Genomic DNA, 69,840 nt, shown 5'->3' with positions numbered 1-69,840 from the left:
GTCATTCAGCAGTTATCTCTGACGTGTATCGGTCCACAGCTTATCGCGTTTGAAGCCTGTTCAGAAATGTTCGACTGGGCACATTTTCATTGTCAGCGCTGCCTGGGGTGTTGTGAATTGATTTGTTCTTTGCTGTCTGTTGCTTCTCTTTTTTTTTAACCTCCTGATTCTTTTTTTTCTTCATTTTTTCTAGCCAAAAGGCTTTCGGCGCTACTACAGCTCCCCACTACTGATCCAGGAACAGTATGGCTGCATAAAAGAAGTTCTGCCCATCGGTGAGCATCATAAATCTCGCTTCTGAGTGGGATGCAAAGCATAAAAATGTGTTATTAATTTTTCTCCCACAGGAACTTTTTTGCTAGAGCTATTTTATGAACCATACCAACATAGTTTCATTGGGGTTTTTTTTTCTATACGAATAAGCTAAATTTAAGGCTTTGCATTTGCTTTCCTCCATGTTTAATTATGTTTGTTGTTCTTGTCCAAAGCCTGTGGCAACAAAGTGGATCCAGTATATGAAGCATTGAGGTTCGGAACATCGCTGGCACAGAAGGCCAAGAGGGCCAGCGGCTCAGATTCTCCAAACAGAAACTCAGTAAGAACTTAAGATCTTTCATTGCCGAACATAGTTCACAGAAAGCTTTGCACTAAACGAGGGTGGCCCACCTTTCTTCAATCCTTATCTCTCCCTCTAATGACTGGTTTATCCTTCATAGGGATCTGCTTCAATCGTAATGTGTCCCTACCACAATCGTCCAGTTTAGTTCATACTGAGGTCGGCCTGTTTCTCTTGCGTCTATCCATAATAACAGTGACATACTTCTGAGCCAGAAGACACAATTGTCTCCAGTGTTTCAGTGGTTTGGTATATAAGGTGCTGTAGTGGAATCTTTGAGAGTCTGTTTTTTTATATTTATATTTTTATATATAAAGTTTTTCTAAAGATACTAACATATTCTTGTTCATCTTTCGGCATATTTCTTCAGCTTTCACTGATTCGCACAGGTGGTTTGGCGTAGATGTTTAACGGTGGATGTCCTTCCTGACGCAACCCTGTATTTTATCCGGTCTGGGATAAAATGCATAAATTGTGGCTCTATATAAATACGTTTGTGGTTAGTTAAGGGAGCAGACAAGACAGGGTAGGTGGTAAGCCAGGGTATTTTTTTTTTAGTTTTTTATTTTTATTTTAAAAGCCTCAACATACCAAAAAGGTATACTGTTTTTTTAAATAGTTACATTTAAAAGGATTTGCCACCTAATCCATATCTTCATCAAATATGGGTGAAGGTATATTTTCATTAGTAAGTTTATACACAGTGAAAATGTTGTGTTTTTTATGTTTTTTAAGTTTTCAAGATAAAATAATGTCAAACGCCTCTTCTGTGTAGACTACAGTAATATCAGCCTTGTCTTTCAAATCCTGGTAATTGGAAATTTTCTGGATCAAATTCGCGGCTTCCACCACATATTCTAATTGTTCAAAATAGGTATAGGTTAAATGGGGCAATTTACACGCAATTGTACTACAACTGTAAAATTTCAATTGCGGATGATGTCATCAGCTTGCCTCACATTTCTCAGCGATTGGGGCGATTCCCTTCCAGTGGCCTTGTGATCCGAGCGGTTACAAATCATTATGAAGTATAAACCGAGGCCTACGTTTTTTTTAACCTCAGAGGAAAGCGCAGTACATAGAGTTGGTAAAGCAACTGTCCTGCCCGTTGGTGGGTTCAGGGTTTAAATCCTAGGTTCAACAGTTATTGCGCCCTTTGACAAAAAAAAATTGGAAATCGGTTTGCTTTAAATTTTATTTTTGCTAAACTGAATGTACATTTTTGTTTTTCTTATTTTACTAAATGCATCTTATATCACTTAACAGTACTGACTTGTTTATCACGTGCTTACGTTTTAGAATTAACCCACTATAGGTGAAATCTGCTAAATTGAATTATAGATGTTTTAAGGCTATAAAATCCCTCACTACACACCTCAAACACTCTTTTTTAGAGACAAATGAAAATGTTAACACTTTTCTATATTGTTTAAAAACTCTCAGAGTTCAAAACTTTATAGAAAATAAGTCCAGTATTATAGAATGAAAACAAAGATCTGATCGTGATTGAAGATTTATGTAAATGAGGCAAACTGAACTCATTCTGTTCAAGAGACTCGGCACTGAAGAGATTGATTGACAAGTTCTAGGAAAAAAAAAGAAAAACAGTGATAATGCGAAAGGTGAACTGCAACATAGCAAAGGAACACTGTACTCTAAACAAAAATCAATCAGAGTAGATATGTTTTGCTTAAATATCCATATTTCCTTCATTTACTTTTTGTTAATATATAGTTATTTCATCTGATTTATTAGAAATGACGAAAGTTTATATATGTTAAAACAAGTACATCTTTTCACATGTAAGTTACGTGAACTGTTTAACTTTACAGGGACAAATCAAAACGCAAATAAGTTGAGGGTTCAGATTTACGATGTGCAATGAATGCAACATGTTGCTCCAGATATAAAAAAGATGGAATATGCTAGAGATTTTGATTAGACTCATTATGCCATCTGTTTCTGCTTTTACATTAAATATTCTCATTAGGACCAATAATTTAAATAAATATTTGAACCTTTAAATTCACTTTTGTTGTATTTGCTTTATTTACAATTTTAATCTTTCTAGTGTCAGCTTCCTCCATTGAGTTTTTTTTTATTCATAACCAGACACCGTGTAACTGATGGTCTATATAGATACTGCCCCTGCAGGGCTGTAAACACTACCAATAAAGGCAGCGAGCTGCTGGCACTCGTGATTTTAGGAGGCTGTTGCATCTCTAAGAACGGATCAGACTGATTCCAGCCAACTTGTTTTTCACGGCTTCTCATCTAATTTGAGGAGAACAGCGTGCGGATGTGTGCATTTGAAAGCGGATGGGTTTGGGCCATTCTTTGCTGTCCAGGGCAGCTGCCAGAGGCAGGAGTGTGTGTGTCAGTGCGATGATCAAAGCACTGGAATCTTTTGTTCGTTTCTAAACCTCCTGTCCCTGTAGACTGTCTATCCCTGGCTAAAGCCTTTTTTTCCCCCTTTTTTTTCTTGAATACTTCAGTCAGCATTTGTCTAATCACCATTACCCTAAATTCTGCAGATCAGTGAGTTGGATAAGGTTTCTGAGGAAGTTCTGGCCCACAGCAGTAGACAGGAGCTGTCGAGAAAGCACAGCGATGACGGTGAGTTTTTGCAGTTTTGCAGTTCGTTGTGTGTTTGGATTAAAGCCCCACAGTGACAGAGCCAAAACACATTCACTCTTCTCAAAGCGTGCACAAGAATTCTGCAACACTGATTTCTGTCACCATAAAATATGACAGAAGACTCTTCATCTTCCCAGTGACCTGGACCTGTTTCTAACTTTTATGAAGCTTGGAATCTTCACAGTGGTTTGGTAGTAAGAAAAAAAAAGAACTTTAATTTAAATTAACTCAAAAATATTTAGATAAACCAGCAAAAACTGTGCTGGCCCAAAAAATACACATATTTTTTTTAAATATAAGAGTGCCTTTTACAATTATAAAGGGTTTTTTGAACATTTTTTTAATATTTTTTTTTAATTTTAAGCCAAGAAAAGGGTGAAATTAAATGTCATTTTTCAACCAAATTGGTACATTAAATACCTATAATGTCTTTAAGTGCAAATTTAAATTCTTTAGTTGAATTATTGTGTTTGTTTTTAGTTTTTACAGTTTTTGAAAATGGGACAGAGCGTTACCACCTGACTGACAGAAAATATGAGGATGGTTATCCGGTAAGAGAAATACCTTTTTTTTCTGTGTGTGTAAATTTTCATAAAACTTTTATAGAAAGCTAATTGTTCTGATTACTAATTTTGTTATGTTATTTCTGAACATATTGTTTTGACTTTTTAAAATATTTTGTCTGCAGTGATGCTATTATTTAATTCAAATAAGTTAATAGCATTTATTATAAAGTCAGTTTACTAGGAAAGCTTTTTAATTTGACTGATGCATTTTTTAATAAAAATTATGCTGCGTCTTCGAGCCTCAATCCTCAAATAAGGGCAAAATAAAGACATCTTGCTTCTCCTCCTCTTAAAAATGTGGCCAGAAAGAATCACCCAGTGCTTTCCAATGCAGGTCAAACTGCTGAAAATACAGGATTAAATGGAAAGTAAGACATATTAAAGTTAAAAACCTAAAATTACAAAATGTAGCTAAAAGTCTGCTGAAATAATAGAGCGATCCCAATGTAAAACCGGATCTGAGGATTTAAGAACACAAAAGGTTTATGGAATCTAAGAATTTTAGAGATATAATGTCTGGCCTGACTAAGGCTCTTAAAGTGAAAGCTGTAATTTTAAAATGAACTGGGAGACAGTTGAGTGTTGCTAAAACTGGAGGGATGTGGGCTCTTTTGCTGATTTGGGATAAAAGGCGAGCAGCAGAGTTCTGAATCGCCTGGAGCTCCTTTTGTCTTAAAGAAGTAAAAAAGAGCGTTACAGTAATCCAGGTGTGGTGAGTGTATGAATGATTATTTCTTGCTCTGTCTTTGATTGCAGAAACTTCAACCTAGAGATGCTAAGTTTCTGGTTAAGATCTTAACATGGTGACTGAGCAAAATTTGCTGAGTCAAACATGACAAAGATTTTTTCTCAAGAACAGTGATTAATGTGTCTGTTTTACCTGACTTTAGCTGGAGGAAATTAGCTCTTAAAGACCCTCCCCATTCATCTTTTGATCTATTTCAAGCGTTCCCAGTGGTCTTTTAAATATGATTATGCCGTTTTTAGCCAAAAATCAAGAAAATTGTCATTTTTTGCAGGGCAGCAGTAGTTCATTAGAAATTTGTGTCTAAGTTGTGGGTGGGTTTGTTGACGCGGAGTAAGCCTGCCCCCACTTCATCTCCCTATTGCTTCTAAGCAATGCAATTACGTTTCTCTTAACACATGCCATAGGTCATAACAACATTGGCCAAAATATAAAATCTGCAAATTTTATGATTTTGAGTTTTTACATTAAACGGTGAGAACAAGGATAACTCCACGTTAGGTGAAGCTGGAAGAAAATACGTTGTGACATAAAGGTCACAAGACAAAAATTCACTGGAATATTTGAAACACATTTTTCTTTTTTCCTAAAAAGTTTTTTTTTTCAGATAGTAGGTTTTGTATTTATTATAAAAAACACCAGAAACACAACTTTCATTGCACGTCAAACAGGTAAACTATACAGTTTGTGTAACAAAACTGAAATGAGCAGTGCAGATGGATGTTCTCAGCATGGAGGTGATAAGAAATGTCTGTGAACTGGCAAATTAGCTGTTGCAGAGGGAGTGTGTGTGCAATAAAAATAGGATTGGTCCTAAACCAGAACCTTGAGGTATCTCATGTGACAGCTGCGCAATGAAAAATTTATTGTCAGAAGTGTTAAGGATTTGGAAGTATTTTCCTATTGCGTTCCTCTTCTTAGTTCATGTTGACAAAGTAAATCCTCTGAGAACTGATAGCCTCTGACCATCGCCTGAACCGTGGACAAGTCTGAGAACTGATGCTGGGCCAGCTCGCTCCGTGTCTATTTAGCACTCTTCCCCCTTACTTCCATCCTCAGTGCTGAACTTCCCAGGACTTCAGTGGAAAAAATGCAGTACTCTCCCTGCTTCAACAAATCAAGGTTGGGCTGACGTGACCGCTGAAGAAGCCTTGACTTTAATATTTGGATCAACAGCTGCAGAGTTTTATCCTGCCATGTCTGTTCACTGATGCAGCCTGAATCATTGCAACTAAGCAAAACAGGTTAAACTTCAGCAAGAGTGTGACCACCTCTCATCTGTAATAAATATTTCATGATCAGGCTTCACAAATCTTCCTTTCCTATCCATCCTCTGTAGGAGGTGTACATCACAGCTCTTTTGTACATGTCGCTGAGCTTATCTGTGCTGTTTACTTTTATAGTTGAGCATGTTTATGTAAGTTGTCAACAGTGAAAAGGTCCCACAGATAGCTGGACAAACACAAATATGAACAAATACCCATACAAGGCCAACCCGTCCATACACCAACACCTATCCTCTGCAGACTGGTGGTCCAGTAATCCATTTCAGGAAGAAAGTTTGAAATGCATTGTGCAGCCTTATCAGGCAGGACCGAGCACAGCTGGCAGCAGGAGATTTGTCTGTCAGCCGACAGATCCATTAGCTCAAGCTGCTGGACAGATGGAGGCTCTGCAGGGTAATGAGCAGAGAAAAATGCTCAAAAATCTTTACTCCACCAGAGGAGACACTTTGATATTCGATTGTTAATTTCATATTTGCGTGTTAAAATTCCCGCATAGACAGTTAAGTCTTTATTTCTTCTACAGCTTTTGTAAAAATCAGTGTTAACATTTTAAAATTATATGAGTGAAAATGAGCAAAAGGATGTGCTTTTTGAAGATTGTTGTCGGAAGTCGATCTTGAGCTGCAAAGCAAAAACAGGCTTTGTCTCATCATAAAATGTTTCTGTTGCTACGGTCACACCTGTCATGTGAGGCTCGTTCGAGAACGCACTAAAAGTGAACATAGTATTTGGTGTTCACACTGCACTAGCAGGGAGGGGCTTTTTCTTCTTTTTCTACTGTTTACATGCGCATGTCTGACACCTACAGTTGGAAGAGGTTTGGTGGAAGATGTTGAAGCGTCGCATATCTCACCAATCTTGCTCCAGGCTTCTTCTTTCACAGCTCTATTCCGATATATGAAGAACTTGGTATCATAAAATTCCAGCTGGGCACAAAGTGCAATTATTTATTTCTCCTCAATGATACATTTTAAAACAGTTGGCAATTCCATGAATTAAAAGGGACGCCATCCATACGTCACTACCAAATCCGAGTCCCTGATTGGTCAACGTTCATCTAGGTTTGACTTTCAACATGCATTTGTTTTGTGCGTAGAGCTTGAAAACAGGTGTAGAAAATTGTATAGCGATTCTGCGATCATAAGTTTCTAACTTGGAAGCACGTTTACATGCGGCGTTGCTGGAGGCGGTGTGAACGTGCGTTGAAACAACCAATGGAGCACTAGTAAGCATTTTTCGTGTCTGCATTATCAAAATTGCAAAAACATAAAAAAATTATGGGAAATAAAGTCTTTTGTAAGTACGTCTGACATAAAACAGCGAGAGAAAAACAAATGATTCACAAATTCCCTGTCTTATGTAGAACGTCAGGGCAACCGACAGACCCACTCTGATGAGCTCTATAAGGTATTTCAAAATGGTTTTGTGTTTTTTTAAATTATGATTTAGTCTTTTTTTTTTGGTAAAATCAAAAACCTGTGTTGTTTTCTAGGACACAGATTTTGCTGAGTAGCAGTAGTTCATCAGAAATTTGCTTCTGAGTTGTAGGCGGGGCCGTTGAGTGAAGCAACCCGAGCTTCGCTCAACCAGAATGGAGCAGAGCAAGGAGCTTGTGGCCCGCCCAGTGTATTTTCTACGTCACAACTAAGCTCTTTTTTAAACAGCTTTTTTTCATCTGCTCCTGATTCTCAACGATTTGAATACAGAAACACTCAGAAATGCAATTTTTAGCCTTTTTTTCCTTCAAATATGTCCTACATGATGAGAAAAATGCTACTAAAACATGTTAAAACACCAAAAACACAATTTTCATCAGTCAGTCTTGAAGTCCAAAAATAATTTGGTGAGGTTATTGTGTTCATGTGCTGTCTCTTCTATTCAAATCTTTTCTCACAAAGATCTGATAACCTGTGTGAAAATTTCCTTTCAGAGAGATATATTTAGTCTTTGACAATATGTTTGCCTTTTTGTTACTAAGGTTTTCTATCAACTTTAAAGTGCTAATTGGCTGCCGAACCAACTATACAGCCTACAATTTATGTAATTCAATAAAAAAAATTCCATTTAAAGGGGTTTTTGGTTACGGTCAGGATGCTTGGAAAGGGTTGTTGTTTCCATCAGGCTGTGAAAATCCTCTCCTTTGACTTTTGGAGACCATCTACGGAGAGCAAAATGGCAGAAGACACTTGGCGCCCAATCGAAAAGTCATCAATGTTCAAAAAATAGAGTTTCCTTCCTGTAATAGCATGCAGGATTTCCTCTAGGTTCTCAGGAGGTGTGAAAAACTCTAGCGCCACTTCGCAAGCTTTCACCCTGTTAATTGTATGGACGCCTGTGTGAAAACTCCCTCTCCACCTACACACACCCGCATCCAGTTTTAACTTTGTGAGAACTCCATCTTATCGTGGTGCTAAAGGAACAGATTGTAGAGTGCTATAAACAGCACCTCCGTTTCGTCAGCGAGCTTCTCTGTCTAATTTTCACTATTTTAAGGAGCAGCTGTTCAAAGAGTCTGCCGACAGATTTACTTTATGACTGTTTATGCCTCTTTTTATCTGTGTGACAGAATCAGCTGCAGAGGGATATGCTCAAGCTCAACACCTACGTGGCCTTGTATGACTACGCTGCCCAAGGGAGCCATGACCTGGAGATGAGGTTGGCTGACACGCACATACGCCTACATGCAGACACAAAAGATAACAGCTACTGGAACAGAACTGATCAATACATCACCTCTTTTGGACGGTGTTGACTGATTGACTCTGACATGCCTGCAATGGTTTATTTCCGGTTCTGTTTTTTTTAAATGAGAAGAAAATGAAAAAAATATCTTGGTTGATGCAATTCAGTGGTCAGAGAGGGGATGGAGAAGCTGTGGGATCTGCAATCACCTTTTTAAGATCATTTTTGATCTATTTTAAAAGTGTTCTAAGGTTTTTTTTAAATATATAATAATGTTGTTTTTACCCCCAAAAAAAAACTTGTATTGTTTTTTTAGGAAATAGTTTCTGCAGTGGCAGGAATACATTAGAAATGTGTCTCTGAGTTGCACTCATTTCCCAGCATCCCTTTGTTTAAACTCTGTCCCGCGAGCTTACGGGCCCTCACAACCCCCAACCTAACATGAGCAGTGCAACAAAAATGGAGACAATATTGGGACTGTGCAGCCATACAGTTTTGAGCCACATGCCACCTCAAAATAGAAAGTCAAAGACAGCAATGGATCAAGTTGCATTATTTTATCTGCTGTAGATTAACAATAGAAACAAAAAATTTAACAGAAATGCAATTGTAGGTGTAATTTTTCTTGTATATGTTTTCCATCATCAGAAAAATGTCCCAGGGCCATTTTTAAAAGATTTTCATTTGTGTGGGTTTGTAAGAGACACATCATGGGTTACTGATGCTGCAGAACATATATTTTGCAAACTTCCTAAAGAACTGCACATGTACCAGATTCAGGAATACTCCCAATTACACATAGGTATGAATCTCCCTGTAGTCCGACAGATTGGGACTAATGAAACGTTTTTTAGAGGACTCGCCTGTTTAAATCTCTAGTATCTTTGAACATCATGCACTGCATTCTTGAAAAGAGGCTCTCAGGAAAGAACAGTCCTTCAGCCTAAGTGCCAATTTGTTCAGGCTTCCTGCTGAAACCCTCCTGTGGATTAAAGGATGAGATAGTGCTCTTACTGTCTGCCGGTCTCCTCAGTTTGCAGACACACAAACAAAATCCAGTTTGCGTGTCTTCTCTTCAATCCACAGAAACTTCAATCGCTCTTCATTTAAAATTCATTGACCGCCTCATTAGTAGGACTGCCTTCGCATCAATGCCCTCATGTTCACATGCAGCTCACGTGGTGGTTTTAATCCTGGGCTCCAGGCTGAGTACAGTCAATAAATCATATACAAACACATTAAGAGCATTTTTAAATAATACAATTGAGTCTTTTAATGCAGCGCTTTAGTTTTACTTTTCATTCAAAGTTATGTTCATTATTCATTTTGTGGATGTCACAGACTCAGCTGACAAAATTACTTTAGGTTCAGTGGATATAAATAAATTTAAGACGCATTATGGGTATTTTATATGTACTAATTGGCATTTAGAACTTTAGAAGGCAGGAAATGTCAGGAGATTCGTTTTTCTGACCTGGTCTAAAAGCATTTTCTAAGACAACTTATAATTATTAAGCAGAAGTTAGTCGGCCAAAATAAAAAATAATTAAAGTCAGAGTTTATCTCTAACTTGCTCTCTGTTTTTTGTAATAAAAAGTGTTAATGTTGCAGATGAATTGGAAAACAAAGGGAGTAATTCATCTGAAATCTTGGAAGAAGCTTAAACCTATTCAATTGGAGAGAGCAGCCATGTTTATAAGAAAGTATTAATGCAGCTTTAGACAATAACTCTTCCTGACAGAAATATCTGAATGGTATTTACATGTTTGTGGTTAAGGCTGTTACTACAAAACTCAATTGCACTGACAAGGGGGCATTTCCATGTTACACCATTTTAAAATCGTTGCATTCAGATGGATTCAGGAATGATTTTCAAGTTCTTTTATTTGTTTATAAATGCTTTGATGTTCTTGGGCCATCATATATTAAAATATGGTGGAAAATATAAGTATTTGGTCACCTAAAAACGAGCAAGATATCTGTCTCTCACAGACCTGTAGCTTCTTCTGTAAGAGGATCCTCTGTCCTTCACTCGTTACCTGTAATAATGGCACCTGTTTGAACTCGTTATCCTTATAAAAGACACCTGTCCACAACCTCAAACAGTCACACTCCAAACTCAAGTGTGGCCAAGAGCAAAGATCTGTCTAAGGACACCAGAAGCAAATTTGTTTACCTGTGCCAGACTGGCAAGACAGAATCTGCAGTCGGTAAGCAGCTTGGTGTGAAGAAATCAACTGTGGAAGCAATTATTAGGAAATGGAAGACATACAAGACCACTGATACAATCTCCCTCCATCTGGGGCTCCCTGCAAGATCTCACCCTGTGGTGTCAAAATGATCACATAAACGGTGAGCAAAATTCCCAGAACCACACAGGGGAACCTGGTGAATGACCTGCAGAGAGCTGGGACCAAAATAACAAAGGCTACCATCAGTAACACACTACGCCACAAGGGGCTCAAACCCTGCAGTGCCAGACATCTCCCCCTGCTAAAGCCAGAACATGTGCAGGCCCATCTAAGGTTTGCTAGAGAGCATTTGGATGATCCGGGAGAGGATTGAGAGAATGTCCTATGCTCAGATGAAACCAAAATAGAACTTTTTAGCGGAGAAAGAAAGCTGAGTTGCATCCAAAGAACACCATACCTACTGTAAAGCATGGGGGTGGAAACAAGCTTTGGGGATTTTTGTTCAGCAAAGGGAGCAGGACGAGAAGAAGGAAGGGGGCTATGTATCGTCAGATTTTAAATGAAAACCTGCTTCCATCAGCAAGGGCATTGAAGATGAAACATGGCTGTGTCTTTCAGACAACGATCCCAAACACACAGCCCGGGTAATGAAAGAGTGGCTTTGTGCGAAAGCATTTCAAGGTCCTGGAGTGGCCTAACCAGTCTCCAGATCTCAACCTCTTAAAAAATGTTGGAGAGTTGAAAGACTGTGATGCCCAGCAACAGCCCCTAAACATCACCACTCTAGAGGAGATCTGCATGGAGGAATGGGCCAAAATAACAGCAACAGTTTGTGAAAACCTTGTGAAATCATGCAGAAAATATTTGACTGGTGTCATTGTCAACAAAGGGTATATAACAAAGTATTGAGCTGAACTTTAGTTAGGGACCAAATACTATTTTCCCTCATAATTTTAGGATCTATCAGGTTATTAATCTGTTTTTATTTTTATGTATTTTATTCATTTTTCCTTCTTTTAATGCAATACACTTCCATAACTTTACAAATGCAGCTGGAAGAAATCTTTAAAAAAAAGTTTGTTTTAATTCTGTTTATATGTCATTGCAGAGCTGGAGATAGAATTCTTTTGGTTGATGACTCCAACAACGACTGGTGGAAAGTGAGTATAAAAAAAAAAAAAACTTCCACCAGAGCAAAATCATGAGTTTATTGCATTGAACACATTTAAAGGTCCCATATTGCTCCTTGGTGACCTAACTTTGTTTTCTTTAAGCATTCATAAATCACAGAGAAAGCAGCGCGTAACAGTAGATAAGGTGTCATCTCGTGACACGGGGGCATGACAGATAATTTAGGAAGATGGAGGTTGGTGTCACCAGAGCATGAAGAAACTCATTACAGACATCTGGCCTATTTAGGAATAAGACAAGAGACAATCATTTAGATCTGCACCACATCAATGTAAGAAGATAATGTCTGGTGACTTCAAAGAAAAAAGTATTTTGATGGTTCCTTTTGATCAATGAGCAATTCTCTAGCTTAAAAATAATGAAAAAAGATTGTTTTTGAAAAGTTTCAATGCAGAAACTAGGTCTTATTTATTCCTTTTTTTTAGGGGGTAATCGAAGACAGAATTGGTTTCTTCCCATCAGCCTTTGCTCATCAGCTCCGAGCTGAAGAACAGGTCTTCAGGTGCAACAGGGCTTTTATCGGCTGCAAGGAGCAAAGCCAGCTCACCTTGAAGAAGGGACAGGTGAAGATATCTGAGCGTTTTACCGTTAGGCGTCTCGTTTGCGTGTCGGCCCGACTGTAAATCCTCATTAACATCGCATCCAACAGATCTTTAGCCATCTTGTGGACTCCCAGTGTTGAGGATCTTTAAGTGGAAAAAATCAAAGGATCTCTCTCTCAGGAGTTACTATATTAAAGTGGCATTATGTCATGACACAAGTTACCCGAACCCCTTTTCCCACTGTGCAGCATAGGGCATGCTGGGGGTCAGATGAGGCTTACAGTAAGCAGCCCCCTGTGGAGAAGAAACCGCAAGATGAATTGCTGACCTGTTGACTCTCTTTTCCATTCACACAGACCCAGGGGAAGATTTTTGGAAGCTAGCTACGCTTTGTGTCAACTTTGGAAAAACGAAATTATGTCCTTGAAAAGTTCTATTTTTTCCAGAATAAACCTGGAAAGTTGGGGGAAAATGAAACAAATAAATGAAGAAATTGGATCATTTTCTGAACCAGCAGTCCCGCCCACAACTCAGAGGCAAATTTCTAATGCACCGCTGCTCAGGATAACCTGTGTCCTAGAAAAGGACACAGGTTTTTTGTTTTGGGTTAAAACTGTCATAATCATAATTAAAAGACCACTGAGAATACTTTGAAAATAGATCAAAAGATAATTGCAGAGGGTCTTCAAATGCATTGTGGCTAACTAGCAAATTGGAGCCAGCTGTGACTACTCAACAGGATCCACAGGTGAGTGGGCGGAGTCTCAGCTGCTTGTGCAGAAACTCAAAAAAACGCAAATGCAAAAACTGAAGGAAACCAAAAAGCAAATCATAAAAATGGTAGATTTTTCAAATATGTGATTTTGTCTTAAATCAACTTCATATTTAGGAAAAAACAATGTTTAGGAAAAAAGTTTTATTTATGAATTCAATGTAGTTTTGACAGTTTCACTTATGCTTTGTTTCAGTCACTCCTTGTGTGAAAATAGTTCTTAAATTACCAAATATATGGGTTTTTTCAAAGATTAAATAGATTGATACGTCATCAAATTATCTTGAATTGCAAACCAATTAGTGAACTTGGGAATCCCTAAAACCACAGACAGGAACAACTGGAAATAAATATTTAAAATACAATAAATAGTAAACAATGAAACTGGCTTAAAAGTTCTAAAAAATGGCTTAAAGGCCTAAAGCCCCACCTTGATCATCTTTTGATGTGTGGTAAAAGTGTCCCCTGCAGTCTTTTAATTATGATTATAGCGTTTTCAGGCAAAATTTTGAAAAAACTGTCGTATTCTAGGACATAGTTTCTGCATAGCGGCAGTAGTTCATTAGAAATTCACATCTGAGTTGTGGGCAGGACTGTTGGGCGGAGGGCCTAAACTCATTTCCCATAATCCCTTTGTTGACACACTCCCCCCACTAGCTTCCAGCCCCTTACAGCACCGGCTAACATTAGCGGTACAACAAAAATGGTGAGCAATATCCGAGTTCGCCAGCTGGACAGTATTGAGACCAGACGAAGAAAACGCAGATTGATCTAGTCGTCTACAAGTGGATGCATCAGAATGGAGCAGAGCAAGGAGCTTGCGGCCTGCTGATTGAAGATTCTTTACATTTTTTTCATCTGCTCCTGATTCACAATAATTTGAATTAAAAAAAAAACACACCCAGAAACACAATTTTTTTAGCTCAATTTGCTTTTATTTTTCCTCCATCATAAGAAAATGCCACAAGAACATGCTAAAAATAACAAAAAACAAAATTTTTATGTGTGGTCTTTAAGCTTTTCTACTTCCTTATGAACTTTGAATTAAAGCTGCAGTACAGAACACGAATACTGAATTTCTGTTTCCTAAATGATGAGTCAACTGTTAATTCTGAGCTTCCTCCCTCAGATCTGTGTCGGCAGTGAGATAGAACGCAACGGCTTCATCAGAGTGACGAGTGGAAAGAAGAGGGGTTACGTGCCCTGTGACGTCCTGGAGATCATCTGAGACAAAGCCAGCGAAGAAGAACCACAACAAGATAGTGGGGGCGGAACAGGCCGCCCGATGAGGAAAAAGTAAGGCATCCGCTGCAGTGGAGGAACTTCACCTCATCAGAGACTGAAGTTCAGACCCAACACGAGCGGTTGTGGTTTGTCACCGAGCACTTTGGTTTGCTGCAGGTCTCCCTTTCAGTACGGAGTCAAACCGAGAGACAACAAACTGCTTCTGGTTTCCTAGAAGGCAGGAGATCACTGTGTCACTGATTTGATTGAACTTTAAAATCTGAATGTTTTTCCTGCGTTTCCCATTCCTGCTCAGCGTTCTTCACCTCCAATCTCTCTCCTTTTATAAAAAAAAGGGCTGCCAGCTAGTGTTATGGCTCAAAAACAAATGCTTCTAAAGCTTTTATTTTGTTTTCCATGAAAATGTTAGTCACAGTGCCAAGTTGCAACAATATTTACTTTCCTTTTTTTCACATTCCATTCAATTTGCGACAGTTATTGAAGTGATTATAAAATGAAAACAAAGCACTTCAAAATGTATTCTGATCAATTATATTAAAAAATTAAACTATAATTCCTGTGAGATTAAAAAATAAGTCCTTTTTTCCCTCATGCATGGTGAAGGCAAGGCAAGGCAAGGCAAGTTTATTTGTATAGCACAATTCGTACACAAAGTAATTCAAGGTGCTTCACAAAACAGAAAAATGCATTAAAATCACAATACATCATAGAAATAATCAACATAAAATTTACTTTAAAAGAAAAGAAAAAAAAAAAAAGATTTAAAAAGAAAGGAAGGAAAGAAAAGTGCAGATAGGACCTTTCAGTCATATACACGGCTAAACAGAAATGTTTTAAGTCTAGATTTGAACATGAACACAGAAGAGGCCTGTCTTACGCCTTCAGGGAGGCTGTTCCAGATTTTAGCTGCAGAATATTGAAACGCTGATTCCCCTTGTTTAGTTCTGACTCTGGGAATCAACAGGAGGCCGGCCCCTGAGGTCCTCAGAGTACAAGATGGTTCATATGGCACTAACATGTCAGAGATGTACTTTGGTGCGTGGCCATGGAGAGACTTGTACACAAGCAGAGCTGCTTTGAAGTCTATTCTTTGAGGTACAGGGAGCCAGTGCAAAGACCTGAGCACAGGAAAAGAGTCGTACACAAGAAAAGCAGAGAAAAGATAAAGGAAAGTCTTTTTTTCTGGGGGGAATTACCCAGTCCAAATGTAATAAAATCCTCTTTGGTCTTTCACAAATACTCTACAGATTCTTTGATTTCAATGGGACATATTGTTCCCGGCCCTACAAAATTTCCTTAGGTACTAATGAAATGACATGCTGTGGTTAAAATACCAATGAGGGACAGCAGAAACAGCTTCGGCTTATGGAGGGTTATTGGGTATAGCTAATAAAAGAACATTTAAGGCTGGATGAGGACATCTGATCTGGTTCTGTGATGCAGCACTATCCTGAAAATCTGAACCGCTAACCTGATGATGTATTTTCAGACCGAGAAAGCCCTAAACCAGGTGTCTGCAACATTTTGGCTTCTGACCCCCTCTTGTTAGGCTCTGTGGTTAAAGAATAACAAGCCATAACAACAAAAAAAAAAATTAGATATTTTTTAGAGACTATACGGCCCAACCATCAGATGAGTCAAACTTCATTCAACTCCTTCACAAGCAGTTGAATTGTGAACGACTCTGCTAAGCTCCTGCCTACAGAACCCATAATGCTTCAACAATCCATCAAGCAGTGCAGCTTCATACTTTACTTAAGTCGAACATTTTAACTGATTTTTGAGCTACATTTACCACAACTTGATGTCAGTGGGCACAACCAGAATTCATTCTAAAGGTATACCTTAAGTATGACAGTCCGTCTTAGGTACTTAAGGTGGACCTGTTTTAACTGAGCAAAATTCAAAGATGCACTAAGGGTCACTTAGTTCTCATTTAATTTTAATTTGTGAAGTTTACAAATTTCTGGCTGAGATGCACCAACATTGATTAAGTACTACAACTTCATTTCCTGCATTTTCGATGATATGGGGTACAGGGGGTCTTTTATTTTGAAATTTAGTCATGTGAACTTTAAAATTTCGCAAAAAATTACCTTTATGATTATGTTGTATTTTCTCAAAAACAATTGATTATTATTACTTATTGTAATAGTCACATTGATGGACTCAGTGTCTTATTTTTTAAGGGTGAAGTGAGCCTTTGTTGCTCCTATAGGGTTGTTGTCAGTGACAAATTGTCCCGAATGGCTCTTTAAGTTAAAGGTTGCAGAGCTCTGCCCTAAAAAAGTTTGGAAGTTAGGCAAGTTAGTATTCATGTGAGACAATAAAAAATGTATATATTTTTTTAAAGTATGTTTCCTATCATTATTGATGTCCTCAAAAATAAAAAATTTAATTAAAAATCACTTTGCAAAGTTATCTACAGGCACATTTTTTAATCATCTCCACAATGCATAGTTTTTTAGGTGTAGATTTTTTTGACTTTTTTACGGGATTTATTTATTTATTTATGATGAACTTTAGCTGTCATGTTTTGTTATTCTTAAGAAAGGTAAAAATCCTAACAAGTTGTATTTCTAATAATTTAAGATACCTGGTGCGCTAAAAAATTGAGCCCTATGAACTGTTAAGTTTAGTAAGTTACACCAGTTAGATCATTTTAAACATTGGCACTCATGCAGTTTCCTTTTCTTTTCAGCTCAGACTGTTTTTACTGGCTCTGTTTTTTCATTTGTTTGTTATTTATTTTCTGGTTATTTTGCATCGTAGTAAAAAAAAGTATGCCTGTTAAAGGTTTGCTCTGCACTGAAACTCAACAAGGCTTTGTTGTACATCATGTGTGAACACAAATAAAGAGTTTTATTGAAGCAAAGTGTCCCATATCCTAAACTAATACCTTGATTTCTATGCCTTTATGGTTGAGAGCTGTCTTCTGTGTTCAAGAGACATTTGAGAAGTTTTCACAACTTTCTTTTCCCTTTTCAATCTGTTAAAGGATTTTTTTTCAGTTTTAAAAGAGCAGGTCATGGTTTAGATACAGCCGGCATATCCTGCTATGAGAGACTAACTAAATTTCTTCAATTATCCCATCAAGCAGTTGCTCAAATCTCAAATTTTCACTGCCTAATTATAGAACTAAAACATCAATTTAAACTACTAAACAAGAAATGTTCAGACTTTGTTGTGTGTCATTATTTTGTTAATTTTCCATCAATTTATGTAGATTTAAGTCCTACTGAGATAAATGTAATGATTTAGGGAATTTGCATTGGGTCCTCCTCTGTAAAAGAAAAATCGTTGATTCTAGCGCCACCTGCAGATTGATTATGTTATTCGTGGTTTTGATAAATTTCCTTTATGGGTTCTCCTTCTTAAAACAGTAAATTAAAACTGCATAAATTCAGCAAATGTTTAACTGCAAAGAGTTTTTCTGTCTCACCAGCTTATAAATAGTACAGAGCTTTCACAGATAAAAAGGCACATGAACATCTTTGTCACTTCTGGGTAAATATGGGAATTTATGCTGAGTCATCATTTTCAAAGTTTAGTAAAGAAGTAGAAAGGCAAAAGCTTGCTTGATCTTGATTTTCAGTATGAATACAGACCAAGAAAGTGTGTCCTCACGAGCCTTCAGACTTCCTGGGTTTTAATCTAAAGGGGTTCAGTCATAGTGAAACCTTAAAACCTTTAAAAGGAGCCTCAAGTGGCAGACCGCTGCTCTAGAAAAATCCATAAAATGTTTTACTATTATGAGGAACCACACTGCAGATTCAGCTGGCAGCTAATTTATATTCACGGATGCATACATTCCCACATTTAAGGTGCACTTTCAAAGCATCAGATCTGCCTTAAGACCTGTTTTCTTTTAGGATGTAAATTTATAAGCAAATGTTCCTAAAGAATTTGGTCTAAATTTGGCTGAACAGCATAACATCAGCTGCGTATCACTGAGGTAAGCTGTCCATTCTGCCACACGTAACATTGGACAAAGACATGGTTTTTGTGGAGACCAAGGAAGGGTTGTAAGCTCACTCTGGTCAAGATGATCTGAGTTTTCTAATGTGGTGGACTGCCCTGGTACCCATCAGTTATACAAGTGATGGGCGTGGTCAGGAGTGTCACTAAGGAAAATGTGGTAATACAAGGTCAACAGAGCAATGAAAGTCACATTCTTTACCTGAATGTTGCAGCTTGAACTGGGAATTATCAGACGTTGCATTGAAGTTGTCTTAGTTTCTTGTTCTTAGCACACAGACCAGCCCATTTACTTCAATGTTTAACATGTTCACAACTGCAACATGATTGTGAAAAGTGTTTTTCTAGCATTTCTGACATGAACAAGCTTTAATAACTGCAGCTTTCATCAAAAGTTTACTTCTATTGGAGCATTCCTTCCAAATCCAGGATGGTTGTACACAGTTGTCCTCAACAGTTTTGCCGCCTGTCTGACTCCAAGTTATTAAAATCCAATTCTTTCCTGATTTCAAATCTTACTTTGATTTTAAGCTATCCCTTTTCACCATGTTTAGATGCCAAAGCAATTCAGTAAGTGCCTGCCATTTGACATGCTAATTATCCACGTATAAAAACAGAAGTTCTGCTATAGTCATGCGGAGTCCCACAAAGTTCTGTCTTGGGACCACAACTGATGTTATTGTTCAGGATTTTACTTAGCCAGATTGTGAAGCTTCTATACCTGTGCTGTTGAATTGATGTAACTCTTAGCTTTATTTTCTAGTCAGTTACCAAACATGCTGGTTTGTATGTGGGACATTCTTAGAATAACAAATAGAATTTTAAAAATTCAGAGAATTGCCCTTGACAGGGTCAGCAGATTAAAAAGCCTCTCGTCGAATCTCAGAAACATCTGTGTGTTGCTCAAAGCTGACTGTGAAAAAAAAAACTTTTCACCATTTGACATCACTTCTCAAATCTCACTTTTGCTTTTGTTTTGTGTCACTCTGAAACAACTGTTGGAGTCTTCTGTCCAGGTCTGAAACAGCTCTGAAGATCCAGCAAGACGAACGGACAGAAGAATGGATGGAGAGATAAATGGAAAGATAAACAAATGGTGGGGTGGGTGGACAGATGTAAGATTCTCCTCTTTTCACTTTATGTCTGGCTCTCTTATAGCAGTAATAGTTCTCAGATTTGACAGAATCTGAGATCTGCTGCTTTGAAAGTTCCTCTGTGTGTCATCGCTGACACCTAGTGGTAGTTTCCTACCTGCACAGATAAGGGATAAAAGGAAAATAAAAGGAACGATGAGTTGACAGATAAGACAAGACAGAGCAGGGCCCTGATTTTTTTTTTCCGTTATATTTTTTTCTGTAGTGCAACTTAGTTTAGTTATGAACTGTCCAATCAGATGCCTCAATACATGTATGTGGTTTCCCCCCTAATGACAAAATCCCCCGAGCCCGCTTTCAATTGTTAGTGGTGTGGACTTCCAACAAGCTCACTCCTAGCGAGAATGGTTGCCATAGAAAAGATGACTCAGACCGATTGGGACCAATCACTGCTGACTGACGTTGTCTGACTCCAACATGGCGGCATCCGCATCAAGAAAAAATGGCTGCTGAATTAGCTGGAGCCAGAAGTAAGTCATTTTCTATGGATAACGTCGCACTTGGTCCAGATTTCATTTACAGTCAATAATGGCTCCACACTGCCATATAATCTGGATGGGATTCATTAATTTGTGAGATTTTCCGAGAATTCCAAATGCCATAGGTCCAACCTCATTATCATTTTCTAAAATGATACCCACACTGGGTTGTTCAGTGTTTGAGAGGTCAGAGCTGGTCACACCTGGGACAACTAGCACATGGCTATCTACAACTGGATGTTGTGTTCTTGCCATATTAAAATTATTTTGCAGTTTACAATAAAATCCCTGATGCAAAGGCAATGTCTTGCAGGAACACAAACACTGAAAAAGAAACTTTTCATAAAAGTTTCCACATTTGATGGTCTATTCTAGTTGCCTTTAGTAGCACCAAATAAGAAGGCAAAAACTAATTTCTTGAATAGTAAAAGTATTTGAAAAACATAGCAAACAAGACAAATGTATCCATGTGCATATGGATTGTCACAACTGCAGTAATTGTTAACCAGAGCGGTACTAAATATTATCTAGAAGCCAAGAAAAAGGGAACAAATGGCCACTTATATAAAGGTTTTTCCATGTTCTGTTCCCCAAAGGTCAGAGGTTTGGCCTTACGATCCATCCAAACAAACAAACATCTAACACAAGTTGTCTTTCTGATGTCTTCATTCCTCATCCAATCCAATAGGAAAACTTCAACATCTTCATTTCTGCTACCTCCCCCTCTGCCTTTTTCTCAGAGCTACTGTCTCTAAAGCAGATGTCTGCAACCAGAAGCTCCAGAGCCACATTCAGCTCTTTCATCCCTTCATTGTGGCCTTCAGCTTTAGAAAATAAATGCAATCAATTTGAATAAATAACAGGTTTATACTTTTCTTTAATCAGTTTGAAGTAATTCAGTTATGTCCTTTATTTTTTGATTTTTATCATGTCAGATAAACGAGCAAAAGGTTTAGTCTATAGTAAGAGTGGTTTATTATTAGAATAAGCTCAAAGTATGTATAACTTTTCTTTTGCTCGACAAAATTGCTGCAAAATTTGATTCTACACTATAATTTATATTTGATATTAAAAGGAAAAAAAGTTAAAAAGCACATTAGCATCGTAATGACAGAAAAATGCCATCTTTGACTTGGTTTTTTTGAAGTATTAATTTAAGTAAATCTGCTACAGCTGGAGGATCTTCTTTGTAACTGGGTGTGTGTTTTTTTAAATAACTCCTGTTCAACATAAAATAAGTTAAAGTGTTATACATAGTAAATATAACACTGGAAAATTTGATTGTCGTAAATGAATACCTTAATGCCATCAAAACATATTTTTGGAAACAGGGTTTTAGGTCAGTAAGAAACTGCTAAATGCTGCTGACCCCTGCTCTAAACCAACATTAGGATGCTCTCACCTCCTTTGTTTTTTCCCCTTCTAAGACATCTGTTAGTCACACATCTGACACCTGCCTCCACCTGTTCCAACCTGCTCTTCACCTCTGTCCCTCAATTCCCGTTGCTCTTGAGTGTTGACCTTAAGTCCAGAACCGGATGAATTTAAGTGTATTTAGACAATTTATCTTGTTCTCATAGTGTTTTCATTTGCATTTCAAACTTAAGATGTTAATTCTGTCCAAAATTATTTTAAGGACTTCCTGTCATAAAGAGGATTCTAAACTCTTGTTTTCATAATTTTGATGCGTGTGAAATCATTGTCATGCTTTTGAATTTGGTTTCAGTGGGTGAAGTTTGTTCATACTTGCATGTTATTAGTTCTTCTAAAAAACATCCACTGTTAAGCAGAAGCAGCCAAATATGACCTGTTTAATGTTGTAAAAAACAGAAAAAAATAAAAAGAAATGGTAGGTGTTTTTCTGCATGTTATGACTATCTAGGTGTGAATTTGTGAACCCCATCTGCTACTGTGTCCAGGACTTTTCTTTTTGCAGAGTAAAGACAAAAATGCTTTAATTTTTTTTAAGCGAACTCTGCTCAATAAAAAATATATATGTATATGTATTTATTTTGCAATTAGAAAGAATGTGAATCTTAAAAATATCAGTGGAAATGTTACGATTTGCTTTTTTATTGATCTATATGTTTCCCTGCATTTTACTCAATCTGGTGAAAGCAAGTAGAGATGCATTTTCTGCATCCAGAATCTACCCAAATATGGGCAAAACTTCCCCTCATCCAAGTAGTTTTTTAATCATTTAACCCAAACTTGTAGCTTTGTGTCTTAATTGAATGTTGTGTGTAATTTTGCCGGCCGATATTTTAACCAGATGAGCTTCCTTATAAGTATATGATAAGTATGGTTTATCGTTTGTCATTTTTAGGTTTTTGATCGCTATCAGCAACATGAGTTTCTGAGTCAGCCACAAACAAATCCCCATCTACTAAATGATCACATCCTGTTTGAAAGCAAACTAAACCCCAAACATGATTCTCACACTAATATGCTTCATATGTGGGTGTATCATTAAACTGCTGTGCATAGTTCACAAGACATGGAGTGACTTGTGTGTTGTTTAGAACAAAAGGGCATTTTTTTTTGCAACTGTGCTGCTGCAAACCAAAGCAACACAACACTAAATACTAAATTTTAGTTTAGGGATCGACCTGTTTTTTCTTTATCAAATGTAAAATTTTAGATAAATACGAAAGTTTTTTGGTGTCCATTTGACCAACAAAGTTAATAAACTCATGGTCTGGATTTATGCTTTTTTTATATAGTTACATCAAAGTGGCTTATTTTACAAGCCAGTTTCAAAGAAAACCACTCCAACTTCATAATTCAAGTCTATAAAATATAAATACTCACTGGCCAATTTATTAGGTACATCTTGCTAGTTCTGGGTTGGACCCCCTTTTGCCTCCAGAACTGCCTTAATCCTTGGTGGCATAGATTCAATAAGGTACTGGAAACATTCCTCAGACAGTTTGGTCAATATTGACATGACAGCATAACGCAGTTACTGCGTATTTGATGGCTGCACATCCACAATGCCAATCTCCTGTTCCACCACATCCCACATCCCCATTGCTCTGTTGGGTTGAAATCTTGTGACCGTCAAGAATATCTGAGATGATTCCAGCTTTATGACCTGCTGGAAGTAGCCATAAAAAAATGGGTATACTGTGGGTACACTGGATCGACATGGTCAGCAACAATACTCAGCTAGGCTGTGGGAACCATGCTCAATTGGTACTAAGTGGGCATGCACCATCACCAGCCTGAACCGTTGATACAAGGCAGGATGGATCCGTGCTTTCACGTCGTTGACATGAAATTCTGATCCAAATTCTGACCGTACCATCTGACTGTTGCAGCAGAAATGGAGACACGTCATACCAGGTAATGTTTTTCCAATCTTCTTTTGTTCAATTTTGGTGAGCCTGTGTGAATTGTAGCCTCCGTTTCCTGCTCCCAGCTGACAGGTGTGGCACTCTGTGTGGTCTTCTGCTGCTGTAGCCCATCTGCCTCAAGGTTGGACGAGTTGTGCGTTCAAAAATGGTCTTCTGCAGACCTCGGTTGGAACCAAGTTCTTTTTTGAGTTCCTGTTTCTTTTCTATCATCTGGAACCAGTCTGGCCATTCTCCTCTGACATCAATAAGGCATTTCCGCCCACAGAGCTGCCGCCAACTGGATATTTTCTTTTTTTTCGGACCATCCTCTGTAAATAAAGAAAGATGGGGAAGAGTGAAAATCCCAGTAGATCAGGAGTTTCTGAAATACTGACACCAACAACTTTGCTTCATTCAAACTCACTTCAACCACATTTTTTCTCCATTCTGATGCTCAGTTTTAGCTGCAGCAAATCGCCTTGACCGTGTCTACATTCCTAAAATCACTGGTGCATGTTGCTGCCATCTGATTGCTTCATTAGAAATTTGCTTTAACGAGCAGTTGGGCAGTTGTGCATAATAAAGTGGGTAGTGAGATTATATATACTGATAAGATTGAATTGAATTCTTCAGCTCCAAAGCAAATTTACCCAAGATGAAGGTCAGCATTGCTCCTTCCTCCTATTTGGCTTTTTTTTTTTGACAAACTAGGATTTATCTAACATCATTTCTACCCACAATGGATACAGAATGACAGAGGACTACAGAGGTAAACGCAAGTTTATAGTCCAGCTTTAACACAAAATAATCAATGAACGCACACACATCAGAATGTCACAAAAGAAGTGGGAAACACAATAAAAAACATAGATTCTGAACCAATATTTATCCACACCATGTGATGGAGCCTTCAGGGAAATTTAGAATTGCAATGAAATAAATGATTAAGTGAATCATTATTTCCTGAGCTGTGGGATGAAGATGAGTCTGCGGAGAAAGAAAACTCGCAGAAAGAGTGAGCGTGTGTTTTTAAACCAGGGCTTTGGAGACAACAGCCCCTCCCACCCATGCACAGCCCAGGCATTAAACCATTGCTAACATCAATGTACTTATTCTACTTTTCTGCAGCTGTTGCTGCATTGTAAGAATGAGAACGCATGACAGTTTTTTCAAATGACTGAAGGGGAAACCAAAGGCGGAGGTGAAAATGACAAGTCGTGAAATTCACACCTTATCTTTGAAGTTTAGTGACGCAGACACTTTGACACTTCACCCTTTATAAAAATAAACATACGCATTTTTATGGTGCTATAACAAAAACCTTTTTTTCAAAATCTAAGCCAGACCATAACAAATTTCCTTTCTGATGACAAATTTAACTTGTTGGGGGAAAAAATTACAGAAAAAAAATATTTTTACATTTTTAGTACATTAATAAATTATAGATAAAGCATACTTCATGCACCAACTACAATATGTGTCACATTTATTTTTTGATTATTTATTATTAACCTATTTTATAAGGGAATAACAAAACAATAAAATTAAAACATAAAATTATTTAAAAAAATACAATACTACAAAATATAACAGTGAAAAATAAAAATCAAAAATTCCCCTATCAAATATGATACAAATGGTTATGGTAAATGGTGATAGTTTAGATAATCTCCAACTCGTTTAACTTGTTTGTAAGATGTTGCAGGCCAATCATAAAAAACGCATAAAAAAACATTCTTTCCCATCTCTGTCCAGGGAACTGGACGTATTTTATTCGCCAAAAATGTGTTCTTCTTCAATCTGCCTATTTTCCGTCTTCTCCTAATTTATAACGATTTGAATAAATAAATACTCAGAAATGCAATTTTATGTTTAATTTTCTTTATAAATGTCCCCCATCCTCAGAAAAATGCCAAAAGAACATGACAATGACAAAAACACAATTCCCAGTGCAGTGAGTCTTCATGAACTAACTTTAGCTGAAGACGTGAGTTATAGACAGCAAAAAAATATAAAAATAATAATAGATTGGATTTATCTGCACTTTTCCAGACGCTCAAAGCGCTTACAATGTGTTAATTCACTCTTCATTCATGGTAAACTACTGATGTAGCCACAGCTGCCCTGGGGCAGACTGACAGAGCCGTGGCTGCCAGTGTGCGCCTACTGCCCCTCTGACCATCACTGGGACATTCATAAGAATTCACACACCAGTGGAGCAACACCGGAGGCAGGGAGGGGGACGTGTCTTGCCAAAGGAAACAATGTAAAAGAGCAGGTAAGCTTCTGAGACATTTTGACCAATGTCATTAAAATAGACAATAAATAAAAGGGGTCTTAAACCTGATCCCAGTGGCACTCCTTTTTTAGATAATGTCTAATTCTAAAGAAAACCCCTCATATTTAATATACAGAGTTCTATTATGTAGGTGGTTTGAAAGCCATGCAACTGCATTTTCTGAATGTCCAATGCTAAGTAGTCTGTCCATATACACAGTGTGATCAACTGTGCGAAAGATTGTTAATAAAAAGTGAAGCAAGGTAATGCTGCTTACCAGGTGCCACAATGATATTATTTAACACCTTCATGGTAATTTTGATGGTACAACTAAGGTGTTTAAGAATAGAAATTCCCTGTATCTTGTGTAGTTAATCATAAGTTATGCTCTTCTATTTCAGATATGAAGTCTGAGGGACAGTCTGTTAATGTTTTTTAGTTAGAAAATATATAGGATTTTTTTTTTATATCTGACATAGATCAAGTCAATAATGAAATATTTGAAGAAAAAAAAGTCATTCTAGGTCATGTGATTTTTACCTGTTAAGTCAATGTGCAAAAGATAATGCATTCATTTTGCTATACCTTACATTTTTTGGGTAATATTCTACGTTTTTTGACTTTTATACATAATACAATTTTATCGATCACCCAACACAACCAAAGAACATACCTTAACTCTATGATCATCACAGCTCTATTACAGACTAAGTCTGATACCTAAAAGTAGAGGGTTCCTTTTTTACATAAAGGTATGTTAAATTGTTCACTTGTTTTTAATCCAGTTTGCGGTTCAAAGACCAACTTCAATGGTAACAGTGTTTTTAACATGTTCTTGTACCATTTTTTCTGACGATGAAATATTTCAAGGAAGTTCAGCTTAAAATAGCATTTCTGACTATGTCTTTATTAAAGTTGTTGTAAATCAGGAGCAGACAAAAAATTGGAAAACACATGTAGACGTGCTTGCAGACAATTAGATCCATGTATGTCTTTATTTTCCTAGACCGATCTGGCATCTGGATCAAAACTGTACTGCTGGAAAGCTCCAGTATTGATCGCTAATTTTGTTGCACCACTAATATTTGTTTGGGGTTTTGAAGGGCTGTAAACTAGCAGGAGAGTGTAAACAATGGAATGATGGGAAATTGGGGCAGGTTTACTCAATTTTGCCTAAAAATAATCCAAAGTAAAAGACCACTGGGAACACTTTTACAATAGAGCCAATTGTTAATAGGAGTGGGACTTTAACATGTGTGTGAAAATTTAGAAAATGCTAATTACAAATGTTATCATCGATAGTTAGATGTTAATCATTTTTCTCTAAATGGGAAATAACTTTGAAAGGAAACAAAACATTTGATTGGTGGGATCTTTGTGGTCAGAGAAGAGGGAGGCTGTTTGTGGTCAACAGATGCAAACTTGTGATATATAGAAGCTCTTCTTCTCCACCAACAGTCACACTTTCAGACCACTGATATCTGACAGACATGGAGTCCACCTCCGTACTTCTTCTGGCCGTCTTGGTGATATCAGGTGTGGTGTTTGATCTTTTCAGCCAGTGTAAAAACATCTCTATAGCTCGGTTTTCTGTCTGCCATTCCAGTTTCAGTTGCATCCTTTTTTTTTCTGTTTTCTTTCCTCCACAGTCTGGACAATAAGTGAAACAGGCCGGGTGACACTTGACGATGAAAACCAGCTGGAGGGCTCCGCGGAGGGGGTAATGTATCTGCCTTTAAACATTTGTGCTATTAGTAAATGTTCTGACGATCATCTCTAAATAACTGAGAGCTGGAAGAATTTATTTCTGTTGTAAAACCTCAAATACTTTGACCAAATTTAGAATCTGGGTTTTGCAAATGAGTTATTTCCATGCATCAATGTCAAGTTCTTTTTTACGTAAAAACTCAAATAAAAATAAGCAAAAATGAAGTAATCTCAATTTTTAAAAGCAGAGATTTTTAAAGTCTACATGTTAAAATTAAATTGAAACCCTCCCTAAATAAAATGTCAACTTTATAAAAGTGATCTCTAAATACTTTTGGTTGGCTTTTGCCTGTGAACATATATAATATTTTAAAGATGGGGATTCGTAACAAACAAGAAAGTGAGAAAAATGTTCTATTTTGGGAAGAATCACTACTTTAAGTATTTATTTTGCCACTCTGCTTTTATCAAAAGCTTCCAGGGATGTGCTGGGGGTGTAAGTGGATGCTGAAGAAGGTGAAGGCAGCTTTAGGAAACACCACCAAAGTGGAGGTAAAACATCTAAATCAGTGTTGAGCCTCGTGATCGTCAGGACAACCACTTCTTTTTGTCCCCACAGAAAATAAAATCTCAGCTCTTAAATGTTTGTGATAAAATTGGATTACTGCGATCTCAGTGCAAAAAATTTGTTGCAAAAAACCTTGATGTTCTAACTGAGGAGCTCACAACTACAGACGATGTGAGGACGATCTGCGTGAACGTGAGAGCGTGCAGGTGAGTGTTTGCCGGCCTCTGAGGTCCTCAGATTCTCTCCGTTACATTGAAATGGTTTTTATCATGTTTTTTATTTATCTTCAGGCCAAAGGAGCTACTAGATCTGACCCCCCTAAATGAAGAACCATTCATGGAGGTCAATTCCATCCCCTAAGATCGCAACTTTTTACAGCTTTAGAAATCTTTTGCAATAAAAATACATTCTGCGTAACCCTTGTGTTATCGTAGGCACTATAACGTTGGGAGTTGGGTCATCTAAACCCACTAGACCAGTGGTTCCCGAACTTTTTCTGCAGGGCCCCCCCACACTGACACAAACATACAAATCCTTTGTTTCTAGACTCCACCGCGCCCCCCAGTTTGGGAACCACTGCACTAAACAGTGCGCTGAACATTTTTTCCTTCAATGATTTGTGATTTTTACTGGTGTCCATGGATTACATAAAATCCTCTCTACCTTTATCCACGTTTGTCATGGTAGGAATAACACGTCAATGGTCATCTTGACCCCATAGGATAGCACAAGGGTTAAATTGCTTTGAATCAACCATTCTTTTTTGCATTTCTGTATTCGCGCTGATCACATTTTGCAAAGTCTTGACTGTAAACTGCATCCAACAGGTATTAAAGACCCACTTCGATAAAATTGTGTTTTTGGTCAATTTTTCTGCTCATTAGGACATATATAAATACAATTAAGCTCAAAAATGCATTTCTGAGTGTTTTGTTTATTTAAATTGTTGTGAAACAAGTAGATAAAAAGATGCAGTTTGAAAAAGATTGTATTTGTGACGCATTTTGGGCAACAAGCTTCCTGCTTCGAGCAAAACAGGGAGGGAAATGGGGTTGCTCCGCACCAACAGTCCCGCCCACAACTTGGGGTTTAAATTCTAAGGAAGTCCTGCCATTCTGCAGAAACTATGTCCAAAAAAACCACATAGGTTTTTGTACATTGGCTAAAAACAGGATATTTCATAATAAAAAAGTCCACTGGGAATGCTTTTAAAATCAAATCAAAATATGATCAGAGTGGATCTTCCAGGTGGTTTCTCCCAGAAAAACCTTTGAGTTGGAAAAAAGTTGGCTAAACTCGAAGCTCACTTGGGGAGTACATCCACAGATTTTTTTTTTAAATTCAAATAAATAAAACAAAAAAATTCACTATAACCATTTTTTGTCTTCAGGTTCAACATATGGAACAAGCAGAGATATTTGTGAACACGCAGAGATCGTATGAGGAAACAATCCTGAACAGACGTCTTTAGAAACCAGACTCCCAACAATCAAACTGGACATGAGCTCCTTTAATTGTTCTTTAATTCTGGTCACAATCATTGATTGGGTTGAGAACAGTCTTTACTTGTATAAATAAGGAAGGCAAAAACACTATAGAGATAACTTGATGGATTCCAAATATAAAAAACCATGATGAGATGATCATGTGGAGGCTGCAGCAGAAAGCAGGAATTTGGAGTTTCTGTCCAGGAAGCGTCCCTGTGGCTGACCCCTGTCCCAGATTTGCTTTAAGACGTCGCGGTCCAGTTTGTTGAGGCCCTGAGAGCAAAGATGGAGATCCTGGACCAGCTCCGCTAAATCCTCTAGGTCTGTACTGCTCCATGGGCCTGACACCTGACAACCTGCGGAAAAAAAAACAAAGCTTTGAAAACTGAGAACATGCAAAAAACAGGAAATGTATCCCCACTGTAATGACTTCTAGCACGTCACAAAAATCATAAAAAAGGTCAACAATGACACGAAACAAACATGTAGAGTTGCTTCTAAGTTCTGGCCGAGGCACACCTTTAAGGTTTAGAAGACTCAGCGGTCGGGAAGCCTCTCTCAAGGATGCGAGCAGGCAGTTAAGTCCCGCCGATGTCACAGACGGGTTTCCTGACAGGTCGAGGCTTGATAAGGTCGGACACGACAGCAGGCACCTTGAAAAAAAGAGAGTAGGAAACAAATCACGAAAAAACCCTTAAACATCATCTCACCCAGAAAACAAACAAAAGCAAACCTGGCTAAGGCGGAAACGCTGCTGTCAGTCAAGCCATTTGCTGCCAGACTCAGCTGGATGAGAGTACAGTCCTAATGGAAACAGAAGCACGAGGTACATCAGTCTGTTGTTTGATGTAAGGAAATAGTATTTTAACATGTTCTTGTGGCAGTTTCTGAATAAAGAAGACATATATGAAGAAAATGTAGCTTAAAATTACTTTTCAGAGTATTTCTTTATTCAAATTCATAAATTTCGTACCACCGGCGGGGGTGTGAGGAGCTGTAAACTAGTGGGAATGCGTGTAAATGGATAGGTGACGTAAGTGAGGGAGGGCTTACTTTCTAATGAACTCTTATCGCTCTGCAGAAACAACACAGTTTTTTTTATTTAGGCTAAAAACGGCATTATGATAATTAAGACCACTGGAAATGCCTTAAAAATAGATCAAAAGATGACCGGAGTGGGTCTTGAACACAACGCCGTGAGCTCACCTGGGTCAGGACTTTGGCGAGGTGTTCCAGTGCCGGGCCGTCTGTAAGACCTCTGCGGACAGCAGACAGGTCCAGGTGTGTGAGACAATGCAAGGGCAGAGTCTTCAGGACCAGCTCAAAGCCAGTGGAGCCCAGTGCATTGTGGGATAGGCATATAGATTTTAGATGGTCCGAAGCTAAAAGATAAAACATGCATAAATAAATGTCTCGTATTAGAGGTCCAGGTGGAGCTCAGTTCGAATGAATGGAAGGGGGGGGACAGAAGTCACCTGCAAGAGCGCCAGCGAGCAGCAGGCGATGCTGCTGCAGGAAACGAGCGGTGAGGCCGCAGGCCTGCAGAGACAGCTTGGTAAGCAGGGGGCATCTGGACAGCAGACAGGACAGAGACTCGGACACACCGTCCCCCAGAGGGTTCATGCTGAGATCCAGCTCCTCCAGACACTGCAAGAGCGAGACGCGTGAGGTCATCAGAACAGAAAAGCACGTCAATTCAGATTCGTGTAAAAGCAGGATTCTTCATTTCTTCTGTTAATATCTCTACACAAAAGAGTTTCTGTTCATCTTTAAATCAGTTCCATCTAAATATCCTAAGGAAAACCCAAAATGGAATAGAATTTTTCCCCTAATTTCTAGTTTAAATATCTTTTTCCCATAATACAAGACAAAGCTAACTTACAAGTTACCTTTCAGTACAAATTTTAAAGAATTTTGAGACAATAAATCTTGAAAACATCTTATTCTAATGAATATTTCTACAGGACTTTTTTTTTTTTTTTTTACTTATAATACTTTAGGTTTTATCTGTGAATGGTGAAAAGTTTTTTTCAAGAAAGAGGTTTAGTTATTTAGGGAAACTGAGGTTTTACTTGATTTTTTTTTACTAATTTACAGCAAATTAAAAAAGCATCAACTTAAAATGTGTAATTGTGAATGACTATGGTCTAGAAATAAGACGGTTAAACCGTTGTAGATCCTAAAAGATTTATTTAGGGGGGAAAGGTAAAAATATGACTACTTTATTATCTTTTAGCAAAACCCTTATTTTGAGACATAAGATTTCCAATTGCCAGATTAAATTACATTAGTGCAAGTGTTTATGTTTTCTAAATTTAATTCCGTCTTACAGAGGCAGGACATCACAACTTATTTAAGAAATCTTACAAATTCCACCAAATCCATTGATGGATTTTTTTTCACCTAAAACATGTGAATTTTTAAAAGCTTTTATTGAAAGAGACCTTTTTTCTAGTGTAAAGGTGATGAGTTTACCTAATTCAGATCATATTCAGATATATTTCTTAGTGTCGGATGCTGACATGTGGGGTTTACCGGAAATGCAGAATGGCTTTGTCCCTTCAGAGCATCCACGGCCTTTTCCAGCCCCTCTCCCGTCACGGAATTGGCAGAAATGTCCAGCAGTCGGAGTCGGGGCGTGGTGGCTGCCGCAGCTACCAGTTCAGGAAACAGGGTGTCAGATAGGCGATTGCCGGAGAGGCGCAGCTCGGTGAGGTTGTCTTGGAGCTTGAGGGCTCGCAGGAGCGGGTTAAGGGAAGAGGGAGACAAACTGAGGCCGCACAGCGACACCGATGAGCTGCCGTCCTGAGCCTCGCACAGCCGGGTCACGCGCCTGTTCTCATCTGAGGAGAGACGCTGGTGTCACTTGAGGACAGCAAAACTCAGCAGAAGTGCGTTTGTGTGTGCGCTCACCCACTGACAGACTCTGGCAGGCCTTCTTGTAGCGCTCAGGGAGGGGAGGCAGATCCCAGGAGCAGACTTCAGCCAGAACCTTCGGCGCAAAGCGCGGCACACAGCTTCAGTCAAACAAACTAGAATGACTGTATTTCAAGACTGATTGGCTCACCTCTTCATTGGTTTGCAGGACGGACAGTAGCGGGTCCTGGGGGGAGAGCAGGGCGCCTTCTTTCTGCAGCGAGAGGCGAGGCAGGAGCCCACATTTCTGGTAGTAGCGCTGAGCCGCCTGCTCGCATAGCCACCACACGGTTACCGCCTCACTGGAACAACACGGGTCACACGTTAGTTCACCAAAAGAAACACTGACGGCGGAGGATCAGTGCTGTTCAAACTGATGAAGTGTAAAAATTTGACTGGGACCTTTGTGGGACGGGGATGAGGAACACGTCCTCCTGGACCCTGACTCTCATTCTGATTGGAGGAGGCAGACATGCAGGCATGGAGGCCGCCGCAGACGGTGCTGGAAGCTGCAACAACATGAGGAGAAAATGAACACCAGCTCTATGTGCACAATGTTGATTTAGCTATAAAATGCTGTTTTGAGTGATTTGATTTTTATTTAGATTAAAAAAAACAGATTTTATTTTTTTGTTAACCAAGCCCGCACTACTAATGTATCGTTTGCCAGTTCAAGATGGCGGCCTCTTCCCAAGGTCAAAGGTCAACGAAACTTTGGTTGCAGTTGTACAGTCAATCTAGTGGCATGTGTGTGAAATTTCATGAAGATCCCTCAAAGAAACATTTTTTTCTAACAATATTGTGTGAAAAATCACCAAATTTTCACACTTTGTCATAAATTGACTGCCAAGCTGGAGGTTCTCTGGCCATCCCATAATTTCACGTCCTCTGGATATCCTAAACATGTGTGTTTTTTGTTTCATTTGTGGATTTTGAAATATTTTTTGAGCCCCATAAGGAGATTTTGGCCCCATTCATTTTCACCAGATTCTAGACATGTGCAAAGAATTGCGAAAACCATATGGTCCCTCCAGGACAGCTGCACGACATTAACATACATAATTCAAGGATATTAAAGGTGTTGAAGCTTTAATTGCAGGTGAAACAGGGACTTCACCCTCTCATGTATAACAAATAGTTCTTAGAGTACCTTCACAGGTAAAGAAAAGCCATTTGTTTACGAAAAGTGTGCATTCCTAACCTGAATGTGTACTTGTGGAGGCGGTGAGGGCGTCTCCGCCATGAAGTCCTCATCTGCAACGGTGGGGCTGAGCGGCCTGCTCACCTCACGGCGACCTAACCTGACCATCCCCGGCATCTGCGTCATTTTGACCTGATGAGGCTTCGGCACGCCGTTCCGTCTCTGGGAGAGGCTGCGGCTGGAGGAGGAGGAGGAGGACGAAGAGGAGGAGGTGGTCACTGCAGGACAGAAGAGATAAATATCCGGGCATTTGGACATCATTCCAAAATCATGACGATAAAACGAAAAAAAATCACAGGAGCTTGACTCTGTACCTTTGCTGGCAGGTTCTGAGATGAATTGCTTGTTTTGATTTTTCACAGAAGTTTCTTCTCCGTTGGACTCCCTGAGTCTCCTCTTCTTCTTCGGCTGCATTTCCCCCACATCGTCTTCCAGCCAATCGTCAGCCACATACTCATCCTCTGGTACCAGCGCCGATCTGCTGCCGGATGAGGCGGCGGCGCTGGCAGATAACTGAGGCTGTGAGTGAGCATAGAGACGCGTTTTGGCGCTGCCTAACCCACGGATGGCGCTGTGGTACTCCTCCCGACCGAACACGGACGGAGCAGGGTTATTTTCTCGCGCCGAGCTTGCCACTGCGGCGGTCTCCTGGTTGTTCTGACTGGGGGCTGCTGGGTGAGGATGTCTGGGACGGACGGGTCGCAGAGGGCTGACTGGACAGTCGCTGTCATCTGAGCTGCTGCTGCTGTCAATCTATAGCAAATAATCTGTTATAATCTGGGATCATCAATGTGGTCATTGCTGAACAATTTTCCCGCTTTACCCCGTACAGAAGAGCCGTCTCTGCTCCTCTGGCTCTGTGCCTCAGAGATGAGCCAAAATTCTGCCGCCGTTTGGGGCTGATGGGTACCGCTCTCCCGGTCCTAGAACAGTCTTGGCTTGAAGAACAGCTCCCCCTAGAGGCGGAAAGAGGCTCAGAGTTCTCCGCATCGAACAGCTGGCTGTCCTGCAGGGCGTCGAAAGGCTTGGCTGGGGCCGGAGCTGCTGGTACTGCAGTGGTTGGAGACAGAGAACAGTTCCAGAGCACAGACGGACGCGGCGGACATGACGAACGATTGTGAGAGATGTACCTCCACCAGCCAGCGCCTTCCTGAGGAGCTTCTCCGTGGCTGCACACTCCTGCCGGGTGTCATCGTCCAGCTCTCTGCTGTAGGTCCTCTGCCACTTACGCAGGGTGTCCAAAGCGGTTTCCCCCTAAAAAGCAAAAAAAATATATTTATTATTACATCATTTTAAGTGACAACAGTAGCTTTTTTTAAGCAGAAAATCTAAATTACATTTAAAAATGGCTTCCTTTTTACTTACTATTCATTTCTCACATAGGAAAAAATGATAGAAATGTTTAAAAAGTGGAAAAGAGGTTTTCTGCCATTATAGATGTTAAGCACAGAAAGATTTTATCCAAGAGTTATTTTATTATTACATATCCACAGGGTCACGTTTGTGCGAGGAATCAGTGACCCAAACACATCAAAAAGGGTTTAAAGATTTTTGTAAAAAGGAACTTAAAAAAAATTCAAAGAAAGGAAAGTTTTGTGATAAGGCCCCCCTAATGTCCAACACATGAAAAGACATTTTAGAGCAGATCAGTGGACATTTTTTTTATGCTTTGGAATAAAATCCAGAGAATCTGGATTTATACACAATTCAAGGGTAATTGACCTAATTTGCGCATTTTATCAAATCAATGGTTAGTAATTTATTTACTTCAGCACAAATACTAAAATCCTTCCACAATAACGCATTTAGTTAAGGTAAGAGTTGTAGTAAAACAACCAAAGGTGGGGTTTTTCATCCATTGTGAGAAATAGACAGTTAAAAAAAATAAAAACAGTTTTAAACTCAAAATCTACAATTTGAACTAGGAAGAATTGATGGATATTGACATTTAAAAAAAAGTTTAAAAAATTAATTTAAGAAACACTAAAAATGTTTAATCAAATTTAAATTAAAGTTTAAAATATAACAGCTTCCGTTTTGCGTTTTTCAACTTTTGTTTTTTGTTTGTTATCTTCTTCACTTTCTCCATTTACAGCTTAAATTCTGAATTTTCGTAAAACACAAAGAGAAAATTAAAGTCAAAAAATTTGGGACAATAAAACAGGATTGAGAAAATAAATGGCCTTATTTCTTATTTTATCTTGTTTCTTTGATTATCAGTTAGTATCAAGTTCTTGGTTATTTTTTTTATCGCTATTGCAGAATTTCAAGGACATTTTTAACCAAAAAACAAAATCTTTGATGTAAACGTTTTCAAATATTTTTAGATTCCTAATTAAGGTCCGATAAAAACAAAGAAAAATGGTGAAAATATTTAAAAGAAGGCAAAAAATGAACCTAATGTAAAAAGAAATTAGGGATAAATAATTAATAGGCTGCCAAAATATACAGATGTGATTATTATCAGCTGATATTATTTTTTCATATTTAAATCTTACCTTTAACACCTAAAAAGTGAATGCCTTTCCTTAGTATACGCGTGTCAAACAAGTTCCTACTGGAAAAATATTACATTTACAGACGCTATGCTGACAAATTTACAGAAAAGCTAACTTGTAAATCAAAAAAGGATGACGTGTTTTCCTTTTGACATAAATGTAAAAAGCTTTTCTTGGGGAGTTTTTCAGTTGACTCTGCAGGAGGTTTTTCTGAGCTCAAAAATTAAATAAGGATTACAGGGATCATGCTGACAAATCACAGCAGGAGGGAAATGATGTGGAACATCACAGGGAATAATAAATTAAAAAAGGAAAAAACGATGCAACAATGCTGTAATAAATCCGACACAAAAAGTGCAGGAATCGCAATAGAAAGTGGTTCATTCATCTTGAATTGGAAGCTTTTAGGCGCTTTTGCTTTATGGTTTCATATGGGGGTTTAAAAAAAAAACAAAAAAGAAAATGCGCACTAACACACCTTAGAGTTCTGCAGTGTGACCGCGGCTCCTCGCTCCACCAACAGCCTTGCAACTCGAAAGTTGCCACACGTGAGGGCGTCGTGCAGAGGAGTCACCCCCTCGCACAGGGGGCCGCCGGCGTCGTTGATGTTTGCCCCTCGCTCCAGCAGCACAGCAACAACGTCTGTACGAGAGACACAAGCCAAATGCTCAAAACGCAGGAAAAGCACCAGCAGGAAAAAAAGACTTCAGAGAATTCGTTACCATAGTGACCATGGTTGCAGGCTTCATGTAGGGGGGTCCACCCGCAGTAGTCCCTGGGGTTCACCGGGTGACCCTATCAGAAAAATAACTTTTGCTTTCAGTACATTTTTTTTTCCATAAAACTTTCTTTGGTCTTTGCAGACATTTTGTACGACGGAACAACGGAGTATTACAAAAAAAATACATCAAAATGAACTGCGGGAAGAAAGTCATAAAAGCCTGAGACAAAAGTCCAAAATTTACGAGGATAGTGTTGCAAAATCATGAGAAAAAAATTCATTTACAAATTTTACATATAGCCATGGTTTTTCCAAGATAAGGTTGGTTAGTTTATCATTAGAATCTACGACCCATAATGCATTTGTTACTCCTATCTTGCCGATGGCGTCAATGACGCGCCTGTCGAAAACCCACAAGGGTCCAGTCAATTCTTTTCAATCACTACACAAAAATATGATGTTGACTCACTAAAAGACTCAATATTTCCTAATATGTGAAAGCAGTGCTGAAGTTACTGCTTACAAGGCGCTCTGATATCTGTAATACTAAAACACAATATTGGTTCTTTTTTTGTTGTTAATATTTGTCTTAGTAAACAGCCATTTGCCTCATAAATGTATTACTTTAACCTCTTAAATTCAAGTTATAACTTAAGAAATTATAACTTTATTCTTGTAAAAATTATCATTTTTTTCTCATAATTTTAAGACTTCATTCTTGTACTTTTTTTAACTTCTTTCCTAAATAATGTTATGACGTTATTCTCATAAAATTATAACTTTGTTATAATTTGATGTCTTTGTTCTTTTCAATTTTGGAATTTTTTCTCATTTTGTTACAACTTTATTTTTGGAAAATTAAACAAATTTTCTCATAATTCTCCGACTTTATTCTTGTAATTATTTAAATTTTATTTTCTCATTATTTTATGATTTATTCTTGTGCAATTTTATCTTTTTTTCCTCATAATGTTACTATTTTTTTCTCGTAAAATTAAGAATTTCCTCACAATGTTACAACTTTATTCCTGTTGAATTACAACTATTTTCTCAAAGTTTTATTCTCGTAAATTTTGGACTTTTCTTTTCTTAATCTTATGAATTTCTTTTCATACAATTGCAACTTAATTTTCCCACTTTTTTCTCGTTAATTTATTTATGTTTATGTTGGCACTAATACCTGATTTATTTCCAGGTGAAAAAGTTTTTCATCCAAACAAAAAAGTAGCCAGTTTTTTGCTCACCTGTTCAATCAGGTATTGAACCTGCTTCAAGTTTCCATCTATACATGCTCTGTGGAGAGACGTCTCTCCCTTTTCATTCCTCTTGTTCCACTGAAGTGTTGAAAAGGTTTAAACAGATCAGATTGGGATGATTTATTTTAAAAAGGGGGAGAAAAAAATGGCTGCTGCCTCACCCTTCCTGTCCTCCTTTTTCCCGAGACCATCTTCTCGTAACCCTCTAGATCCTCATCTGCAGATTAGTCCCGTTAGGCAAACATGAAACCGACAAAAGTTAGGATTGATCGTTGCTCAGAGTGAGCTCCGCGTTGGTACCTGAGTCTGACAGAAGGACGTCACTGTCATCCAAAGGTTCACTGTTGTCCATCTCCTCTTCGTCCTCCTCTTCACCATCACTCCCATCTGGGTTCCAGCCCTCAGAGGCACACAGCTCCTGCAGCCTCGCTTCAGTGTCACCAGCAGTCGCCGCGCCGCTTCGCCTCTGATACGCCAGCCAAAGTCTCAGCACTCGTTTCTGCAGGTCAGTTGTGCGTTGCATGAATTTGATTTTCTTCTCCCCTCTAATACTGCATTTGAAACACATTTTTCCTACTATTTCAAGATTTGTTTTGCCTAATTTCTGACTCACTTGCAGTCTTTTGAGCTCTGCCACCTGAGCACACCTGAGCGCAGAGCTGTAGCTGCTCTCAACGCCCTCAAGGGGGCAGCCACTGTCCTCCTGACTTGCTGCGATGTTCAGCCATGTTTTACACTCCTGACAGACAGACAGACAGACAGACAGACAGACAGACAGGCAGGCAGGCAGGCAGGCAGACAGACAGACAGACAGACAGACAGACAGACAGACAGACAGACAGACAGACAGACAGACAGGCAGACAGACAGGTAAAGATCAGGCAGTCATCTCCAACACGTTTAAGGTTTTTGGTTATTATTTTCTTCTCCCTTTTTATCCACTTTTTCAAAAAAGAAACTCAACTGTGGGGCAAAATCAGGATTAGCTTAAAGAGAAAAGAAAAACAGACAGTACATTTGAAAAAAAAACAATATTTAACAGCTTCAAACACGAAAATACATATTGTTAAATTGAAAAAATATTGATTTTTTGTAAATAAATTGTAAAATTCAAAAAGATAAATATTCCCTATTTGAAGAAATACAGAACTGAAAAAATAAACTATACACATAAAACTGTTAGATGAAAAAAAATGTTTATTTGTAACAGCTGTTTTTTTGAATTTTCAACTTTTTTTTTTTTTTGCTTTCTTTCTCTAATTCCTTTTCATCCCTCAAACTACAATATCAATTCAGAGTTTTCATTTTTGGAGTCGATCCAACAAATAAAATGAGGACTAAAAAGAGGAGGAAAAAAACACATTTTGAAAAAGTTTAAAATACAGAAAAGCAGCTGTTTTACAAAAAATGTGTTTGATTTGGTAACAGTTTTAGATTTATAGTTGTTTTTTTTAAAAGGTTTTTAGTATTTCTTTCATTCAATTTTTTTTTTCAAATTTACAATATTTCTTTCCAGATTACAATGTGTGCTTTCAAATATAAAACTGTTTCCAATGATACAATGTGGTTTTTCAATACCTTTAAAGACCAACTCTGATCATCTTTAGAACTATTGAAAAAGCTTAGTGGTCTTTTAATTATAATTTGGTTGTTTTTAGCCCAAATTTAAAAAATACTAGTAGAAATTAACCTCTGAGTTGTGTTTCTTTAAATATCTCCTCCATCATCAGACAAATGCCACAAAAACAAAATTTTCCTTGGAGTGTGTCTGTAAACCGATCTTGATTTGACCCCACAGTGGAGTTTCACACCCACCTCGACAGAATTTCCCTGTCGTAAAGCCAGCTCCTTCCTGTAGTGCTCCACCGCTTTGCCGTGCCGCCTCAGATCCGTGTACGTGGCGGCTAGAGAGACGTGGATGACGGCCAGTTCCCTGGCAGGCTTTCCCATCTCTTCAGCTCCCTTCAGCTAAACCACAAAAGATTGTTTTTTTAGTTTTTTAATAAAGTGTAAGAGACGGCCTGAACGAACGTGTTCAGCGTTCATCTTTTGCTGTTTCTCACTTGAGCTTGGTAGGCATCCACAGCTTTGCTGTAGCATCCGACCTTACAGCAAAGGTCCCCCAGCTGCTCCGCCAGCTCCACGGCCTGACGAGGGCCCAGCCTCTTGCCCTGATCTTCACCCAAGTCTTCCTCTAATTTACAACCCCGGTCAGCTGAGGAGAAAAACACTTTTTTGCTGAGATAAAGAGAAATACTTTCAACGGCCAGAGCGAGCGGATGGAAAACTCTTACCGTATTTGAAGGCTTTCTTTACAGCCATTCTGTCCTGTGGTTGCTGGGATCCCAGCTGGAGGGCCTTCTTCAAGGATCGTCTGGCTGCTACAAAATCCCCGAGAGACAGCTGCACCTGCTCACAGCCATTTGCAGCATGAACTACTCAGACCTGTAAAGCCACAGCTGCGGGGAGCAGCGGAGGTGACAGTACCTTGCCGATGCAGTGAAAGCACTCGCTCTCAATGAATTTATCCTTCATCTTCCTGGCGCACTCTTTGGCCTGCTCCAAGCACCGCACGGCGTTGGAGTGCTCGCCGTTACGGAAATAGATGTTACCCAGGTTGAAGTTTGCCCGGTAGAGATCCTCCAGCAGCTGGCTCTTTCTTTGGAAAGTCAGAAGAAAAGGGAAAGGATCGCTGACAACCCATCAGGGATGCACGACAACACACCCGACGTTTGGTTTGTTCTTACACGGCAATGAAGACGCTGCGTCGGATGAACTCGCTGCAATGTTTGGACTCCCCCAGGTGATCACAGACGATACCCAGATTGAGGAAAAGACGAGCTTTCATCTCAGCGATTTCTCTGTCGGGGACAGTCCCTGCAGGTTGCAAAAGAAAAAAGATTATGACAAATCCTCCATATTCGATAGTTCTTGCAAAAATAGAAACGAACCAGTGCAGACCTCCCAAACGCTCATCCACAATAGCCAGACTCTTCCTGAAAGCATCCTCTGCCTTCTTCAAGCTGCTCTTGGATTGGTCGGATTCATAACGAAAGAGGTAGGTTCGACCGATGGTGGCTAGAGCTCGTTGCACCTCAGCGTGATCGCCTACAGAGTGAGCCAAGTCCAGATGACACTGCTGATGCTGGAGGGATTCAATCACACACACACAGATCCATGATGGGGTCTGAAACCTGACCGTCATCCTTTGTTCCTCAGGTTTACTCACTTTCAGAGCAGCTTTGATGTTCCCCATCTCTGCATAGCATTCTCCTATCTTGCGGTTTGCCACAGCTCGTCCGATCACATCATCCAAGCTCTCGGACAGAGACAGCTCCTGCTGATGTTCTCTGATGGCTGCCTCATAATCACCTACAACATATGGAAAAACTTGCAATAACACACAAGCATGAAGAAAAACAAGGGTCCTAAACGGCTAAGTTGGAGTTGATCAAAGCTGAATACCATTCCTGGACAGCAGCTCTCCCAGCTGGTTGCAGATGTTGGCTTCTTCTTTTAGGTTGTTGCTAGCTTGAGCTTTACTTTTAGCTTTCTGCAGCTCTGCGAGCGGAAATCAAAACAAGTCAGTTGACGCACGCGCCCTTTAGCAAGAGCAAAACTTTAACAAGTTAGCGATACTTACGCTTGATCTCCCGCGAGGAGCTCATTTTCGTTCTCCTCACCAGTAAGGCAGCTTCACTTAGCGCCACTAAACTACCGCCAGTTCGCACATTAATCGATCAGACGTTTCTCTTCATTTAAATGTCAGGGTTTTGGTCTATCCTCTGTCGTTTCTCAATCACATGCGTGTCCAATCCTGCGTGATTATTAGCAAGAAAAACAAATTCGCACATCAAACACGTATGAATATTTGCCTGTTTTTAGCTTCGATTACACAAAACAATTCCGATCGGCCCGCCAGGAAAAAGCGTCAGCCGATCCTTTTAGAAGGATTAACTTTTACCTAAACTTTGACTTACAGGCATAACCACTGCTGAAAGTTTTTCTTTTCAATCTCGCCTACCAAACTATGATGACTAACCTTACCTTTAAATAGCATGAAATATCAAACAATGATATAGATAATTTCAAACGTGAAAATCGAGTGAGTTTATTCTAGTCTAGTATGCCTGTCAAACGTTACGTTGGGTTACTTCACCATCATAGAAGCGATCGATAATTGGCCAGTCAGCTTGTGACGTTTCAAAGGAACAGAATTAGAGTCACCCTTATTTAAATGATCTTGTTTTGATATAAAAATAGTACAGACGTAAAATTGCTATAATTACCAAAACAAATAACGTGAAACTGACATACACGGAGATCAAATAATGTTTAAGAAGTCGCCGAACTAGCTTTTTTCCCCATGCCACAGCGCCCTCTTGTGGACACCCACATACTTGCTCAGTACGTACGTTTCTTTTCCTTTGACAAATGTTAGTAAATCTAAAGTATTTTAATGAAATGTGCAATTATTAGTGAGTATTTTTTATTTAAAACATTAGAGCATAATGTAGGTTATTTTTATTGTTGGTTTAATTTTGATCCCATTTAATATTTCAAGTAAGTTATTTTAATGAAGAAAAATAGGTTTAATGAAAAAATAGGTTTAGGGAGAAAGAGACTGATTTTTTATTTTATTTTATTTTAGTCTCTTGAAATCACATACTCACTCATATAAACAAATGAGTTAATTGACATAGCCATTTTTAAAATAAAAAGGCTATTCATGTAGCTTGTCTGCTCCAGTCGTCTTGTTTTGCTGTTTCACCAAAGGATCCAGAAATCTGAAGTGCAAACAAAACAATGCCTGGGATTATTTGAACTAGTTTTGAGGTTGACACAGATGCAGCTAACCCAAATTCACGCGGTCATAATCCAGCTGTTCATCCTGCCAGGGAGAGGAGAGGAGAGGAGAGAAAATAAATAAATAGAACAAGTGAGGAGGAGAACATGTGGCCAAGCAGATGCTGGCAACAACTTACTCAGTTACATATCATGCCAATTTTTGGTTGTTTTTGAATGAAAACTCATAAGGAAGATGACTTTGATCATGCTTTTTTTAAATGTTTTTTTTTCCTGCAATTATTTCCAAAAATGATTTTAGCAAAGGGAATTTTTCAAGGCTGCTTGTTGGGAAAACGGTGTTTGGTTCTGCACACACATTTACCTGTGTTTTGCGGCATTCAGAGATAATCCCGACCTCCTGAGAACAAATCAGTGAAAAACACCACAGCAGGAGGTTATAAAGAGGAAAAAAAGAACAAAAAAAGCTCTGCTGGCAACTCTTAGAAACGCATCATTATTTTTATTTGGTTCCCCTTTTTGCAGCGTGTCAGCAGGAAGCTAAACATCAGAGCAGCCTCAGATCACACAGAGTTTTATCTCAGCCTGTGCCTGCCTGTATCTTTAGACCACTACCTTACAAATGAGCATGCTGCGTCCCTGAGAGAGCTGCTGATTCTGGGCGGTGCAAAGTGGAGTATATCACATCTGAGTGCAGCAGAGCTCAGAGAGGCAGGCACATCCGCCACCGTAGGGATCAAATCTGTACCATCTGACGCTTAAGGATTTATGGGTTTAGTCAAAATTGCTTTTCCCTCTGTGGAGATTAAGCACCGTAGGATGTTTTCCACTCAGGCCGGAGAATAGCCCAGTTTAGTTGCAGCTGCTGTTACAGTTTTTCTCCTTCTTATCAGCTCGGTGCTGAAGGAGGGAATGTCTCAGGAGGATAGAGTGCCCCAAACCCTGGCGGGGAGTAGATTCTGACTGACAGGAGAGGCGCGTCCTCTGGGGAATGTAAGCCATGCAAGTGGATGCCGTCCTTGTTTTCTTCTGTGTTTGGCTCGCGGGCACAGCTGGAAAGATGGTTCAGTCAAGAGGTCACAAGCTGGAAACTTACAAACAAAGCAGGTAAATGGCAGCAAAGAGGTGAATCTGCATGAAGTGCAAACATTTGTGGTGCTTTCATTCATCGGATCACCCAAAAGAAAAGTTTTTTCATTCTAAAAGCTGCTAATAGCTTCCATTTCCCTTGTGGATTTTCTTTAAAGGTGTGGATTCTGCAGCTCTGTTTCCTGTCTCACCTGTGCCTCTCTTCCTTCCTTGTCCGAAATCGGACCACTTTAGACAGCAGATTGGAGACATGAGAGAGGGAGACCTAAATCCCTGCATTTATTTCTGATCAACCGCCGCTCTGTTCTATTGCCCTACAATTGCTCCAGGGTAGTTAACGTGCTGTTTTCCTGCTGGCAGCACTTAAAGTCCATGTCTTTTCCAGGTGATCATGTCAACTAAATACTGCCTCATTAAAGCATCTCTATGGATCTTTTAACAGCGGCTGAACTAGATCTGGTATCGACCAAAGCCCCCAAACATCTATATTATTGATTATACTGACAGCAACAGTGAAACCGGTTTAAATAGATGCAAATACAGAAATTACCATTTTTTTTGGGGAACAGAAAATTCAAGAATTTTGAGGCAAGAATCCCTGTTCCTTGTTATTTGATTATTATTTTAAAAATTACTATATATTCTTAAAAAAAGCAGATTAAGGGTTTCAGGTTCAACAAGAATATTATTTTTGCAGACGTTCATAAAAGTGGTAAAATTGGATTATTAATTGATATAAATCTTTGATTTACAATAATTTTTTATTATTTAATTCAATTTTTCCAAAGAATTGCCCCAAATAATTTGAATGTTGAGGGGTTAGAAAAAAACTGAGAAAGAAAGGCTCCTTTGGATCTTATACATAAAAACAGTAAATTTTGCGGCTCTGACTCCTGCAGATCAGCTGATTGATCCAATACAAAGTCCAGATTTTGCTTATTTGAAGAATGCTAAAGAAAGAAGTCCAGCTTCATGCTGGACCATGTTTTACTCTAAAGTGTCAAATGAAAAGCAGCGAACCAAATTTACATTTTAGAAGCTAAAAATGATGTTGTCGTCTATTTTTGTTATGCAGAAAAAAACCTGTCTGGGTTCACGATTCCACATCCCAGTCCATAACTTTTGGTAAATATCACATTAATAACTGTTTACTCTTTGACACGCTGCGATGCCTCTGAAGTTTGCCTCATTTAAATAGTCTCTGATGGGAATTTCTGCATATATAAATGCTTCTGACCTAAACTTTTAAATACTTTTACCAGTTTTTAAAGTTCAAGATCAGTTGCAAGTTCAAAGCAATCCACTGGGTTTGAATCAGTTTGAAGATTTGTTTGAAAACCGGGTCTCAGCAAATCTGTCACATCAGACCTGTTTTCCTTTTTAAAAAGAAAAAAGCGTGGCCACAGTAAAGTAAATTTGTTGATATTTTGCTGTAAAAACTACCTACTGCCTGCTTTAAATCCCTTACACTGATAGATTTGAAGGAAAACTTAAGATTTTGATGTAAAAACAAAAAGCATTAAGGTGAATTCTTCATTTTCAGATGCATTTTTCACAGATTTTAAAGTGTGATCACATCTTAGAACTGTTTCGTGCTTCAATAAGCGCCACATTTTCTCATTTTAGAAATGGTCAAACCTGCCATAACAAGCAAAGTCTCCAATTTCTTGCAAAAACTCAAACCTAACTAATAAATATGGTTACAAGTAGCCCTGCTGAACCCTGATCTGTGCATGTAGTTGGTGGAACTGAAAAAAAGAGAAAAATGTCCACAGGTTTTTTCAAAAATGCCTCAAAATTCAATGCTAAGATATATGTATAGATATGGGGTTTTTTTTAGATCTGAAATGACATTAAAAAAGGCATTTGCTTAACATTTTTATGGGTAAAACACCAGCAGAGCTTCCCAGTCCTAAATATTAAATCTAAACACTTCTTCCAATCACATTATCATTTCACGTTATTTCAGCTCCTCATTTGAGTCCCAGCTTGATTCAGATGGTCATTACGGCCCACTTTTAACCATCAAAGGCATAAAAGCTGCTGTATAATCTTGAAATGCCAGAATCTTTTTGTTATCAACTCTGAACTTTGTTATTTTCTTTTTTTCTTCTCCAGTTAGTTAAAAGTCGCCTCACACCTGTATTCTCCCTGCTGACTTGCACCGAATACAAATCAAATGTAAATCTGTCATCGCTCTGCTGCAAGGGGCAAAAATCCCAACCGCTCCTCCACTCCTGTCTCTGCTCACTCCCCCCACTCCCACTCCCCTAAGTGTGAAATTGTGAAAAGCATCCCGGTTCTGCTGGCATGACTTTGTGGGAGTTTTCACATGATTACTTTCTTCAGCCGTCACCTTCTCGAAAGGAGGATTTGTAGGAACTCCAGCAAATATAACAGTGAAAAACACTGCAGTTAATTTAAAGGAGAAACAAAAATATTAGAAAATTACTTTAAATTAGGTCAAAATCTAAAACAAAATCATTTAGAATTGATTTAATCCTCTTTTTTGTATTGCTGCTTTTTTTATGCTGTTTGTTTTCTAAGTCTCCATACATTAATGTAGCCAGAATGACCTCAGCAGAAATTTGGCCCAGTAACCGTAATAATGCCCCAGCGGTGATGTTTCCCTGCAGCGTGCAGCCGACACAGCCTCAAATCCCAGATGACAGCGGTGTGCAGCAGACGGCCTGTCTGCTGTGTGCTGCAGGCAGGCGGGCGGGCAGGCAGAGAGGGGATTGGAGAGGCATTTCTGCCAAGAGGATTATAGGAGGCAGCTTCTGGGTAGAGGCAGATGTGCAGCATCCACTTCTCTACCCAGCCGTCAGTGAAATGTGTTGCTCTGGGTTTCAGTTTTTTTTTTCTAGTATTATTTTTGTGTTGTTTTTTTTTTGTGTATGTGGATGCAGAGGTTAGGCGTGTGCTTTCCTTTCATCTTCCCCTTTTTCTCTGCTGCATTTCCTGCGTGCCTGCGGTTGTCACAGGGATTTGGCTTTGTCTGTCACAGCATGCTCGACTCAATTAATCCATTTTAGGGTTTGTGGAATTCATCATTCTGGCTCTCCTCCCGCTTATGGCGTCCAAATTATGCTTGAACAGCACGTATACAAAAGGCAGCCGTCTTATATAGTGACGCAAGGAATTACACGTTCAGAGAAAATTGCATTTCTGGTGATTTACAGGAAAAATACTTGTGATGTAAGGGTTGAGTTTGAAAAAAAACAATATTTTATGAAAATCAATTTCAGTTAACAAACTCTTATACCTATTTTTACAATATACCTGTATGAAGGCTACCTCAATTATGTTTTTCTTTTGTTAAAATGTCACTTCTGTTAATAAAAGAGTTGGAATTATTTGATTATTTGATATAATAAACAAAGTTTCACTTTTATGGTATTTAAAGACAAACTCCGATGAGTTTTTGGTGTTTTTAAGATGTTTTTGTGGCATTTTTTAATGATGGAAGGCATATATAAAGAAAATTCAGCTCAAAATTCCATTTTCAAGTATTATTTTTTTTCAAGGAGAAATTTTACAACTTATCCGTTGACTGTATACCAGAACCGGACTGGGTGGGAGTGGTGTCACCGACAGAAAATGCCGTATTTCTGATTCCAGTGAAATGAGCCCAATTCAGTTACCATTTTTCGGTGAGACGGACGTCGCCGTGTTGGTTGCACCCAGACGACGTAATGAATCAGTGATTGGTCCGAGTCGGTATGAGTCAACGTTTCTATGACACCTGCTGTCGGCCATCAGGAGATAGCTTGTCCGAAGTTCACCTCTTCCATTAAACGTAGGCACGGGAGAATCTGTCAAATGTTCAAGGTGCTTTTACCGAGACATCTGATTGGCCATCTTATAATTTGAATGACTTCCAATAAAGAAAAAAATATCATGAAAAATCATTGGGATTGGCAAGAACAGGTTATTAGAGTAAGATTGGTTTTTCTGACAAATAGAATGACTGAGTAACAGTTTTTTATTTCTTAGTCCAGTTCTCTTGTACAGTAAATGATCCTAATCCTGACACAAAAGTGATCAGAACTGTAAAAATTACTTTGATTACAGTTTTTTTCGAGCAATGTAGGGGGATTTCCGGCTCCGGTCGAGGACTTCCAGTTCTGGCCGTTGATGCCACAGACATATATGGGTATATAGTGTATACTATGATAGATGTCGTTTACCTTTTGGCAGTGGGATTCACACAGTTTTGCAGAGAGTTTTACACCAGAGGCCCTTCCTGACACAACCTTGTTTTCTATCTGGGCTGGGGACCAGTACAGGGGTCCCCCTTGTGTATACATAGTTGAGAGCTCCGAGTCTGCACAGAAATGTCCCCCGACCGGCTGAATGAGAGGGAGAGAGCCCTGAAGTAAATCCTCCCCCCAACTCCAGCTGGATGAAGCTCGTCTGCTGGACTTTAAATATGTAGTTGTAGAGTTAGATAAGTTACTGTAGTTCTTCTCTTTGAGTTCTGGTAAATCGCCTGTCCGTCCTGGGGGAGGATCCCTCCTTCATGTGGGCACCCCTGAGGTTTCTTCGTTTTTTCCAGAATCCGTTTTTTTTAGGAGTTTTTCCTTACCGCGAAGGGGGGTCTAAGGGCAGGGATGTCCAGTTTAGCTTAGTCAGTTTGTTAGTTCAATTTAGTATTTTCCTATTGAATTCTATGTATTCATGATCCTTTTGATTTTATGTTTCACTTTTTCAATTACCGATACGAAGCCCATCGAGACGACTGTTTGGGCTATATAAATTAAATTAAATTGGGGCTATATAAATGAAATTGAATTGAATTGAATGGTTAAGCAGCAGCATAAAGGGTCTTGCACAAGGACCCACACTGGATGAAGCTCATCGCACTCCCTGGGAATGGAACCCTGATTTCTCACATGCCAGTCCGCTTCACCTACTGAGCTATCCATCCGCTGATATATTGTATATAGTATATAGGCATAAAGGTATATTATGTATATGGTTGATGACTGCAGCCAGGTCCTCCTGGGTTTTGTTCTGCCTGACTACAGAAACCTATTTGATTTTCTTTTATTTTCATGACAACGGCTGGAAAGTTGCTCTATTTTAAACACCAGTTGTTTATTTTATTTTATTAATTATTTTTGTTTTTGTTTTGTTTAAGAACAAATCTGAACTTAATTAGAAGTATGTTTTTCTCTTTTTAAGAGCAGGTGGGTGGACCCAACAAAAATCTTACTTTACTTTATTTCCCCCATTTTTTGTAACAATTGTGTTAACCACCAGACAGTACGACTCCACCACCTCGTACTTCACTCAGAGATCATAAGTGATGACATAACACAAGTTAACGCAATCTAATACAAGTTTATGGACCTACATCTCGTTAAATAATGCTGTATGATGTCACCAGAATCTCCTTAACTTAATATGACTTTAGATGTTTTAGAGGAAAAACAAAACTTAACAATTCATGACCATTTTCAACTGTGTAAAGATCTAATTCAACTTAAAAACCTACAATATATAATATAAATCAGCAACAGTCAAAATAGTAAAGATATTAATCTTTTATTTTGAAAATAGAGGAAATCACCGTAGATTCAATATTTTTTTGTGGTTACATTTATTGGTGTGTTTTGTTTCGACAGGCTACGAAGAGACACCAGAATGGAAGGAGGTGGTGGTCACAAATCTGGCAGGTAAGTTTTGATATCCTCAAAAGTCTCTATAAATGAAATTTAGTGCTAAATGTTTTCCTCCAACTGAAGGTCTTCTGTTTTCACAGTCCCATTTACAAGAGAAGCCCTGACCTGACCAAATCGCCAATGACAAAATCTGAGCAGCTCCTTAGGATAGACGACCACGATTTCACCATGAGACCAGCGTTTGGAGGTTAGTTTCAGGAAAAATGTTGTCCTTTCACACCAAAAAAAAAGATTTGCGCAAAACCAACCTACAAGCTTTGATAGACTTTCAAATTAAAGCTCTGTTTTTTTATAAATTATTTTATTTTGACTGAAAAATAGAAGAATAACAACGGATTTAGTGTCATGTCATTACTACAACGTACATATCTATATTTTTAGTCTTTTTCTTTTCATTACATACAGATAATCCCAGAATAAAGAATCATATTTATCAGAAAGAAGTCAGCTCTGACGACCTTCATTTCAAATTTTTTTTTTTTTAACGGGTCATCTAATCGCGCAACAATCTGCAGTGAAAACCCACAGAGTGACCTTTAACAGAATCTTTTTGTGGCGTTCAATTTTGGAGAAAAATCCATCACTGCATCAACTTTGATCCACTATTATGACCTGATTGTATTTGTGCACTGTCGGAGGATGATGATGTTGATGCAGAGTAGAGGGGATGAAATAGGTCAAAACAAGAAACAAAGCCAGGCTGTCACAGTCGTGACACAAGCAGTTGCTCTATATTTGTGAAGTTCATCCTCTTTGATTGTCAGGAACACACACATATATATAGATAGATAGATAGATAGATAGATAGATAGATAGATAGATAGATAGATAGATAGATAGATAGATAGATAGATAGATAGATAGATAGATAGATAGATAGATAGATAGATAGATAGATAGATAGATAGATAGATAGATAGATAGATAGATAGATAGATAGATAGATAGATAGATAGATAGATAGATAGATAGATAGATAGATAGATAGATAGATAGATAGATAGATAGATAGATATAGATATAGATATATATGTAACAACACATGTAGTATAAACTACATGGACTATATGGACATATTCATAACCAACCTAAAAAAATGGATACCATTTGAGAAGCATATTTTCAGCAAGTAAATTTGTCTCTTTTAGGTCCTCCAATTCCTGTTGGGGTTGATGTTCAGGTTGAAAGTCTGGACACTATTTCTGAGGTTGATATGGTACGTATAAACATATTGATAGATAGCCCTATTGATAGATAAATAGCCCTTTATTGTCACTGTCCACAAGTGCAAGGAAATTAAAAACTGTCACCATATCAGTGCAAAACATCCAGAAAATATAAACATGTGCGTAAGGTGATTCAATAAAAAATGTATATTACAGATGTTTAATCATTTGTCTAGATGATTAACAAATGATTTACAAGATTTTCTTTGTCTTTCCTACAGGACTTCACCATGACACTGTACCTGCGCCACTACTGGAAGGACGAGCGGCTGTCGTTTCCAAGCACCAACAACCAGAGCATGACCTTCGACAGTCGCCTGGTGAAGAAAATTTGGGTTCCCGACATGTTCTTTGTCCACTCTAAGCGCTCTTTCATCCATGACACAACCACAGACAACGTCATGCTGAGGGTTTACCCTGATGGAAACGTCCTCTACAGTCTCAGGTAAACTTAACAGCCCACCTGCAGCAAGAAAAAAACCCAATTATTTTTCATGTTTTTTAGGACAATTTTAGGACACTTTCATTGTTTTATATTTTGATAACTGCTGACTCAAATACGTTTTGACCTAATGGAAATCGTAGCTTTAATTGCTTTAAAAATTTTAATTGTGCTCAGTTTGATTTTGCTGCAAGCGTGGTTCTGTTGACCATTTGCTAGTTAGAGTATTAGAGGAGATCAGGTCATTTTTTTAAAGACCCACTCTAATGAAAATCATTTTTTTGGTGTTTTTAACATGATCCTGTGTCATTTCTCTCATCACAGAGAACATATATGAAGAAAATTAAGCTCAAAATTGCATTTCTAAATATTTCTTTCTTCGAATCAGTGAGATACAGGAGTAGACAAAAAAATGCTGTTTGAAAAAGAGCGTTTTTGGTATGTAGAAAATACCCTAGGCGGGCCTCAAGCTCCCTGCGCCGCTTAAACGGATGCTCACAGCAACAGGAAGGGAAAGGAAGGGCAGGGTTTCTCCACACCCAAAGGTCCCGCCCACAACTCAAAGGCGAATTTCGAATGAACTCCAGCCACTCCGCAGAAACTATGTCATAGAAAACGACACAGGTTTGGAAATTTTGGCTCAAAACAGCATAATCATAATTAAAAGACCACGAGGAACACTTTGGAAATTGATCAAAAGATGATCAAAGTGGATCTTTAACACTTTACTTGATCTGCTAAATTTTCAGTGGATATTTAGTCATTTTTACGGATTAAGACTAAACAAAATCAAAAGGCACACCTCAATATTCTTGAACCTATTCCTCAAAACATCTGCAGATCTTCTCTGAGAATGATATTCACAACCACCATCCACTACTGGCCACTGCTAAATTATTCAAAGAGAAAACATTTCAGTAAGTTTTTACCAAGGTCAGACTGAGCAACACGAGAGCTGCATCTCATATCTGAATGACAAAGCTAAATGTTTTGGTGCCTAGCAACCCCGTTGGAGGAAGTCCTCATTGATCTCTTTTTACTTGGAAAGAGTCCTGCCTGTGTCCTTTCAACACAAGAGGTCAAAGCACGACTTTGGACAGTTCCTCTATTTTCATCAGAACCTACCTAACTGAAAATTTGTAGATGCTTGATCTAGGTTTGTGTCCATAGCATTGGATACCTTGACGCTAAAATAACACGTTTGTCACCTTATTTTACAATTTTAAAAGCTAAAAAGTGAATAAAAATGAGTTGATCAGCTTTATTGAGTGATCATCTGATTTTAGAGTAACCAGATTACACTTTTTTTTTTATAATAATATGCTTTTTTGAAAGATAGCAGAAGCGGAAATGCTGGTTTTCTTAAGGCTAGATTTACTGGGGTGAAGACATTTTGTGAGGTAAAGGAGGTCTGGAAACCTAATCACTGCTGTGAATTTAACTATTATTTCCAGGAACTAGCTTTTCCCTACTCAAACACAAGCGCACAATAATTCCAAACAGCTGCATATGTCCATGAAGTAAAATGGGAAGTTTCGATAACTAAGCTTCACCTACTGATTTATAATAGCTGTAGTTTAAGACCCACTCCGATTATCTTTTAAATATATGGTAAAATCGTTGCCAGTGGTTATTAATTATGATTAAGCTGTTTTTAGCCAAAGCTTAAAAAAACTTGTATCGTTTTCTGACAGTAGTTTATTAGAAATTCCCTTCTGAGTTGTGGACAGGACAGTTGGCACATGGTATGCCCGCCCCCACTTCCTGTCACCCATCTAATTACACTCTAGCCCACTAGCTTACAGCCTCTCACACCCCCAACCTGACAATATTGATGAAAAAAAAACGGTAATCAATATCAGAGCTATCCAGCCGTACAGCTTTGAGCCAGATGCCAGCTCGGACAAGGAAAACGATGCTTTAGAATGGAGCCAAATACCCTAACAAGTACCCTCTTTTTCAAACACCCTTTTGTTTCTGCGCCTAATTCACAATGATTTGAATAAAGAAATACTCAGAAATACAATTGTAAGCTCTATTTTCCTAATATATGCCCCCATTATGAAAAAATGCCAAAAGAACATGTTAAAAAACATAATTTCCATCTAAAATGGTCTTTAAACCTTTGTAAAGTAAAGCACATTTATGAAACTACTTCCTATGTTTACCTTTGACTGAAATCCTGTTAAATGAGAAAGGTTATAGGAAACAAAATTATATATATTTTTAGTTCCACATCACTTAAAACGATAAAAAGTGGGAAGGTGCAATAATCTGTGAGATAAACGTGAGTCCTTATGTATATTATTGCATCACATTCTGTCTGTTATTGTTCTTGTTGAAACGGTTTTCCACTCAGAGTCACGGTCACTGCCATGTGCAACATGGACCTCAGCCGCTTCCCTCTGGACACGCAGACCTGCTCGCTGGAGATCGAGAGCTGTAAGTGAATCGATCGGGCAAATGTGGAAAATACTGAGGGAAAGAGAGGGCAGATGAAAGGCAAATGTATGGAGTGACAAGAGAATGTGTGATATTTGGCCATAAAATGGCAAAGTTTTAACAGCTACGTTTCTTTGAAACTTTTTTTTTCAGTTTTCTTTGATGTTTTTGCTTTTTCCTTACACACTCCTGCAACTAACATGTCAACTTCACATGGCAGGCATTGCACTGAATCTCATAATCCCATGAAAGTTTCTTGGCTCGCTGCAGCGTCCTAGGGAGGACACTTTTTTTTTGCATTTAAGCTCCTCTTTTCTTGCATCATCACCAGGATTTCATCACTTTTCACTACATGAAATGTTAAAAATACCATGCTTGCATCTTAACTTCAGGGATAAAGTAGCAGGAGTTTGAGTTCTTGTCCTTTATTTTTTTCAATGTTTACAGTTTAAATTGTCTTTATTTCCCACATCCCGCCAACAGATGCGTACACGGATGATGACTTGATGCTCTACTGGAAAAAAGGCAACGAATCGCTGAACACAGATGACAGAATCTCTCTGTCTCAGTTCCTCATTCAGAAATTTCACACAACCACAAAGCTGGCTTTTTACAGCAGCACAGGTATCACCATTTTGTGTCAGAAATAAAAAACGTGTTCAATAAATAGTTATTTGTCTTTGTTTGATGTCTCAAACCAGAAGAATGTTTTGTGTTAATCAGTGTCCCTTAATGTCAGACCAAGTATGATGTTCTAAAATGTAATCCTTGAGGCAAAACTAAATGAATTAAGTTCTTGCCAACCACTTACACAATCCTGGAAATCCGCAGTCAAATGCTGCAGCTTTCTCTTAACCACCATGACAATTTCCAGCAACCTGAAGCATAAAAAGGGATTTTGTGTGATATCTCCCCTTAACAGAGTAGCTGCCTCAATTGTTAATACAATTCATCTGCAGCCAGCATATGACAAAGTGTATATAATGGTGGCGTGTCTCCTTCCCAGGCTGGTATAACCGTTTGTACATCCACTTCACCCTGCGGCGCCATATATTCTTCTTCCTGCTGCAGACCTACTTCCCTGCTACTTTAATGGTCATGCTGTCCTGGGTGTCCTTCTGGATCGACCGCAGAGCTGTCCCTGCCAGGGTGCCACTAGGTACGCATGAATTCATCATTGTGGGTTTAAAAGACGCCGAGGATGCAGTGTGTCCTGCTGATCCACAGATGCCGGTTACGCTGACTGTTGGATGAATATGTAACTGTGATTTATGGAAGTTATTAAATTACCACTGCCATCATCTTTTGATCTATTTTTTGAAAGCATTCCTGGTGGCCTTCTATGCAATTTTGAGCTTAAATCAGAAGCTTGTGTTGTTGTCTAGGACATAGTCCCTGCAGAGTGGCAGGTGTTCATTAGAAATGTACTTCTGAGTTGTGGGTGGAACCTTTGGCAGGGAGCAACCCCGCCCCCTTCCCCTCTTTTCCACTAGCTTACAGCCCCTCACACCCCAGACCTAACATCACCGGAGCAACAAAAATGGCGAGCAATATTGGAGCTGTCCAGCCGTACAGCTTTGAGCCAGATGCCAGCTAGGAGGAGGAAAACAAAGACGTACATGGATCTATTTGTCTGCAAGTGGATGCATCAGAATGGAGCAGAGAGATTGTTTTTTTTACAAATACAATTCACAACAATTTGAATTAAAAAGTTATCCGAAAATTGCAATTTTGAGCTTAATTTTCTTTGTTTATACTGTATGTCCTCCATCATCAGAATAATAGAACATGTTAAAAACAACATAAACACAATTTCAATCAGAGTGGGGCATTAAAATAAATAATTTATTGAAAGACCATTTCTTTCATGGGTTCATTGAAGAGCTGATAAATCTCAGACAGCCAATTTACAATATACAGATTATTCTGCTGGTCTCAAACAAAGGGCATTATTTCAATTTAAAACAGCTTTTGAACAAATAAACAAAAAAGCTCCAATAGGTTTTTTGTCAACACTATATTTTGTTTTTTTATTCTAAAGACGATGAACAGGGAAATAGTGGAGGGTTATTTTAATTAACCATCATATTTTTACTTTATTTCTGAAATCTATTCTGTGTGTTCACACGACTATTGTCCTGTACATTTTTTGAAAAGGCCAGTGTTTATACTGATCTTCTGGCTACAACCCCAGAGCTAAAATCTAGGTTCTTAATTAGCAAAATACAGAGGTAATCACCAGCATTTTTTTGCCACCTTACAAACGTCTTTTAGTGCAAATTTGCATGCTTTATTTTTTTCGGGCATTCTGTTCTGCATCCTGATTGGCTACAGACTATTGTCACTCAATCTCTTCTGCCCTGTTCAGAAAAGGTTCAGATTGTAAAGATGACCTTTGTTTTCATTCTGTCACACTGGACTTATTTTTCCGTGACAGTTTGAACTTTAAGAGATAAAAGAAGAAAGTGTAAAAATGTTCATGTTGGTCTGAGAATAGTGTTTATTTAGTAAGGGGTTTTTAAGCCTTAAAACAGGTTATTTTTATAGTACACTATAAACGAGGGGCAACAGTATTTTAACTTTCAATAAAAACAGATTTTTTTTATGATTCAACTTTTGAAAGGATGTGAGTGATCTGCTTGAACCAAATATCTTCAATGTGGATGTTTTATATAGCCTTGTTCAATTTAGACAGAAAAATTTAGCTTTTTTAGCTAAGAAAATTCCATTCAGTTAGATAGAAAGCATAACATTTTTTTTACAAATTGCTAACATTTTTAATTGGTTAAAAATGGTCAGCTATCCATTTTCTTAACCAGATTCTTCTTCTTACCATGTTAATGGTGATGTGAACTTGACCGTACATTTGTGACCTCAAGATAAGGCTTAAAGAACCCATTTTAATCCCCATTTAAGTTATTTTGAAGGTGTTCCTAATGGTAATTTAAGGATTATGCCATTTTTAGTTAAGAAAAAAAAAATGTGTTGTTTTTGAGCACACATTTTCTGCAGAGCAGCAGGAGCTCATTAAAAAAATCACCTCTGAATTATGGGTGGGACTACTGGCACAGAGCAGTCCCCCAATTTTAGGTTTAGGTTTTATTTATGTCCTCCATCATCAGAAAATGCCACAAGAACATGTTAAAAAACACAGAAACACCATTTTTGTCGACATGGCTCTTTCAGAACTTGCCTAACCTCAAACTGACTGTTTAAAACATTCATTTTTAAGTTTGTGGCCTGTTCCTTTTGGCAATTTTCTGAACGCCTCTTAATGATTTGAATACAGGAAACAAAATTCCGTTCCAGACTGCATTCTCTGTAACTTCTCTATTTGACAATGGAGCACTAAATTTTCCAGGTTGAGATGCAATCAGAAGCAACTACATCCCTCTTTCTTCCACTTTTTTCATTCTGTTGTCCCTCATTCTCCTGTTCTGAAGTAAACATGAAAACTGTTGCTGAATTTTATTTAAAAAAGTAGTTTAAAAAAGGCCTTTTTGTATTACAATGTCCCCTCAACTACAAATAAATTTAGAAAAATTAGGAAAAAATTGAATTAAAAAGTTGTAGCATGCACCAATCACACATTTAGAGGCACCTGTTAAAGCAACACTAAAAAATACAAATCTAGCATAAAGGTTTGTCCCATTTGCAACACTCTTTGTTTTTCAATGTTAATAGGACATATTTAATATTTAGGCTCCCAGCCTTTCCAGGATATGAAAAAACAGATGTGACTAACCTGAGTTTTTCTCCCTTCCAGGCATCACCACAGTGCTAACCATGTCCACCATCATCACTGGGGTCAACGCCTCCATGCCTCGGGTTTCCTACATTAAAGCGGTGGACATTTACCTTTGGGTCAGCTTTGTCTTTGTCTTCCTCTCGGTCATCGAGTACGCGGCAGTGAACTACCTCTCAACGGTGCAGGAGAGGAAAGAGAGGAAGCTGAGGGAAAGAGTAAGTGCCCATCATCTTATTTAATTTTTACATTTTTATATTTAAACTCACTTTTCAGCATCTTTTTCAATCTGTAAGCAGACATTCTCTACAGTCAAAGTGTTTAAGAGAAAACTGCTGTCATTTAAAAGTCATCCTTCTATTTTTAAATTAAATATATAAGACATTAATGAGGTATTAAGTGTAGTTATATCCTAATTCAAGCATCAAAAATAGTGAATTAACTGCACAAGCTGTTTCAAAAAGACACTTCCGCCGAAAGGAAAATAAAATATTAAAAACAAGTCAAAGGGAAAGTGTGAGCAGTTTAAAGTCAACTTAGGAAAACTGGCCTAATTTAGCATTAAAAATTGTACATGTCTAAATATCTTAAACTAAAAGATGCACGAGTAAATAATTTATGGATAATGCCAATCCAGAGATGAATATTTTCTAAATTGGCTCACTTTAAGTTGCTCTTCAGGCTGCGGTAAATTATTTCTGGGACTGCAAAAATCTTCATCTGCCAACTGCTGTGGCATATGGAGCCAAATTGCCCACATACCCCAAGGAAGATTTCCAGCACAAACATTATTTTCTATAAATATTTCATCTGCAGACTACGTCAAAGAAACTAAAAGTTTCTGTCTCCTTTGGGGAACTCTGATGACCTCACTAGAAGAACTCATCGTTTCTTTCGTTTTTATGTCCCCCAGCAGTCATGAAATTCAAGGACCAGATTGTTTTCGTGCGCCTTTGAGCAAACATTTCATCCTGCTACTTACTCAAAAACTCACCAAGAGTTGCACACACGTAGTACCCCCTGAAAATAAATTTTGGGCACAGTAAACACAACCCCCCTTAGAAAACGATGACATCACAGCTGGCAAAACCGTCAAAAAAGAATTTACGGGTCTCTAAGGGGGCTCAAAAAAAATGGCAAAATTTCAAATGAAACCCTAACATACATGTCGGAGATATCCAAAATAAGTTTTAAAATTATTATTGGATGGCCATAGAACCTACGGCTTTGTGGCCATTTTGTTCATGTTGTGGCAAAGTGTGATATTCACATCTTCACACAATATGAGAAAAGACAACTTTAGCTTTTTTGCAAAATTTCTCACACACGCCACCAGGTCATGTCTACAACCACAACTAGCGTTTTATTGACCTTTGACCTCAGGAAGAGGCCGTCATCTTGGATCTTTAAAAAAATGTTCCTAACTGTTTACAATTCAAAATTCTTATAGGGATTTCACTCTATAAACTCGCCTCCTCTAGCATCATTGGAAAGCTACTTGGGATAAAATTTTGTTTTAAATTTCTAGATTTTGAACAGCGTTAGCGTGGTGAGTTTGCATAAGTAGGGTTCCCCTGTTCTTTGCAAATATTGTGAAGATTTATTGCAAGTATTGCTGGCTCAAGCTGAACAAAACAACATGACGTACAATATGAACATATTAGAAATGTGAGCAAGGTTAGGCAAAAATCTTTGTTGCCAAGGAAAGGTTTACTTTTGCTGATTCTTCTAAAAATCACATTGACCTGATCGTCACTTCCAGGTGACCAAAAAATAAAATAGTTGCCATGGAGCTCAAACCAACAGAAAAGCCGCCACATTAAAAAAAAGTATTTTTTAAAATTAATTTGTCATGTGCATCTCTGGCCAGGGTTGCAGGGGCAGAGGGGGAGAGTGGGGGGGATTAAGCAGCCACTCAGCCAGTGGGGGCAGGTCAAAGTGGGGCCAGCGAGGGCGGGTAGCGCCTGTGGGCCGTACAATGCTGCTTGCAGCTTTAATATTTACTGTTTCTTCACCCAGCTGCCGTGCACGTGTGGCATCGGAAACCCAGACGAGATGATGATTGACCCTCAGATCACCGGATATGGGTCCATGGATGTGAACACCACCGGAAACTATGGGATGCCAGAAAACGGTGGCCGCCAGGAGCAAATTCTGGCTCAGGTGGCTCTGAATGACCCACAGATTGCAAACCGAGTAAAGCCCTCCAGAGGTTACGTTAACATCTGGATAGACACTCATGCGATTGACAAGTACTCAAGGGTGGTCTTTCCTGGAGCTTACATCCTTTTCAACATCATCTACTGGTCCATATACTCGTAAGACGAGACGCGGGAATCCATGTGATTAACGAGATCGTGGCAAATGTGTGCAACAGCAGAACCTCAGCGTTGCTTTTGCTTTCTAGAAACTGCTCTAAGAAAGCATGTGGCTCTTTAGCAGATGGCTATCCATTGCCTTGTTGACCCGGCTACTTAAAGCAGTTAAAAAACAGAAAATGGGACAGTTGTAGTCAATGTGTTCACCATTCCATTTATGCTTTTTTTCCATTCACATTGTAACTAAAGAAAAAATGATTGCACGTATCAGCAATGTACAAACACGGACATAGGAAGTTCGAAGGTTAAACTTTAATCTCCGCCCATATTTACAGCTGAAGATGTGAATGAACCTCTGTCCAAGCGAACTGTACATGACAATCAGCAAAACACTTGTCTGTGGGGAATGTTGTCACATTGTGATGTTGTCTTCTTTGTTCTAATCAGCACCTCTAATCCAGTACCATGCGCATTTTACACTGAGTTTACTTGGAAATAAATCTACATGCCAGCATCTTGACCATGAACCTAATATCAAACTATACATCCTCTGGGTTGCTCCCTACAAAGACTATCCAGCCCTAACATACAGGTCACATGGTGAAACTTTTTAGGCCTGTGCCATCTAACTATCCATCCATCCAATTTCTGAGCTTGGTTCATTCCTTTTGGTGTCACTGGGCTGCTGTAGCCTATCCCAGCTACTGTTGGGTGAAGTTGGGACCTGGACAGGTTACTGCGGGGCCACACGCTCACATACACATCGAGGAACAATGTAGATTCACCAATTAACCTATGAAGCATGTTTTTGGACTGTGGGATGAAACCAGAGTTCCCGGAGAAATCTCAAACATGCTCAGGGAGAACATGCAAACTCCACCCAGCTGGAACTTGAACCAAGGTTTCCTTGCTGTGGGGCAAGACTGTGCAGACCCTCTACTGTTTATTTAAAATGTTCTGTAATGTGCTTAGAGTTTTAAGGAAACATTTTTGACATAATTTTCTCAAAATACAGGGAAGTATTTTTCAAACTAGTCTTCTTGATTCTTGGAGATGGTTTTGGGAGGGGGTATTCCACTCAGCAACCCCCCCCCACACACACACACACACACACACACATACCTTTGGTTGTGCTCCTTTTGCCACAAATATCACAGGTTTGTGATGCTTTCTTGTGAGACAAACGAAACATGCTGCCATATTTAATGGTAGGGTGTGGGTCATTGACTGTACTGTATATGACTACTGGTCTTAGTGTGTGTGACATCACCCATAGAGAATGATTTACTTCTGGCTCCAACGAAATGAAGTCAATTCAATCAGTCTGAGTCATGGTAGCCACTCTCACCAATAAGGAGTGAGTTTATTGGAAGTCCACACCCCTACCACTTGAAAGTGGGGTTGGAAGAATCTGTCAATCAAACGTTTCAAACGTTCAACACAAGAGCACGTGGTTTTTTGAGGCACTTGGTTGGTCAGTTTATAACTTGAATAACTTCCGATGAACAAAAAAAACATGAAAAAAATTTGGATTTGCAAAACAAGTTTAAAAAAAAGGTTTTTGAGCAATAATGGTTACTCTGACAAATACAATGACTGCGTTTTTTCTATAGAAGTCAATGGGATTTTGACTTATTGGAGACAGCAGGTACCTCCAGAACATGTCACTAGTAAAGTCATGGTGTGATTGGTTAAGACTTTGAGCTGTTTGTCATTTACGATTTTTGAATGCTGTAAAAAAAAAAAAAAAAGAGGAGGAATCTTAAAATGCTATTTGGTAATTTTGTTTTTAGCTTAAAATATATAAGTTGGCAATGTTCAAAAGCTTTGATAGGTGATATAGTTAATTATTGTGTTAAACAATGCCAATATGAACTCACAGACAATAGTTTGTGTACAGAGGACAGAAACTCTTCACACAGTAATGTAACTTCTCTGCATCCAAGATTCAAGGTTAGGCTTTCAACTCTGGGATATTCTTTCTTTTTATTTTGTGATAGGGGGAGGCATTTTGACTGCATTATGGTCTACGTATGTCGGATTATTTTTCTCCTGTTCAGCACTGCAAACTCATTGTGATGTGCAGTTTTTGTTTTAGGGCTTCTTATTTATTTCGTACAAAGCAGAAAAATAAATAAATAGGACATTTCGCAGAAAATACTGCATAAACATTAAACAAATATTTATTCTGCACGATTACATTTGCAACAGCACTATTTTAAGAGTTTTACTTTTCTGTGACTTTAAAACAATCATCTTATTGAAAAAAAATATTTTGATTGCAACTTTTAATTTCCAGCAGGGACTGGACCACTTCCTATATCTGGAGTTTTTTTCTCCTTCAGACATTCTGCTTAAGATTATCTGGCGTTTCCAAACATTTAACATCCCAAATCTTTCACCGTAGAAGAATCGACTCAAAAATGTCCAAGAGGTCATGGTCGACTCAAATGCAGCAAGGTGCCCATGCACCTCAGCTGCAGATCAAACCTAAATTTAGCAGCAGAAACATTAACGCGTGTCCTTGCTCTGAGGACGTTTTAACCGGGCGACCTATGTTGGAAGACCGCTCTACCTCCAGAGCATCTGCAGTCCTGGTTTTAAACCAGGTTTAGCAAAGAAAGAGAAGCTCCAACCTAGTTCTCATGAAGGGTTTGTGGTCAAAGTTTGTCAAAATTGTATGACTCGAATACAAGTTATTGCAGCGTTGGCACTGATGTCACAAATGTGTCGTTCCAAAATATCACTACTAAACAGAAGATAAATCTATTTTTTTTAGTTTTTATTGCAAAACTAATCATATATTATTAACTTTGTTTGGGATTTTTTGCAATTTTTCCTTTAACAGCACATTTTCTTGTGAACTTTTTGTTATTTTGATGCAAAGTTGCTGCATTGCATCCCTGTGAATTCATGCATTTCTGTAAAAAAAAGAAGAAAAAGGAATTTAAGTTTCAAGTGTAAAACTTTCCCAATTTCATTTTTTTTAACATTTTCTGTTACTTTTTTTGTTTTAAATAAACGGAGGCAGATCTCCTTTGTTTGCTGTTGTGAGGCTTCAAGGTTCAAACTGTGACCTGTTAGTTGCTAGCTATTTATTTTCAAAACTGTTTTCTTTAGGACTAAGATGTTAACGATTTCTTTTATTGTTACTTTTTCTGGTCAAGCATACAACCGCTGAGCTAAATGTGGGAAATGTTTAATAAATGTTTTGTTTTGCAAGAGTGTTTCTTTTTTGTTAGTTCCCCGCATGAATCTGAGTAGATGTTTGACTTAAAGTATTTATTTCAGTTTCATCTCAAGAGGAATTGAGGGGGGGAAAATTCAAGCCACAATCAGGAGGTGGTGCATGTATTTTCTGTGAAAGACTATTTTTGGTTTGAAATTTAAAAAAAGGAAAAATTCTCCTTTCTTTCGTAGCACATTTAAATAAATCGCTCTGGAGGATAATCCTCAGAAACTGGAACTCCACCAGGCATTGCTTCAGGATATTTTCTCCATGCTTCCCTTGGCAAAAGTATTATTGCTGGTGAAAACAATAATTAAAGTTGGTTATCTGCAGAACGTTTATACTACTAAGTGCTCACATAAAATGGTAAAAAAAAAAGAGCAAAGAAGTGAAACTTTTAGTTTTTTAAGCCTTTTTTTAAAGACATAATGAAAATGTGCAGAATCATCTAAAATATAAACAAAGACTTTGATCTCAAAAAATAAAAAAATTATAAATGTGTCCTCTGAGTTTTCAGGTAACTCAATTGAGATAGCTCCTGTAATCAAATGAGGTAAAACAATTTCTGGAGATGTGAAACACAAAGCCGGTTTCAGAAAGCAGGACCGTGAAGCCTGGCAGCTAAGCAATAATCAGCAATTTATCAGAAGATTCGCTAAAGCTAAATATTCCTCTGCTGCACCTTTTTTCCTTCATTATCCAATGGGATATTCTTTTTTTTTTTTTTTTTTTTTTCAGAAAGCAGGACCGTGAAGCCTGGCAGCTAAGCAATAATCAGCAATTTATCAGAAGATTCTCTAAAGCTAAATACTCCTCTGCTGCACCTTTTTTCCTTCATTATCCAATGGGATATTCTTGACAAGTCACAGACAATGAAAAATCCAGCCTCCCAGTCAGCAGAAAGCCTCAATATGATCCAGTGACGTTCCTTCTAGATTACTAAGAGCCATTCTCCCCCCAACTGTGTTGTTGTTTCATGACTCAATTCATCAAAAGTCCTGCTACGGCTGTGAAGCAACACGCTCAAGTCATGTCTTGGAGCAGCACTTTCCCGCCCCGGAGTCACTTCTCCTGCTTCAGCTTGGCTCGACTGAAGTCCTCCCTCGTTTGCTGGAGCAGATCGGGGCGGCACACGACATCCACAGCTGTCATAGCCAGAGCCTTGGCTGTCCTCAGGGTGAACAGCTGGGCCTTTTCAGCTCCTGGCACATGACAAGAGAGCAATGGACAAGATGCTAGAAAAACAGATAGATATCCTCAGATGGTCCTTCAGATTCTTCATGAGAAGCCCCGGTTTCCCATTTTAGTGTGCTGCCGTACCTGCTGCTTCAGTGTATTCCTTCGTGTGGTTCAACGCTGCAGAGCCGATGGAGAAGAAAGCATGGATGCCAGGAACGATGAATGATACGTTGCCAAAGTCAGTGGAACCTGCCAGATTTGTTACAAATTAACGTTAAACGTTGCAGCGGGACAAGTCACGATCCAGACAAACAATACCTACCAGAGAAAAGGTCAGGCTGCTCTGGAAACTCAATCCCCAAAGTCTTTCCGTTACTCTCATACAGGTTTGCCAGGGTGGCATTAGGCAAAATGTTATAATAAGTATGGCTAGGATAGATTATCTCCACCTATAAGGGGAAAAAAGTCATTTTATGATCAGAAAATGTCTGTTAATAAACTGAGTTTCTTCCACATCTGCCTCAGTTTGATGTCTTTTACAGCACAAGATCACTTCTACATATTCTCTTTCAACGCTGCTTTTTCATGCATTTAAATTGGATCCAAGAGAGAATTAAGTCAAGAAAAGATTCAATTCTTGAAAAATGAAACGTACTGTGAAGCTAAAAAGCTTGTGTTTTCTAGAAAGGAAGCGGTTCTGGATCGTGTGCACACCAAGAAGAAATAAAAACAGCCGAAAGCTTTTGTTACATAATGTAACAAAAGCATTGCAGTGCATGCTGATCGTCATGATGGGTTAAACAAAGCATCAGTTCAGAGAGAAAGTTCACCTCTTACTGCTTGTTTTTGTCCAGATGATGAAGCAAAAGTTTGCTTTAAAGAAGCCATCGCAGTGATTTAGAACATTTAAGCTACGGGACCGGAACTTCTTTTTTAGGCGGGGCGTTATCACTGTGTGTTATCAGTTTTTAATGCACACCCAGCAGCCAATCAGAATCGAGAATTCACCCTCACCATGGTATAACAGAAATTAACTAATTTTGCGGAAGCAAAGTGCGTTAATTTCTGATAATGCACACTTTGTCTGCCATTATCCATTCCTTAATTGTGTACACATCTGTGATCTGTCCCCCCGAAGGACAACAGCGCACCTGACAGCCGGTTGCCAGAGCAGCAGCCCTGAAACATGCCTCAGCCTTGGCCTTTAGGTTGAGGAGATCCTTGAGCAGCGGCGTGCGCAGATAAAACTCCAGCTCTGCATAGGCGGGGATGATGTTGGGCTTCACCCCTCCGTTTTTGATGATGCCTGCAGGAGCAATGAGGAAGATAAGAGAAAGTAGAAGATCATCTATCGTATTCAAAAAATAATAATAAAGCTACATGGCTTTGATGCCTGATACAGTAGAACAAAGTAAAGATGTTGGAGCAGATCACGTTTTGTTTCACTCTGCTAGTAACATTTCAGCCGTGACAATTACTGATTACACCCTAATGCAAAAAAATGTAGATAAATGTTGTGTAATTATGCAGTGGCTATAATGCAGAAACCGGTTTAACGTCAGACAAAAATGTCATGTGCCGGCCTGTATGAAGCTGAAGCTGGTATCTGATTTTGTTTTTGCCTCTACATTTGAGTGTAAAGTTGTGGTGTCTGAATTGCTTTTAAAATTAAGGGCACTACATAGTGCCACACTATATAGTTTTGTAGTAGTTAGGGGTTAGGGTGGGAATTCTGACACAGCCTGTGTTTATTTTTTGTAAGAACATTATAATGTGATGTAGATTTTCTTCTAATCCATAACTGTCAGAGTGGAAGCCAATAATAAAATCAGATGCCAATTTCAGCCTTGTACAACTTTTAAGGTGCAACGGATAAATACAAAGAAAAGGGACACTAAAACTGGTATTTTCTATAGATTATAATAAACGAAATTCCACTGTTTAAAAACTTTATTAGCAGCATCCTCATATTGCATTTTTATTACAGTGTGCGGGAACATTTGTCACTATGACTCTTGATTTTTGTCTGTTAAATGCAGCTTTCTTTTATTTTGAAGTTGTTTTTCTGTTTCTTTGCTGGCTCTTCTCTGCAAAAATAAAATTTTGGACTACATTTGTTTTTTGTTAACTTTAGTAGATTGGAGGTTTCAACTTAAGGGTCGGTGTGCAGCCGCTCTAGAAAGTAGTGGATGGATTTTTTAACGTATGGCCGAGGGACTTGACATCCATCAAGAATGAGTTGGATGTGTTGGGTAGTTTTCCAAAATAAAACTTCCTTCACAATCGATTAAAAGTAAAACTGATCAAATGTAGGTTGTGTTTTTTTTTTCTTTGCAGCCCAGTATTAACTGGTACTGGGGGTTGGAGACCACTGCTCTAAAGCACTCATTCCAGTGATTATAAACCAAAAAGTAATATGCATTTTTCTTTTTTTAATGTCAAAATTCTAAAAACCAATAAAAATGAATGACTTATGAGAGAAAAATAACATTGGAAAACTTGGTTGCCTCCTTATTTTGAAAGTCCAAGAAAAAAAAAAGTCAGCTGAGGTGGATTTGTCAGCTGGTGGGACGAGGACCAAACTTTATTGAGGATCAAAGCCATCTTCTGTTCCTCACCGTGAAGTCTCCATTCTGGTTTGAGCTGCTGTCTGAGAGCAGACAGGTTGTTGTATGCCAGTACAGCCGCATCCAGAGCGTTCACCCCTTCCCAAGGATACGCCGAGGCGTGAGACGCTTTCCCATGGTACTTCACTGTCACCCTGAGAAACAACAGCACCATGGATCGGTTATTCTGCAAAGCCTAAAGCCTCCATTTCCTACCGGTTGTGTTCTCTCTCTTATAAAACATCGCATGACTTCCCTGTAAAATACATCACTTTTGAGGCAGCAATCATAGTAATGATCCTAAGCCTGGCAGAGCAGAAATATGCTAATTCTCCAAATACTTCCTCCCACAGAGCAGAAGCATCCATGTGAGTTTGATTGGTGATTCAAAATTGCCTGTAGGAGGGAGTTTGTGCTCGTTTGCTTCGGCGCTGCCTTGTGAGGAACAAGCAACCTGTGCAGGGTGTAATCTGCTCCTCACCACATGACAGCTGGGGAAGGAGCTAATAAATCAGGTATGCAAAAAAACACGGCTGACATTTTCTCAAACATAAACTAATTTGACAGTGTTGTATGCTGGAAATACCAAAATAAAAGCATATAAAATAGACTATTAAAGTAAAAATCACAAAATATAGATTATTCAAGTGAAAGTTGTGTAAAATAGAGGTATTTTCTTTCATTTAAACACAGAAAACGTACTCTTCGATTGTAACAGTGGGCAGGAATGAGGCGTCCTGCTGAGCTGGATGAGCCATGAAGACAAGGTCTAGATCAGAGAAAGCCCCTGCTTGGATGAGGTCGATCTTTCCTCCAATAGCTTCCTCTGCAGGAGTTCCTAAAACCGTTATCTGAAAGAAAAAAAACCTTCAGCTGGAACTATTAGCTTAACAATGGCAAACATATTTTTTAGAGTTTTATGGCGTGCCCTGAACAAAGAGTGCTCTGCTGTCTAAGGAAGACCTACCATGTTTTCTTAGGTATATAATTTAAGACTTTTATTTTAAACATGTTTTGGTAAATGTTGTATAAGTTAATAGGCATGTTAATCATGTTTTTCAGTACGACTCTCCAGCTGTAGCTCTCTACTATCATCCAAAGAATTTTTTTTTAATTCAGGATGCGTCATTTGAGGATTAGTCTATGTAATAACAACAAATATCATTTCTTCTATTCTACACATAAATGTCTGGTATAAAACAAGTATTAGATTAATCTGATAAATAATGGTAAAAAATAAAATTTATCGTAGTAAATATTCAACTTTTCATCAAGTTTAGTTTAAGCAATCAAGGAAAATTACAAGTTATTTTTTTTCTCTCCTTTTTTTAGCAGCCGTTACTCGTTTCTCATTCAAAAGTTTACCTCTATCGTGAATTAATTTTGCATTGTCTCTTTAAAACGGTGGTACCTTCACGGACACTGGGAGTTCAGATTGACGATCCAAAGCTGCTTTCAGGCCCACAGCAGCCGCAGCACCGACTTCAGCTATCAGGTTGTGCCCGCACGCGTGTCCTAAGTCCGGCAGCGCGTCATACTCGCACAGGAAGCCCACGTTGAGCACGGTGTTCCCTTCTTTGGGCTCGCCGCCGACTGGACCCCAGCTCGCGCGGAATGCGGTCGGTAGTTTAAAGTGGCTTTCCACCGTCCACGCACCATCTCGCTGCGAGAAGAAACGGACCAGTCTGTCGTGCGCTTTCGTCTCGTTACCGGCAAGCTCGGGGTGACTCCAAATGTCTTGACTCAGACTATTGAGCTCATCTTGGATGGAGTCGATATGAATCTGAAGGGTGTCTTTCATTTGCTGTAATTTTTCCATGAGGCCACATGTAAAGTGTGCACCTGAACAGCCCAATAGAAACTTTTAGTGATTCACTTGAACACACCACAAGTCAAGCAGACACTCAAAAGACCCGCGAGAACCCATGACACAAACCTTTTCAAAATAAAATAAATGCATGCAGCGATTTATTTTCTTGCGTTACCTTCTTATCCCTCCTTTGAGCCTTTAAAAGTGTATAGATGACATAACGTGTAGTATTTCGCAATTAGCATTTTGCAAAAATATATGCAGCAGAGCATATATAACTTTTCTTCTCTATTTATTAATTTGCTCTTAGACTTTATTTAAACCATAAAGAACAATTCAAATCAGGGACCATATTTTATCCACTCTCATCCCAAAAAACAAAAATAATCTGAGGCATTTATCAGTTTTTGCTTGGTTAGTCTTTGACTAGCGCATATATTTTCTCAAACCGAACAAACTGCTGCCACTTTAAATCGACAGGTATAATCAGTGTCGGCCCTGGTCTTCCGGGGGCCCTAAGCGAGATTTAATTTGTGGGCCCTCTAACTGATCAGCAGCACCAACAAAACGCAACTGTTGTTGTAATATAAATGAGATATATCTAGTGCAGAATGTTGGAAAGAAGTGCCTTCACTGTTGTGCGTCTGTGCACAAATGTATGACTGTCCTTTAAGTAATAATGAAACAATAAGTTTGATTTGGGTTCCATATTGGGTAGATTTGAACTTACCAGCAGCAACATCAACATTTTCCCTTTCAACAGAAGATGTGGTGACAGGAGTTTCTTCTGCAGCTAAAAAACACGAATTATTATACAATAATTAATGATGAAGTTAATAAAATAACTATAGCAGAATACTACTAATAGTTTAGTGGTTCAGTTAAAATCTGTGTGCAGGTTAGGGTTGGGCGATGTCCCCTAATTTGGCCGTTGACGATGTTTGCTGTCAACCATCGGGATGGACGATGACATCGTCGGGGGGGGGGTATTTTTACATTTTTCGTTCTTATATAACTGCTATTCGTTATTTTGCTTTTTTCCTTTTATTTCCCAACTAATGGTTAATCCGCGATGATCCAGTATAAACTGAGGGAAGTGACTTTTACAGAAAAAGTAACAAGCAAAATAGAAAAGAAGTGGTCCGCTCCCGCACTTAACTAGCGAAGTGGACCGGCGGAGGGCGGATTTACAGCTTTATGTTTGATGGG

General features: G+C 38.6%; 5 protein-coding genes across 9 annotated transcripts in view; 3 read left to right on the top strand and 2 right to left on the bottom strand.

Annotated features, from left to right (window-relative positions):
• Positions 1-15,027, top strand: part of stac (SH3 and cysteine rich domain) — a 30,267-nt gene extending 15,240 nt beyond the window's left edge. For both annotated transcript variants that reach the window (XM_020713731.3, XM_004082520.5), the window contains 8 exons: positions 194-275; positions 489-595; positions 3,151-3,232; positions 3,734-3,804; positions 8,417-8,505; positions 11,833-11,884; positions 12,341-12,478; positions 14,359-15,027. In XM_020713731.3, coding sequence (XP_020569390.1) covers positions 194-275; positions 489-595; positions 3,151-3,232; positions 3,734-3,804; positions 8,417-8,505; positions 11,833-11,884; positions 12,341-12,478; positions 14,359-14,457 — 720 coding nt within the window. In that variant the 3' untranslated portion in view covers positions 14,458-15,027. The remainder of the gene's footprint in view (positions 1-193; positions 276-488; positions 596-3,150; positions 3,233-3,733; positions 3,805-8,416; positions 8,506-11,832; positions 11,885-12,340; positions 12,479-14,358) is intronic.
• Positions 15,028-27,055: 12,028 nt separating this feature from the next.
• gnly (granulysin) lies at positions 27,056-28,482 on the top strand. Its single transcript, XM_004082250.5, has 5 exons — positions 27,056-27,234; positions 27,348-27,418; positions 27,880-27,957; positions 28,025-28,179; positions 28,264-28,482. The coding sequence occupies exons 1-5, from the start codon at positions 27,189-27,191 to the stop codon at positions 28,331-28,333; spliced, it is 420 nt and encodes a 139-aa protein (XP_004082298.1). The 5' UTR covers positions 27,056-27,188; the 3' UTR covers positions 28,334-28,482.
• Positions 28,483-29,468: 986 nt separating this feature from the next.
• tonsl (tonsoku-like, DNA repair protein) lies at positions 29,469-41,999 on the bottom strand. The gene is made up of 28 exons (XM_004082521.5): positions 41,696-41,999; positions 41,518-41,613; positions 41,282-41,424; positions 41,014-41,197; positions 40,800-40,929; positions 40,540-40,711; positions 40,347-40,461; positions 40,116-40,267; positions 39,868-40,020; positions 38,666-38,791; positions 38,353-38,551; positions 38,214-38,269; positions 38,041-38,130; positions 36,798-36,870; positions 36,554-36,717; positions 34,708-34,831; positions 34,401-34,627; positions 33,892-34,330; positions 33,578-33,795; positions 32,779-32,885; positions 32,528-32,678; positions 32,374-32,452; positions 31,996-32,303; positions 30,936-31,107; positions 30,667-30,842; positions 30,194-30,264; positions 29,980-30,113; positions 29,469-29,816 (listed from the first exon to the last, which is right to left on the bottom strand). The coding sequence occupies exons 1-28, from the start codon at positions 41,718-41,720 to the stop codon at positions 29,617-29,619; spliced, it is 4,284 nt and encodes a 1,427-aa protein (XP_004082569.1). The 5' UTR covers positions 41,721-41,999; the 3' UTR covers positions 29,469-29,616.
• Positions 42,000-42,265: 266 nt separating this feature from the next.
• Positions 42,266-63,029, top strand: LOC101167911 (gamma-aminobutyric acid receptor subunit rho-1). Of its 3 annotated transcripts, XM_020713397.3 has the most exons (11): positions 42,331-42,459; positions 43,752-43,965; positions 49,578-49,628; positions 49,715-49,821; positions 50,783-50,850; positions 51,082-51,305; positions 53,662-53,744; positions 54,228-54,368; positions 54,751-54,903; positions 57,511-57,707; positions 59,509-60,327. In XM_020713397.3, the coding sequence occupies exons 2-11, from the start codon at positions 43,859-43,861 to the stop codon at positions 59,809-59,811; spliced, it is 1,434 nt and encodes a 477-aa protein (XP_020569056.1). In that variant the 5' UTR covers positions 42,331-42,459; positions 43,752-43,858; the 3' UTR covers positions 59,812-60,327. The 3 variants fall into 3 exon arrangements, with proteins under 3 accessions (XP_020569057.1, XP_020569056.1, XP_011488611.1); XM_020713398.3 differs by lacking the exon at positions 43,752-43,965 and having other exon boundaries at positions 42,266-42,459; XM_011490309.4 differs by lacking the exon at positions 42,331-42,459 and having other exon boundaries at positions 43,415-43,965; positions 59,509-63,029.
• A 717-nt stretch (positions 63,030-63,746) lies between these two features.
• On the bottom strand, positions 63,747-68,732 carry LOC101173825 (peptidase M20 domain-containing protein 2). 2 transcript variants are annotated; one of them, XM_011490312.4, is made up of 7 exons: positions 68,233-68,730; positions 67,524-67,672; positions 66,834-66,976; positions 65,367-65,521; positions 64,538-64,664; positions 64,357-64,464; positions 63,747-64,238 (listed from the first exon to the last, which is right to left on the bottom strand). In XM_011490312.4, exons 1-7 carry the CDS (start codon positions 68,638-68,640, stop codon positions 64,099-64,101), a joined length of 1,230 nt encoding a protein of 409 aa, XP_011488614.1. In that variant the 5' UTR covers positions 68,641-68,730; the 3' UTR covers positions 63,747-64,098. The 2 variants fall into 2 exon arrangements, with proteins under 2 accessions (XP_011488614.1, XP_078796702.1); XM_078940576.1 differs by having other exon boundaries at positions 63,750-64,238; positions 65,406-65,521; positions 68,233-68,732.
• Positions 68,733-69,840: the final 1,108 nt, after the last annotated feature.

This window comes from Oryzias latipes, chromosome 22, assembly GCF_053564925.1.
Source record: "Oryzias latipes strain Hd-rR chromosome 22, Olatipes_Hd-rR_3.1".
Classification (NCBI taxonomy): domain Eukaryota; kingdom Metazoa; phylum Chordata; class Actinopteri; order Beloniformes; family Adrianichthyidae; genus Oryzias; species Oryzias latipes.
The sequence above is the reverse complement of the archived record's forward strand: the minus strand, read 5'-3'. Positions and strand labels throughout refer to the sequence as shown.

What these genes read in the sequence shown, in the direction of transcription:
- gnly (XM_004082250.5), top strand. Translation starts at nt 27,189, where the DNA reads ATGGAGTCCACCTCCGTACTTCTTCTGGCCGTCTTGGTGATATCAG. An exon ending in GGCCGTCTTGGTGATATCAG is followed by an intron (nt 27,235 to 27,347) that starts GTGTGGTGTTTG and finishes TTTCCTCCACAG; the next exon opens with TCTGGACAATAAGTGAAACA. An exon ending in GAAACACCACCAAAGTGGAG is followed by an intron (nt 27,958 to 28,024) that starts GTAAAACATCTA and finishes TTGTCCCCACAG; the next exon opens with AAAATAAAATCTCAGCTCTT.
- tonsl (XM_004082521.5), bottom strand. Translation starts at nt 41,720, where the DNA reads ATGAGCTCCTCGCGGGAGATCAAGC. An exon ending in TGTGGATGAGCGTTTGGGAG is followed by an intron (nt 40,930 to 41,013) that starts GTCTGCACTGGT and finishes TGCAACCTGCAG; the next exon opens with GGACTGTCCCCGACAGAGAA. An exon ending in CAGAGCTCAAAAGACTGCAA is followed by an intron (nt 38,552 to 38,665) that starts GTGAGTCAGAAA and finishes ACTGACCTGCAG; the next exon opens with AAACGAGTGCTGAGACTTTG.
- LOC101167911 (XM_011490309.4), top strand. Translation starts at nt 43,859, where the DNA reads ATGCAAGTGGATGCCGTCCTTGTTTTCTTCTGTGTTTGGCTCGCGGGC. An exon ending in CATGAGACCAGCGTTTGGAG is followed by an intron (nt 49,822 to 50,782) that starts GTTAGTTTCAGG and finishes TGTCTCTTTTAG; the next exon opens with GTCCTCCAATTCCTGTTGGG. An exon ending in CCCTGCCAGGGTGCCACTAG is followed by an intron (nt 54,904 to 57,510) that starts GTACGCATGAAT and finishes TCTCCCTTCCAG; the next exon opens with GCATCACCACAGTGCTAACC.
- LOC101173825 (XM_011490312.4), bottom strand. Translation starts at nt 68,640, where the DNA reads ATGGAAAAATTACAGCAAATGAAAGACACCCTTCAGATTCATATCGAC. An exon ending in CCCACTGTTACAATCGAAGA is followed by an intron (nt 66,977 to 67,523) that starts GTACGTTTTCTG and finishes GTTGTTTCTCAG; the next exon opens with GGTGACAGTGAAGTACCATG. An exon ending in ACCAGAATGGAGACTTCACG is followed by an intron (nt 65,522 to 66,833) that starts GTGAGGAACAGA and finishes TTGCTCCTGCAG; the next exon opens with GCATCATCAAAAACGGAGGG.